The 63,608-nt window shown below is 42.6% G+C and overlaps 1 protein-coding gene, 1 long non-coding RNA gene and 1 pseudogene across 3 annotated transcripts; all 3 read right to left on the bottom strand.

The window, feature by feature from the left end:
• Nucleotides 1–21,727: 21,727 nt before the first annotated feature.
• Nucleotides 21,728–24,804, bottom strand: LOC146763631 (uncharacterized; annotated as a pseudogene).
• Nucleotides 24,805–25,502: 698 nt separating this feature from the next.
• Nucleotides 25,503–33,065, bottom strand: LOC144248356 (3'-5' RNA helicase YTHDC2-like). The gene is made up of 9 exons (XM_085567962.1): nt 33,039–33,065; nt 32,148–32,267; nt 31,518–31,790; nt 30,923–31,049; nt 30,274–30,479; nt 29,416–29,611; nt 28,185–28,294; nt 26,447–26,736; nt 25,503–26,047 (listed from the first exon to the last, which is right to left on the bottom strand). The coding sequence occupies exons 1-9, from the start codon at nt 33,063–33,065 to the stop codon at nt 25,777–25,779; spliced, it is 1,620 nt and encodes a 539-aa protein (XP_085424088.1). The 3' UTR covers nt 25,503–25,776.
• A 13,645-nt stretch (nt 33,066–46,710) lies between these two features.
• Nucleotides 46,711–49,546, bottom strand: LOC146763630 (uncharacterized). Of its 2 annotated transcripts, XR_014951054.1 has the most exons (3): nt 49,224–49,546; nt 48,078–48,168; nt 46,711–47,701 (listed from the first exon to the last, which is right to left on the bottom strand). It is a non-coding gene; the product is annotated as an uncharacterized LOC146763630 (long non-coding RNA). The 2 variants fall into 2 exon arrangements; XR_014951053.1 differs by having other exon boundaries at nt 48,078–49,546.
• Between the last annotated feature and the right edge of the window lie 14,062 nt (nt 49,547–63,608).

Raw genomic sequence — 63,608 nt, 5'->3', positions numbered from 1 at the left:
AGAAACTTGCAGCTCTGCCTTGCACTAAAGACAGCACCACCCACAACTGGCACTTACTGACTCCGAACTGTCAGGCTCTGGTGTGACTCCTGATGGAGCCTCGTGGTCATACTGCTCAATTTCCTCCTCTTTGGCTTCTTCACCAGGAGGAGAGGGAGCCAGGGCAGACACTGCTGTTGCCTCTGTCATCTGTGGAAGGACAGAAGCATGAGGGACAGGCCGTTACCTCTCATTTATAACTTCATTTCTCCTCACATCTACCACCATATCTTCCAAGGAAATTTGGGAAACTTTGATTCCAATGGGATTCCAAGGCGTTCTCATGTATTAAAATTGACTAATCCAACTGTACTGCAAATTGCTCTCAATTTAATATTCCACCCTGCCTACTATCAGGTAGCAATGCTCTATTTGTGTAATTGACTTTTTAATTGTTGAAAGCTCTGAAATGGAAACGTTTATGAATTAGCCAGTGATGCTTTTGTTATTGCTGCTGCAAGCATTAGCATGCATTTTCTTTTTGGCCTAGCTAGCTGGCTGTCTACATTTTACTGCTACTGACCATGCTCTCAGCTTACTCTATAATTTTTAAACACCAGAATCTTGAAATGTTCCTTTTTCACTCACCTCATGATCTGTACTTCTGAATAAATGGATCACTTGGCCTGTAGTGGGCAAGGAAAAATAACCAGATGCTGTCAGACAACTACCTGGGCTGGTGAATCCCCCAGAACATGTCAAGCCAAACAGAGATTATTTTCCTTTCACAGCATCCCTCCAGGTAACACATTTAATTCACACAACCAGCAAGAGATCAGGACAATACTGTTGATTGTGCCTACACTTTGGCCTGTTTTGCCAGTAAATGAATAGAAATATGATGAAGAAAATGCAAATTGTTCTTTAACATTAGGTGCTCCTGTTCTGCCAAACATATAAAGCAGCTTCTTTTATCCTCTCTTTCAGATCCTTTTTCCTTTTTTAACTCAGCTGCTGGCACTAAGTCTCATTAACTTTCTGGAAGATGCCCAGAAAAACTTCCCCAAACACCCCTTGACCTGTGGCAGGTCTATTGTGACACAGCACAGCAGCAGCTCCAGGGTCCAGGAGCAGACACTCCCTGCTTTGGAGTTTGCACTTCCTTGCAAAGGGAATCACTATTTTAGCACTCATTCAAGGGTCAGGTTAGACAGTCAAATCCTTTCATGACAAAATGTAGAATAAAAGAAGCTTTCCCTGAATTCTGGGAACAACTGCAGAGTTGTTAGAAGGCCTTCCAAGAAGGTCTCCAGTTTACATTTTCAAAGCTGTCTTGCTTGTCCCAGCAAACTGAGGAAATGACAGACTCCGCTGCCTCAGACTTTCCCGTGGAGGAAACAGAACCCCTGCAGGTTCCCTTGAAAATGCTGCCCCTGTGGCTGCAGAAATCCCCTTGTAGCTGAACTCCTTGACAGGAGCTTTACCAAACCAGTGGCACACTGGTTCTCTTTCTGTTTCAAAATAACTCAGGCACTAAGAAAGAGTAGGAAGACATACAAAAGCCAGGTTTGGGTACACGCAGGGAAAACCTCTACTTACATGCGAGGTTGGTCAGGTAGTAGCTGGAATAACAAACTCCGTAAGCTGTGAAAGCTGAAACAGTGAGTCCTTCAATCACTGTAGCACTGGTGAAAGCCTGAAAGGCTATGCTGCAACACTAGGAAAAACAAGGCTTTTGTCATTGGGCAGCTCCCACTGACAAATGCCTCAAGCAGGAGGATGCTCTTTTCCTGAGCAAGCCCTCGGGTTGTTCTGACACTGAGGCCTTCCATGCACCAAGACAACCTTCTGCTGTCACCATGACCACATGGCAGCCATGCTCTGACAGCACCATGCAAGCACTCTATATTGGTCTTTGAATTTATGCAGAGCTATAACCAACCTCCAGTACTGCAAGTGTCAAATAGCCAGGGAAGGTCTCCTCTGTCAGAAAGCAGCATGGATTCCCCTCGATTTCCTCCTCGTTGACTTCTCCTCCAGGAGTAGAGGGAGCCAGGGCAGACACTGCTGCCGTCTCTATCATCTGAGGCAAGAGAGAAGCATGAGGGACAGGCCATTACCAATCTGTTTTAATCTGATTTCTTCTCACATCTACCACCATATCTTCCAAGGAAAACTGAGAAACCTTGATTGCAATGGGATTCTAAGGCACTCTTCTGGTATTGAAATTGGATAATCCGACTGTAAATCAAATTACTTAGACTTAAATATTCCACTCTGCCTAGTGTCTGGTACCAATGATCTATTTGTGTAACTGACCATTTAAATCTGAAAGCTCGGAAATGCAAAGTGAAACTTGCAGCACTGCCTTGCACTAAAGACAGCACCACCCACAACTGGCACTTACTGGCTCCAAGCTCTCAGGCTCCGGTATGACCATTGATGGAGCCTCGCGGTCATACTCCTCAATTTCCTCCTCTCTGGCTTCTTCTCCTGGAGCAGTGGGAGCCAGGGCAGACACTGCTGTTGCCTCTGTCATCTGTGGTAAGAGAGAAGCATGAGGGACAGGGCATTATCTATGATTTATAACCTCCTATCTTCTCACATCTACCACCATATCTTCCAAGGAAAATTGAGAAACTTTGATTCTAAAGGGAGTCTAAGGCACTCTCATGGTATTGAATTTTTCTAGTCCACCTATAATGCAAATTGCTCTGTATTAGTATTCCACCCTGCCTACTATCATGTTACAATGATCTGTTTCTGTAACTGACAATTTAAATCTGAAAGCTTTGGAATAAAAAAGCGAATCTTGCAGCACTGCCTTGCACTAAAGACAGCAACACCCACAACTGACACTTACTGGCTCTGAACTGTCAGGCTCTGGTGTGACCACTGATGGAGCCTCGTGGTCATACTGCTCAATTTCCTCCTCTTTGGCTTCTTCACCAGGAGAAGAGGGAGCCGGGGCAGAGACCGCTGTTCCTTCGTCCATCTATGGCAAGAGAGAAGCATGATGGACAGCCATTACCTATCATTTATAGCCTCCTTTCTCCTTGTATCCACAACAACCTCTTTGAAGGAGAAATTATCAACTTTGTTAGCAATGGGATTCTAAGGCACTCTGACGAGAATAAAATGGACTAACCCAACAGAACTCTATTTGATGCACTCTATGTATTTGATAGTCCTTTCTGGCTCCTATCGGCATGCAACTGTGCCTCTGCACAAAGGAGCATTTGGCTCTTTAAAGCCCTGAAATGGAAAAGTAGGAAACAGCCAGCAAGGCCTTTGCTATTGCTGCAGCAGACACGGAAAACTCAGACTGGATCAGAATCGCATCCAGTGCATAAAAAGTGCAGGAAACTTTGTGCAGAAGCATCTGCGCTTGTTGAAAAGAGAGAAAACAAGCAGGGCTTCACCTCCTAGCAAAGCAACAAACCACAAGTCACAAGTGTCCCCTCCTCTGGCGGCTAAAACACTTGGGAGGCAGTGAGGGCATGTTTGGCAGGGAAACAGCCCTGGTGGTGAGCACTGTCCCATATGGATCTATGGAAGTGTGCCTGAAGGTCCCCCAGGAGGTTCCCGTTCTCCAGGCTGAAACTCCCTCAGCACCTCCTCCTTGGCCTTGTGCTCCACAGCCTTCCCCAGCTCCCGTGTCCTTCCCTGCACACGCTCCAGCCCCTCAAGGACTTTCTGCTTCACAGGGGCCCACAAGTGGACACAGCACTCCCAGCTCTGGCTGCAGCGCTGCCCAGCCCAGGGGGACGGTCACTGCCCTGCTCCTGCTGCCCCACTGCTGCTGACACAGGCCAGGATGCCCTCGGCCTTCTTGGCTACCTGACCATGTGCTGGGCCACGTTCCACTGCTCTTGACTGGTACACCTGGGTCCTTTGGGCCCACGCAAGTGCCCAACAACAAGGTTGCCTGTTTGACTTCAAGCACAGCATCCCCAGTTCAGAGACGTCCTGCCTCTTCTCAGCAACACAAGACAGCCGTCAAGGACTTGCAGCTTCACCCCCACCCTAGGCCCTAATGCCAGTTCCAAAGCTGCAGGCTTCATTGCAAAAGGCATCCACAGGAAATTGCTGCTTCTGCTTTTTGCCGCACAAAAAGCCTGCCCAAAGAGTCACTTGGTTTCTTGGGCCACTCCCAACAGGAATGGCATCCCACAGATTCCTGGCCAACACAATCAACTCCTTGCAGCATAGAAAAAGTCAAAAGAGACTGTTCAAGTGAAGAACTATTCCAGAAAACTGAAAAACATTTCCACAAGCCAAAGACACCTTTCCACAAAGGGAAAACAAACACACCAAGCCCTTTCACCAGCAGCACTACATCCTGTGCCTTTGGCCACAGCAATGCAGAAACCCAGAGACAGAACTTCCCCGAGCTGAGCAGCCAGAAGCTCAGCCAGAACCCCCAGCTCTTGGTGCCTCAAGGTGACAAGTCGATGGCCAATTTGTAGCTGGTGGTCACTGCCTGCAGGAAATCGCTGGCTCCTGGCAGGACTCCAGCACTCAGCATCCTCAGGCAGCAACAGCAAGAGCTGACTGGTCAGAAACTTGCAGCTCTGCCTTGCACTAAAGACAGCACCACCCACAACTGGCACTTACTGACTCCGAACTGTCAGGCTCTGGTGTGACTCCTGATGGAGCCTCGTGGTCATACTGCACAATTTCGTCCTCTTTGGCTTCTTCTTCAGGAGGAGAGGGAGCCAGGGCTGACACTGCTGCTGTCTCTGTCATCTTCTTCAAGACAGAAGCATGTGGGATATGCTGTTGCCTATCATGTATAACCTCCTTTCTTCTCACATATACCTCCGTATCGCCCAAGGACAAATAATAAAATTTTAGAGCAAAAGGATTCTAAGCTACACCGATCAAATTAAAATGGGCCAATTCAATAGAATTGTATATAGGTATGAAGCTGATATTCCTCCATGGCAACCATCTGCAAGCAATGTTGTCTCTGTAAGACCAAGCTTTTAGCTCCTGAAAGATCTGAAATGGAAAAGTAAGAAAGAGACAGCTATGCCTTTGCTATAGCTGCAGCAGACATGGAAACCTGCAACTGGATCAGAATATAATCCATTGCTGGAAAAGGCAGGAAACGTTGTGCAGAAGCATCTTTGTTTGTTGGAAAATGAGAAAATCAACAGGGCTATTCCTGTACTAAGCAAGCAAAACAAAAATGCAACCAATAACAAGAAGGGAGTGTTACTGATGCCAGTGTCAAAAGCACTGGGATGCAGTGAGGGAATGTTTGGCAGGGAAACAGCCCTGGTGGTGAGCACAGTCATGTATGGAACCATGGAAGTGTGCCTGAAGGTCCCTCATGAGCCTCCCGTTGTCCAGTCTGAAGCTTCCTCACCACTTCCTCTTTGGCCTTGTGCTCCACACCCTTCCCCAGCTCCCGTGTCCTTCTCTGCACACGCTCCAGCCCCTCAAGGACTTTCTGCTTCACAGGGGCCCACAAGTGGACACAGCACTCCCAGCTCTGGCCGCAGCGCTGCCCAGCCCAGGGGGACGGTCACTGCCCTGCTCCTGCTGCCCCACTGCTGCTGACACAGGCCACGATGCCCTCGGCCTTCTTGGCTACCTGGCCAGGCGCTGGCCCACCTTCAGCTGCTCTTGACTGGCACCCCTGGGTCCTTTTGGTCCACACAGCTGCCCAGCCAAAAAGTTGCCCGTTTGATTTCAAATACAGCATCTCCGGTTCAGAGACGTCCCGCCTCTTCTCAGCAACACAAGACAGCAGTCAAGGACTTGCAGCTTCACCCCCACCCTAGGCCCTAATGCCAGCTCCAAAGCTGCGGCTTCATTGCAAAAGGCATCCACAGGAAATTGCTGCTTCTGCTTTTTTGCCGCACAAGAAGCCTTCCCAATGAGGCACTTGGTTTCTTTGGCCATACCCGACAAGAATGGCACCCCACAGGTTCCTGGACAACACAATCATCTCCTTGAAGCCTAGCAAAAGTCAAAAGAGACTGTACAAGTGAAGAACTATTCCAGAAAACTGAAGAACACTTCCACAAGCCAAACACACATTTCCACAAAGGGAAAACAAACAAATCAAACCCTGCCACTTGCAGCACTACGTCCTGTGAATTTGGCCACAGCAATGCAGAAACCCAGAGACAGAACTTCCCTGAGCTGAGCAGCCAGAAGCTCAGCCAGAACCCCCATCTCTTTGGTGCCTAAGGGCGACAGATCAAAGGCCAATTTGTAGCTGGAGGTCACTGCCTGCAGGAAATCGCTGGCTCCTGGCAGGACTGCAGCACTCAGCATCCTCAGGCAGCAACAGCAAGAGCTGGCTGGTCAGAAACTTGCAGCTCTGCCTTGCACTAAAGACAGCGCCACCCACAACTGGCACTTACTGGCTCGGAAGATTCAGGCTTTGGTGTGACCTTTGATGGAGCCTCGTGGTCATACTGCACAATTTCGTCCTCTTTGGCTTCTTCTTCAGGAGGAGAGGGAGCCAGGGCTGACACTGCTGCTGTCTCTGTCATCTGTAGCAAGACAGAAGCATGAAGGACAGACCATTACCCCTCATTTATAACTTCGTTGCTCCTCACATATACCACCATTTCTCCCAAGGAAAACTGGGTAACTCTAATTGCAATGGGATTCTAACGCACTCTCATGGTATTTACATTGGCTAATAATTCAGTAATGCAAATTGCTCTGAAATAAATATTCCACCCTCCTTACTGTCATGTAGCAATGATCTCTTTGTAACTGATTTTTTAATTCTTGAAAGCTCTGAAATGCAAAAGGAAAACTTGCTGCTCTGCCTTGCACTAAAGACAGCACCACCCACAACTGGCACTTACTGGCTCAGAAGATTCAGGCTCTGCTCTGACCCCTGAGGAAGACTCATGGTCATACTGTTCAATTTGCCCCTCTTTATCTTCTCCAGGAGCAGAGGGAACTGGGGCAGACACTGATGCTGGTTTTGTGGTCTGGGGCAAGAGAGAAGCATGTGGGACAAGCCATTACCTATCACGTATAACCTCCTTCCTTCTCACATCTACGACCATATCTTCCAAGGAGAAATCATAAAATTCCAGAGAAAAAGATTCTAAGCCACACAGATCAAATTAAAACAGGCCAATTCAACAGAACTCCATATGGATATGAAGCTGATACTCCTCCCTGGCTGACATCAGCAAGCAGCATTGTCTCTGCAATGCAGAGCTTTTATCTTTTGAAAGGTCTGAAATGGAAAAGTAGGAAAAAGACAGCTACGCCTTTGCTATTGCTGCTGCAGACATGGAAAACTACAACTGGATCTGAATCTCATCCAGTGCTGGAAAAAGGAGGAAACATTGTGCAGAAGCATCTTTGCTTGTTGGAAAATGAGAAAATCAACAGGACGTTTCTTCTACTAAACCAGCAAAAGAAAAACTCAACCAACAACCAGCAGAGAGTGTCACTGATGACACTGTCTAAAGCACTGGGATGCAGTGAGGGAATATTTGGTAGGGGAAAAGCCCTTGTAGTGAGCTGAGGGCCAATTTCTAGCTGTCACTGCCTAAAGGAAATGGCTACGTCCTGCAGGACTGCAGCTCTCGGCATCCTCCGCTAGCAACAGCAAGAGCTGGCTGCTCAGAAAATTGCAGCTCTGCCTTGCACTAAAGACAGCACCACCCACAACTGGCACTTACTGGCTCAGAAATGTCAGGCTCCGATGTGACCCCTGATGGAGCCTCGTGGTCATTCTCTTCAATTTGCTGCTCTTTGGCTTCTTCTTCAGGAGGAGAGGGAGCCGAGGCAGAGACCACTGTTCCTTCGTCCATCTGTGGCAAGAGAGAAGCATGATGGACAGCCATTACCTATCATTTATAGCCTCCTTTCTCCTTGTATCCACAACTACCTCATCGAAGGAGAAATTATCTACTTTGTTAGCATTGGGATTCTAAATCACTCCAACCAGATTAAAATAAGCTAACTCAACAGAACTCTATTTGATGTACTCTATGTATTTGATAGTCCTTTCTGGCTGCTATCAGCAAGCAACTGTGCCTCTGCACAAAGGAGCTTTTGGCTCTTTAAAGCCCTGAAATGGAGAAGTAGGAAATAGCCAGCAAGGCCTTTGCTATTGCTGCCGCAGACATGGAAAACTCAAACTGAATCAGAATGCCATCCTGTGCGTGAAAAGGGCAGGAAAGGTTGTGCAGAAGCATCCGTGCTTGTTGGAAAGAGAGACAATGGGACAGGGCTTCACCTCCTACCAAACCAACAAACCAACGGTAGAAAATGTCCCCTCCTCAGGTGGCTAAAACACTTGGAGGCAGTGAGGGAATGTTTGGCAGGGAAACAGCCCTGGTGGTGAGCACAGTCACGTATGGAACCATGGAAGTGTGCCTGAAGGTCCCTCAGGAGGCTCCCATTGTCCAGGCTGAAACTCCCTCAGCACCTCCTCCTTGGCCTTGCGCTCCACACCCTTCCCTAGCTCCCGTGTCCTTCCCTGCACACGCTCCAGCCCCTCAAGGACTTTCTGCTTCACAGGGGCCCACAAGTGGACACAGCACTCCCAGCTCTGGCCGCAGCGCTGCCCAGCCCAGGGGGACGGTCACTGCCCTGCTCCTGCTGCCCCACTGCTGCTGACACAGGCCACGATGCCCTTGGCCTTCTTGGCTACCTGGCCACACCCTGGCTCTTGTTCCACTTCTCTTGACCAGCAACCCTGCATCCTTTGGGCCCATGCAGCTCCCCCACCACAAAGTTGCCTGTTTGACTTCAAATACAGCATCCCCATTTCAGAGACATCTTGCTCTCTTCTCAGCAACACAAGACAGCAGTCAAGGACTTCCAGCTTCACCTCCACCTCCAGGCTCCAAAGCACTTTCCCAAGCTGCACACTACCTCTAAAAATGCAACCACAGAACCTTGCTCCTTGTGCTTTTTGCCTCACAACAGGGCTTCACAACTACACACTTTGTTTCTTTGGCCACAGGTCTTGTCCCCCACAGATTCATGGACAACACACTCGTCTCCTTCCATCTTATCAAAAGTCACAAGAAAGCTGGGCCACACACTTCGTAGAACTGAATAAATACTCAAGTAAGCTGAAGAGCAATTTCACCAGCCAAACACATGTTTCCACTACGAGAAAGCAAACAAAGCAAACAAACCAAGCTCCAGCACTGCCATGTGTGCCCTTGGCAACAGGACTTCAGAAACCAAGAGACAGAGCTTCACTGAGCCGAGCAGACAGATGCTCACCCTGAGGCAACAGGCTTTGGTGCCTCAACATGACAGCTCCAAGGCCAATTTCTGCCTGGTGGTCACCGCCTGCAGGAAATCGCCGGGTCCTGGCAGGACTCCAGCACTCAGCATCCTCAGGCAACAACAGCAAGAGCTGGCTGGTCAGAAACTTGCAGCTCTGCCTTGCACTAAAGACAGCACAGCACCACCCACAACTGGCACTTACTGGCTCAGAAGATTCAGTCTCTGCTGTGACCCCTGATGGAGCCTCGTGGTCAAACTCCTCCATTTCCTCCTCTTTGGCTTCTTCTACAGGAGCAGAGGGAGGCGGGGCAGACACTGCTGTTCCTTCGTCCATCTGTGGCAAGAGAGAAGCATGAGGGGCAGGCCATTACCTATCATTTATAACTTTGTTTCTCCTCACATCTACCACCATATCATCCACGGAAAATTGTGAAACTTTGATTACAATGGGATTCTAAGGCACTCTCATGGTATTGAAATTGTTTAATCCGACTGTAAATCAAATTACTTGGATTTAAATATTCTACCCTGCCTACTATCAGGTAGGAATGAATCTATTTGTATAACTGATTTTTTAAATCTTGAAACCTCTGAAATGCAAACGCGAAATTTGCATCTCTTCCTTGCACTAAAGCCAGCACCACTCACAACTGGCACTTACTGGCTCAGAAGATTCAGGCTCTGCTGTGATCACTGATGGAGCCTCACGCTCATACTCCTCAATTTGCTGCTCCTCTTTGTCTTCTTCACCAGGAGGAGAGGGAGCTGGGGCAGACACTGCTCTTCCCGCTGTCATCTGTGGCAAGAAGGAATTATTAGGGACAGGCCTTTACCTATCATTTATAACTGTCTATATTCTCACATCTACCACCATTTCTTCCAAGGAAAATTGGGAAACTTTAATTGCAATTGGATTCAAATGCACTCTCATGGTTTTAAGATTGGCTAATCCACCTGTAATGCAAATTGCTCTGAAATAAATATTCCACCCTCCCTACTATCAGGTAGCAATGATCTCTTTGTAACTGACTTTTTAATTCTTGAAAGCTCTGAAATGCAAAAGGAAAACTTGCTGCTCTGTGTTACACTATAGATAGCACCACCCAGAACTTACAGAAGTGTCTGGCTCTGCTGTGACCACTGCTGAAGCCTCGCGGTCATGCTGCTCAATTTGCTCCTCTTTGGCTTCTTCTCCAGGAGCAGAGGGAGCCGGGGCAGACACTGCTGTTGCCTCTGTCAGCTGTAGCAAGAGAGAGCCATGAGGGATGAACCGTTACCTATCATTTATAAGAACCTTTCTTCGCACATATAACACTAAATCTTTCAAGGAATATTAAGAAATTTTGATTGCAATGGGATTCATGGTATTAAAATTGGCAGATCCATCTGTAATGCAAATTGCTCTGATTTAAATATTCCACACTGCCTACTATCAGGTAGCAATGATCTACTTGTGTAACTGATCTTTTAAATCTTGAAAGCTCTGAAATGCAAAAGCAAAACTTGCAGCTCTGCCTTGCACTAAAGACAGCACCACCCACAACTGGCACTTACTGGCTCAGAAGATTCAGGCTCTGGTGTGATCACTGATGGAGACTCACGGTCATACTGCTCAATTTGCTCCCCTTCATCTTCTCCAGGAGCAGAGGGAGCTGGGGCAGACACCGATGCTGGTTTTGTGCTCTGGGACAAGAGAGAAGCATGTGCGACAAGCTATTACCTATCTCGTATAACCTCCTTCCTTCTCACATCTACCTCCATATCGTCCAAGGAGAAATCATAAAATTCCAGAGTAAAAGGATAGTAAAAGGATTCTAAGCCACACAGATCAAATTAAACCAGGCCAATTCAACAGAACTGCATATGGATATGTAGCTGATATTCCTCCCTGGCTGCTATCAGCAAGCAACATTGTCTCTGCAATGCAGAGTTTTAGCTTTTGAAAGCTCTGAAATGGAAAAGAAAGAAAGAGACAGCTATGCATTTGCTATTGCTGCTGCAGACATGAAAAACTACAACTGGATCTGAATCTCATCCAGTGCTGAAAAAGAGCAGGAAACATTGTGCAGAAGCATCTTTGCTTGTTGGAAAATGAGAAAATCAACAGGAATTTTCCTCTACTAAACCAGCAAAACAAAAATGCAACCAACAACAAGCAGGGAGTGTTACTGACACCAGCGTCTAAAGCACTGGGATGCAGTGAAAGCGTTTGGCAGGGGAACAGCCCTGGTGGTGAGCACGGTCAGGTATGGATCTATGGAAGTGTGCCTGAAGGTCCCTCATGAGCCTCCCATTGTCCAGGCTGAAACTCCCTCAGCACCTCCTCCTTGGCCTTGTGCTCCACAGCCTTCCCCAGCTCCCGTGTCCTTCTCTGCACACGCTCCAGCCCCTCCTGGTATTTCTGCTTCAGATGGGCCCAAAAGTGTTTACGTATATAAAAGGGTAAAAATCTTTCTAAAGTGCAAGATGGCTTTAGAATGTACACATAATTTTGAGAAATGTTGGGAAATTTTAAAATAATAAGCAAAATCAGGATCACAAAATCAGGATCTAAATCATTAAGGAAAATTTAAACATTTAGAAAGCTGAGACTGTGAGTTGCTATAGTACCAAACTACTAATGAACCAAGCTGAGACTTCTTTCAGCAGAAAGATCAGAACTGTGTCTAGAAACCAAGACAGATTTCTCTCAGAGCTCAGTTGCTACAACAATAACCTGCCTAGTTCAGAATATGATGTCGCAACATCTGATTAGAAAAAAAATAGGGTTATATCTTTTGGAAAAAAAGAGATTTTAAGTGTTTAAATGAACAGATTTTCACCATGCCAGTCGCTTATGAGAGGGATAATAGTAGGCCTATGTATTAATCACTCTCGCTATATAACTGTTGTTGTTTGACATGGAAAAGGAATTTTCTCGGCAGGAAGAGGTCAATTTGGATATTGACCAATTGAAGGTGGACACGCCTCTGAGAACACAGAGGGGTTAAAAGCAGAATTCCCAGGAGAACTGGCTCTCTTTGGTTCCGGTCAGAGTGCAGTGCAGGACTCTGCCCTGCCTGGCCGTGGCTGGGTGGGGAGGGGAAGGCCCATGGCCTGACTGAGGTGGGCCCAGGGGTGGAGGGACTGGAACTGGGCTGGCCCCTGCAGATGGAAGGGTGGAGAAATCTGGGATGTCTCCATTCCCCCCAGTCTCTCTCTCAAGAGAGACAGAGAAAGAGACAGCGGTGGTTTTATCAGCATCAGCAGTACGCCGCAGGGAAGGAGAAGAGCGAGGGGGCCGCAAGGTGCCCAGCTGCCTGTGGGAGCCGGAGCCTGGGCATCGAGCCAGCCCTGGGAGTCGGGACTTTTAACCCTTCCTTGAGAAATGAAAGCTTGCTGAAATTTCACTCCTCCTCGGTTTGAAAGAGAGCAAGAGAGACAGCTTGGACCCTGGGATGTTAGAAGGAGAAATTCGAGGTGGGAGGAGATGAGGAGTGGTTTTTTTGGCTGGACTTTTCCTTGTTGGCCATAGACTGAACCGATATTTCTCTTCCAAGAGAGACTGTATTTTTGGAGGTTGCCAGTGAGCCAAGGGACTGGCTTCAGCTGGGAAAAGACAGAAGTGGAGCGAACAGAGAAGAGTTAGGGGGTTTGTGGTGGTGTTCCCTGTCCTCAATGAAGGAGAAGAAGATCTCTGTTCTTGGACCCTCGGCCCCAGGGGAAAATGGGGGGGGACTGTGGTCCCAAAAAATGAAAAACGGAATTGTTGTTTTTCCCCCTCTTGGCAGGCATCCTTGAAAGGAAAAATCCTAAAAGCACTCTGTCCATCCATGCATTGGTGGTGAGAGCACAGTGCATGGAAAGGAGAAGGGTCACCATGGCAAACTTCTTTTCCGGGCGGTGCCATATGTGACATGGAAACACAGGATGTGGCAGTGTGTTTATTTGGGGGTCTGTGGCACAGAGGAGACGCCTGTCCCCCTTGATGGACTGAGTATCGATTGCCTGCAGGGTGAAGCCTGATTGGGTTTGATTTGTAAATGCAAATGATGATTGCAAAAAAATTATTTCTACAACCCAAACAGCCTCCAACTGTTACTCAAATGCTTTCAAGTTACAGTAAAATTAGCACTCCACAGTATCTTGCTACAGTACAAGCTAAAGCCTTTAGAGAACAAATTACTAAATCTCATGATTCACTAAAGAACAAAGTTTAAAAAGCAGTTGAAGAACAAATAAAACTTTTTTAAAAAAACTCTTGCTGCTGTTCAATGAAATTCTACTGAAAAGTCGTGCTTCAGATGTGAGAAGCCTAGTCATGTGATAAAGACTTACCCTGATCCAATAATAAAATCTGAAGAATACATTCTGCTAGTCCTCAATATCAAAAAGGGAAACATTATGCAAGAAATTGTCATTCTAAATTTGATATAGATAGTAATCGCCTACCATTAAACTCCAAGCAAAGCGCGACCCACCACGCGGTGAAACAAGCAATAGCAACCCAGAATCCAGGGAATTTTGCCCCCTTAGCCTTAACTAGGAGACCTCAAAGGCAAACACAAGATCTACCTTTACCACCAGTACCACAAGATGTTCCTTCTTATTACCTCCAAGGACAAAACTGGAGTTAGCAAACTCAAAATTAACATGGTTTTTAAAAAATTTCTGTTATGAATGTATACCTACAGGTCTGATTAAGAAATCACAACAAAGACAAGAATTTTTAATTATTATAGGTTAAGACAACAATACAAGTCTTGGACTGTTAATTTTTCCAGTTATCATTTCAGTAAACTACAATGAAGAGCTAATAGTTTTAGCTCTTCCCCTCAAAGCCCCAACAGTAATTCAACCTAAGACGCCTCTTGCTTTTACAATGGCTTTACCTATAGACATACTCAAACAAATGCATCTCAACAAAATGCTTTGTTAACCAATCAAACGGTGTCCCAAGGTGTTCCAGATGTGATTTCTACTCCAATGCTAGATGTCTTCTAAGTAGAACATACTTAGAAGTATGTTCTAAACCAACCAGAACTGACTTGTGGCCTAACTCATCGTGGTAGAACAATTTATGTTACAGGCATACCAGATACGGTGCAGATGTCTCTGTATTTCTCTCCTGTTTTAGCCCAGTAGCTAACACTTAATATCACCTATGAGAACACTCACAAGGATCAGAGGAACTACTGTTTGTTTACAAAGTGAATCCATGATTACTATTACAAGTCCTGAAAGGAAGATAGCTGCTGTACGTGCCTTTCTATCAAGAATTCCTAGAAACTGGCCTCTCGTCATCATCGCTATAAAAGACTGTTTCTTCAACATGCCTCTTCATCCTGAAGATGGCCCAAGATTTGCCTGCTCAGTTCCAGTCATCAATCAAAGAAAGCCAATGCAAAGATATCACTAGGAATCTTTACCAATGAAGGGATGAAGACTTCTCTAACAATTTAACAATATTTTGTCACACAAGTACTGTGCCCAACTTGACAGAAGCATCCACAATCCATGATTCTACACTACATAGATGATCTACTCCTTGCAGCACTGACACAGACAAAGATGAAACAAACTCGTGACAGTGCTGTCACCTACTCCTTGCAGCACTGACACAGACAAAGATGAAACAAACTCGTGACAGTGCTGTCACTAAAATCCAAAAGACTGAACTAGAATTTCTACATCTAAGATACAAGAATTCCCACTCTTAAAATATCTAAGATAAAAGATAACAAAACAATTTCACCACAAAAGATACAACTTCAAGTCAACATCAACACTTTGCAAGATTTACTTTGCAAGATTATGCTCCCAAGAAACCTTTCTTCCTGACTGCTTTGAGACAGAAGCTACAACTTTATAGCCTCATTTTTCAATGAGCTCCATCTGAGAAAGATCCATTACTAATAGTAGAATAAATTTTTCTTCCCTACAAGTCTCCAAAGACAATTTCTACAACCCTAGAGATAATAGCACAAATTGTAATTAAGGCCAAAGCAAGAATATTAACCTTAACAGGAAAAGATTTTACAGTTCTATATTTACCTTTAAATAAAGATTATTTCGATTAGGCATGACAAAATTCAGATGATTTACAAAATGCATTCTTAAATTTTTCAAGTGTTTGTGCTATTCATTATCCAAGTCACAAATTACTACAAACAAAATTGAGTTTCAAAAGAAAAAGCCCTTGCTAATGAAGGGCCTTTAAGTAAGACAACGCTCTTCGTCAAGAAAAACACATAAATCAGTAATTTAAATCAAACAACAAAAAATTAGAAATCAAATATTCAAGTAGTCAAAAGTTCTCCTCAAGTAGTTAAACTAGCTGCTGTTGTTAAAGCTTTTCAGCTATTTTCAAAGCCTTTCAATTTAATTACACATTCTACCTCTGTTACTAATGTAGGTAAAAATATAGTTTTAAAAGATACTAGTAATAATAATTTATATTGTTAGCTTTCATATCTTCATAAAAAATTACAACACAGAACTAACCTGTATTATATTTCTCATATTAAAACCCAGTCATCTTTACCAAGATGTTTAGCAAAAAGAAATACAAGAACAAAAAAACTGACCATAGTTATCTCAAACACATTAGCAAACATTTTTGAGCACGCAAAATTGAGTCATACCTTTTCCATCAATATACACAAGCACTTGTACAGACATTTCGTATCTCTAAATCCCAAGCTAAATCTGTCATTAACAGTTACCCTGATTGTCAGCTTGTGCAAACCCCTGTTTCTACAAGAACTGTTCGTTCACAAAGTTTATAAAGTCTACAATTATAACAAACATCACTAAATACCCTTCTTTGGAGAGATTTAAAAATATTCATGTTGCAGTAGATTCACTATCAAGTACAGTTTTTACCTCTATCCACACAAGAGAACAAGTAATCGTACCTATCAACATTTTTTACAAACATTTACTTCATTAAGTGTACCACAATAGACCCACATATCTATCTCAAAAAGTAACAGCATTCCTAATAAATTAAAATGTTCATCACTCCTTCCGTATTCCCCACTCCCCCACAAATCAAACAACTGTTAAAAAGACACATCACACATTAAAACACATTTAGATCAACAGAAGAGGGGAGCAGAAGTAATACCACAGATAAAATTGAGTAAAGCTTTATATGTTTCTAATTCTTTAAACAGTTCTTTTGCAGAACCAGATCCACCAATTCTTAAGCATTTTACAAATAACACACAAACAAAACTAAAAATAAAATCCTCCTGTTTTAATTAAGACCATAAACAAGACAACTTAAAAGTCCTTTCCAATTAATAACTTAAAGCAAAGAGTATACTTGTATTTCTACAAGCACTAGAAAAGCAAAGTGAATTCCAATAAAGAACGTCAAACCATACAACACACCAAAACACACTAACAAACCCAAATACAAAAGAAAAATGACAAATAATTCACAAAACCTCACCAAAAACAATTAAAGTCAGTCACAAATTTAACTTTTAAATTGAGACCTTAAAAAAGTCAAAATTTATTAGAACCTAATACAAGATACTAAACCTAACTTTACCCAACATTAAGAATGGTTTAACTTAGAATTATAGAGCTTAAAACAAACAAAAACAAAAGTACCTTCATATAAAAAGTTTGTAACTTTTTTCCTACATGAATAAATATATGCAGTAGTAAAGCTATGTAACACAAAATAATAAGTGACGAGTCAAAAGCAGTTTATTTAAAAAAAGAGAGGGGGAATTGTAGGAATATATAAAAGGTAAAAAACTTTAGAAAGCGCAAAAAGGCTCCAGAAAGTAGACATAAAGCTTAAAAAGGCTGGGAAATTTCAAAACCTTCTCATGGGAAGCTAGGAAAATATATTTATATTTATCATAAGGAGCAAGAAAGAACAAGAACTTAGTGATAGTTGGAGATGTCAAAAGTCCTAGATATATGCTTTGCAAAAATAGAAAAAGGTTCAATCTTACATAATGAATTACCCTATACTGTTTGAGGTTCATAGAAGTCCTTCTGTTAATGTTAAACCCACATGGGTCCTGTTCTTATTGAGTAGGGTATAATGACTCTGCACCTTTTCTTTTATGGTATTGGTTCAAAGCATAAGTAGAAAAAGGCTTTGCATAAACTGCCATCTTGCCTTTGATCTAGATTTGCATGGATGTTCGTTTCTCTGTGTCTCTGGCTATTTGCTTGTATGATACAGACATAATAAATGCCAAGTCTGCAACCAGTCCGGGTCCCATCCTGTTTTGTGAGACGCAGAGCGACCGGGCAGAAAGTGGACACACACTCCCAGCTCTGGCCGCAGCGCTGCCCAGCCCAGGGGGACGGTCACTGCCCTGCTCCTGCTGCCCCACTGCTGCTGACACAGGCCAGGATGCCCTTGGCCTTCTTGGCTACCTGGCCAGGCGCTGGCCCACCTTCAGCTGCTCTTGACCGGCACCCCGGGCTCCTTTAGCCCACGCAGCTGCCCAGCCACAAAATTTGACTGCAAATACCGCATTAAATTGTCCTTCTAATTCTACAACCACAACTTCTAAGGAAGTATCATGAAGTTTGATAGGGATAGGAATCTAAGTTGCTTTGACTTCATTAAAATGGGCTTATTCAACTCTGCAGGAAGTTGCTCTCTCCTAAGTATTCATCCCTGTCTGGTGTCATCAAGAAATGTTCTCTCTGCAAAACTGAGTTTGTAGGTCTTCAAGGCTCTGAGTTGGAAATTAGGAAAGATCCAGCTATGCCTTTTTATTTGTTGTGGAATGCCTGAAAATGGATTTTCTTTCAGCCTGCATGCCTGGCCCTCTACAGCCTACTGGTTCTGGCTAAGCACACAGCTTACTCTGCAATTGCTAAACAGCACAAACCTGAAATGTTCCTTTCTCACTCACCTTAGGAACAGCACCGCTGAATGCATGCTTCAGGTGACCTGTAGTGGGCAAGGGAAAATGAACCAGACGTTGTGAGAAAATTGCCTGGGCTGGTGAAACCCACAGAACAAGCACCACAAACAGAGAGTTTTCCCTTTCACAACATCCCTCCAGCAGACACATTTCATTCACACAACCAGCAAGAGATCCAGATAATATTCTTGGGCATGCCTACCCTTTGGCCTGTTTAGCCATTAAATGAACACAAACATGATGAAGAAAATGCAAATTGTTCTCTAACACTCAATGCTCCTTTTCTACCAAACACATAACACCTCTTTTTAAAATCCTCTCCTTCCGGTACCTTCTTTTTTTTTAAATCAGATGCATGCACAACTTCCCATTAACTTGCTGGAAACAGTTGCCCAGAAAAGCTTCCCCAAAATTCCACTATGATGTGGCAGGCTCTATTGTGACACAACACAGCAGCAGCTCCAGGGTCCAGGAGCAGACACTCCCTGCTTTGGAGTTTGCTCTTCCTTGCAAAGAAAATCACTATTTAACACTCAGTCAAGGGTCAAGTTAGACAGTCAAATCCTTTCATGACAAAATGTAGAAAGACAGAAGAAGCTTTCCCTGAATTCTGGGAACAACTGCAAAGTTTTTAGAAGGCCTTCCAAGAAGGTCTCCAGTTTACATTTTCAAAGCTGTCTTGCTTGTCCCAGCAAACTGAGGAAATGACAGACTCCGCTGCCTCAGACTCTCCCGTGGAGGAAACAGAACCCCTGCAGGTTCCCTTGCAAATGCTGCCCCTGTGGCTGCAGAAATCCCCTTGTAGCTGAACTCCTTGACAGGAGCTTTACCAAACCAGTGGCACCCTGGTGCTCTTTCTGTTTCAGGCACTAAGAAAGGGCTGGAAGACATACAAAAGCCAGGTTCAGGTACACCCAGGGAAAACATCTACTTACGTGCCAGGTTAGTGAGGTAATAGCCAGAATAACAAACACCATAAACGGCAATAGCTGCAGCAGCAACTTTCTCAATCATTGTAAAATCAAGGCTCTTGCCAGTGGGCAGCTCCCACTGACAAAAGCCTCAAGCAGGAGGATGCTCCTGCCCTGAGCGAGCCCTAGGGCTGCTCTGACACTGAGGCCTTACGTGCACCCAGACAACCTTCTGCTGTCACCATGACCACATGGCAACCATGCCCTGACATCACAATGCAAGCACTCTATATTGGTCTGTGAATTTAGGCAGAGCAATAACCAACCTTCTGTACAGCAAAAGCAAAATAGCCGGGGAAGGTCTCCTCTGTCACAAAGAAGCACAAATTCACTTTGTGGCCAAACCCTGTTGTTCAAGGGATCCAAGAGTAACTCCAAGAGTGCACCAAGCACCTACAGCCTGTGCCCCAACTGAGCACTCAGATGGTAACCTAGCAAAGGAAACCAGACCAAGAAAATGGCCCAAAGCATTGCACATCTGAGAAACAACCCTCACTTTTAAAAATTTAATGGTTTATTATATCTTAACAAAGGACTGAATAAGGAAAACTTGCAGCACTGGGAGTCTCTATGACCATTACATAGATCAGCTCAGCTATAAAATGGATGCTCTGCCTTTTATACCCTTGATCCCGCCAAAGTTTTGTCAAAGTTTTGCCATCCACTGCTGGAGATTCCTTTCTTACATCTTGACTGGAGGTCAGGTGTTGTTATGCCACACCTCCTGGTCACAAGCCGGCCCTCCCCAAAAGCCCTGACTACCAAGGCCATTGCAAGGGGGAGGGGAAATAGGACAATGGGAGGATATATTACAATAACATCACTATACATTTTTACATCCATATAGTATCTACCCCCTAATTGTGAGAGCCAACTGTTACATGACTCATCTATAACATACAGAGCCAGGAGAGAAGGCACTGTTGGCATAACAGCTGAAACAATTCCTAACAAATCTCCCACATATCTGCACATTTATTGGATATGCCCAAGGCTCCTGAGGATGTACATCTCTGATTTTATTGCCCTTTGGAAGCAGTCAAACTGGCAGTGTCTGCCCACCAACAGCAGCTGCTCTGAGCTGGGAACACGCCTGGTGGTGCTGATTTCCAGAGGCTTCTGTGTGCCAGGAGAAGATAAGGAAGGAGCAGATTGAAAGGTGCTGGCGCTGCTGCTGCTCTGTGCCAGAGAGCCCCGGCTGGGCAGGGCACGGCGCTGCAGGCTCTTTCTCCTGCCAGAGCTGGGCACACCTGGGAACAAGGCATGGCAACTTGTGGGGACACCAAGGGCTTTGTGGGGGCTGCATTGCTCAGCACACACCCAGGCCATCTGTGGCACAGAGTTCTGGTGCATAAAAAGATAAAGCAGAGAGAAATAGCTGGGAAAGGTTTCATTTTGACCTTTCTTACCTGCTCAACAGAAGTGGCCAAAATGAAAGTTACAGAGCAGGGCCTGATCCCTTCTCCTGCAGGAGGGGCCCTGTACTGGCTCCTGCCCAGGGCTGGTGCCCATGTGCTAACATTCAGCCGAGTGGGAGCAGAGCTCCTGGGGCTCTACAGGGATACACCAAGCCCAGCCCAGTTACCTGGTACACATGCAAAGCTTCAGAAAAAGATTAGAGTGGAAAAATGTAACTGTCATGATCACTGTATTTTACTATGTTTACATGCTGTATAGGACCGCAGTTTTATGTATTTGTGGTATTTTCACACATTTTAATCTCAGAAATACTGTCAGATACACTTTGATTCCTAATGGAAAGTCTTAAACTATTAATTTAGCTTATAAAATGAAGTTACTGACATTAAATTATACGTACTTTGTAGTGTAGAAGAACACAGTAATAGTGTGAGTAATTATGATTGCTTAAGCACAATTGGCTTGGGTCTGTACAGGAATGTGAAATTTTGCAAGAAGAGAATATTTTCACTAGGTTTTGTAAAATATTTGAGAAACACTTCTTGTTTGAAATAATATGTTTCTAACAACCTCTTACGTAGGAGTTTGAGGAAGGTTCTTACTTTTGAGAGCAGTACAATTTTACATTTTAAGAATAATGTAAGCAGCTGATGAACTTTAGAATTATTGCAGACCACATTTAGTCTTTCAGAAAGTATTAGTGATATATATCTGATTCAATGCATCTTTTAGCCAGGTTTTGTCGGTGTAGGAAAGCCTGGTTGTAAAGCTCCCATTGTTGCCATTACAGCATTTATGTGCTGTAAATCATGTAAAAGTCTCCATTTTCCTGATTTCTTTTTTATTACAAAAATAGGGGTATTCCAGGGGCTGAATGATTCTTCAGTATGACCCACTTGCAATTGTTCTGTGACTAATCCTTGCAGGGCAGTAAGCGTTTCAGTAGTAAGGGGCCACTGATCAACGCAGACAGGTTTATCTGTTAACCATGTCAAGGCTACAACTGGACATTCACCACCCTGCATCACAGTGGCTCCTATTAAAAATCCATAGCAATTCTGTAATAATAGTAATTAAAAATCACAGTAATTCTGAGGGTCTGATGTTAGCTTGTTGGCCATCAGGATGTTCCACATTAATTACAATGGCTGACAAGCCACCTGTTGTAGAACCACCCAACCCCATCAGTCCAAAACTTGCACGAGTGAGAGGCCACGATTGAGGCCAACACAGTCACGAGAGTATTGTAACATCTGCTCCAGTGTCAATCAAACCTGTTACCGATACGGTCCCTGGATGATATCCACTGGCTGTGAGGATGCATGTCTTTTCTGGATGGTTCTCCGTTATTTTCTCAGTCCGGAACACTTGAGGTACTTACCGTATTGGGAACAAAGCTCACAAAGGCTACAAGCTGAGTGATGCAAGTTCCTTTCTGAATAGTAATAGGGCACTCATCAATTCATATCATAGCATGACTCTGTCCTAAAAAATCAACAAGTCCTAAGTGCACATGAATACATTTAAGTGTAGTACTTGATACCCCTGTCAGAAATGCACTCAATCCACATCCTATTGGGCCATAGGTGTCATGGGGCACTTTGCAGATTTGTCAAAATAGTTACTGTGTCAGTGGTGGGTACATCAATCCCTGTGGACCCACTTGTTGCTCCTGAATACTGTTTGCAAATGGGTAGCTTTGTAGTGCCGGGAAGGCCCATAATTGATGTTAATGGTCGTCAGGTTATTTGTGTCCCCACACACCCCTTTGTGTTCTTCTTCCCATTTCCCTGCAACAGCTGACCATTTGCATGATACTTACTCTTACACAGTGCCCAAATTTAGCACAATGATTGCACATAACATTGCTGCTTGCATTTGACTTAGATGTTATTTTCTGGGTATTACACTGTGCCTTTACATGCCCTTGCTGTCCACAATTACAGCATTTCGGTGGTGGTCTTAGAACTGCAGCAAGAGCTGCCTATTTATGCTCTACTGAACCAACTTTTGAGCAAGCAGTAACCATTTCAGACAATGTGGGCTCCCCAGGTAAGGTGTCAATAATCGTTCTGCAGTCTGGGTTTGCACTTTCTTTCACCAATTGTATACACAATCTATGTCACAAAGGTTCATTATCTACCTGTTTTTCAATAGCTGCAGCAAGCTGTTCCACAAACTGCAAAAATGGTTCTCTCATCCCTTGTTGTATCGTAACATATCTCTGTTTTGGAGCTGCCATTTCCATTGTTTTAATTAAAGCACTCATGCCTATTTGCTGAGCTTGTGTCAAAATTGAAGGATCTCACCTTGCCTGTAAATCTGGGTTAGCAAAAGGCCCAGTGCCCAATAAGGCATCAACACCCACAGCATGACGAGTCGTGTTGAGGCAGCTGCATATTTGTTAAAGCTGTGTGCTCAGCCACTCACCTCCAAGTTTCTTGAAACACACCATACTGTACTGGTTGGAATAAAACTGTAGCAAGATGCATGATGTCATAAGGTACAAGCATACTGCATTAATTACATGTATTAATTGCATTACCTCTGAGGAATTAATACCAAACTGAGCCACTTTCAATTGGAGATCTTGCACAACCTTCCAGGCAAAGACATGATGACTGTCATCCTGCCCTGTTCCAGGAACTGCTTTAAAAACTGGAAAAGCCATAGGATTATCACAGGCAACACTTGCCTTAATTCTCTCCTCCTGAGCTACTTTTGGGGCACCAAATCTTTCTATTAGGTCCCAATTTTTTTATTCAGCTGCTTTCTTCCTAACAAATTCCCAAAACTTCTGAGACTGTCATGGAAGCACAGTTACTTGACACGGAGGCAAAGTCCATGGGGCAGTAGGGCTAGATTTATTAGAAGCTGAACTGCCAACAGTTCCCTGCCCCACCTCAGGTGTTACTGCGGGTGACTCTTCACTTGATTTGCTGTCACTGTCCGGCAGTGGAGGATACGACCTTGCAAACTGTTCATGCAGCTCAGAGGGGGGCAGGGGGCAAATGGCTGGGCTAGAGTGGAGGGGTGTAGGTCTTAGATTCAAAGAAAAACCATAAATTTCTAACCAGGTAGAAGCTTGAGAAAGTGTTGAGAAAGAATGTAAATAAGTTCTTTATCTCTCTTGTTGTTAACATTGTTTATAATTAGGTTTTACTACTGTATGTCATCCACTGCACAGCAATAGGGTGTGATGTTTTCACTTCAGAACCAATAGAGTTGGTCTGCACAAAGCTCTGTATAAAAGAGCGATGTATTTTGAAATAAATCAGTTATAGTCTCAGCCTTCTGAAAAAGTCTATTCATTCCCATGCTGCCTCAACAGCGTCAGAGGGGAGCAGGGGGCAGACAGCTGGGTTTGTCTCTCTGCCAAAGACATTTCAGCTAACTGGCGCAGTGGTGCAGTGTATAGAGGCAGCGCTGAAAGCTGCTGTGCAGGTGAGATAAAGAGGCTTAGGAGTCTGAGAAGGAGATACTCTGTCAGTCTGCCTGGAAGCCTTAGCAGTGTTCCCAAAAGTTTCAGCATTCAGCCCAGAAGCTCTGGCAACTTTCCTGGAAGCTTTGCTAGCCTGCCTGGTAACTTCCATGGGCACCTGCATCTTCTTCAAGGATGTATTCAACAAGTCCCCCATCAAAAGCCCCATCTGACTCATCCCTCCCATCAGACTCCTTTATCAACCCCAAATCTTCATCCACGTTGTACTCTGCTTGTTCCCGCTGTTTTCCATTCCTTTAATGCCTCAAAAGGCGATCTCCAAGTATCAACTAGATTGACAATAGTTTTATTTCCTGCTCAGATGACTTTCCACAGCTTGTCCCTGACTTTTTTCCAACTTTTAACACTAAATGCTGTGTCAGGATCAGTGGCAAAATCCTATGATCTAGCCCACAGCAATATACTACAAAGGGCATAGTCTGAAGTAGTAATTCCCTTATTTCTTAACAAAGCTTTCTATGTAGCCAAAACAGTCTCTTCCTCTTTAGATTTATCTCCCATTATCACTAGTTGGTGCCCCACCTGCTTCCAGGTGTCTTGATAGGAGAAAATCAGGTCTGGACTTGCCTGTGGCTTCCACCCGCCACTCTCAGCTGCACCAGCGCCGCCTCCCCCGCCACTCCCCAGCGGGTCAGGGCTGCCAGTCGCTGGGACCCCGCGTGGCTCCAGACCGACCACGCTGCTCAGGCTGCTGCTCCACGCGGTGGGCACCAGCTGTCACTGGTATATACACTGCATCGTGAGGCGGTCGCCACACAAAGCACAGACCACAGGCGGTCTCAGATGGCAACTCTTTATTACCGAACATGGCTGACCTTTTATAAACTTTCTAGTTGTTTATACTTCTTCTACCCCAACTATGGGCCACAAAAAATCAACATAACACCACTGGTGAACAGTAACATGACTTTAGTTAACTTTCTAAAAATGCTTTATCTGGCTGCAGTTCTCTCCTTATCTTTCTCCAGTTCTTCTCTTCTCTCAGCCTCCTTGGTAGCAGCCTTGGAGAGAGCTCTTGATCAGCTTCTTCTTGCCTCTCAGCTTCTTTTCGCTCCTTCAGCTAACAGGCCTGCTGTTAGCCCCTTCCACAGTAATTCATCCATGAGGGGCAGGAAACAAGTAGAGCAGAATAGGATTAAAAAGCCTAGTGATTAATTAGAATTGGTTAAAGTCTGACAGACCTTGAGATGACACCAAAATTAATCATCCTAGAGTGTAGCCTACAGCACACTACTCGCATTTCTATATTCAGGAAACATGTTTTCTTCCTTTTACGCTGTCTTAATTTAAAAGCTGAAAGATTCAAGAGGAATTACTACATCCTCCAATGAGTCCATGAATTTTCCTCTGAATGATCTCCTTATTATTACTGCAGTCTACTATTCAAGTATACAGGGACAACTGTCACAGTAATCTCATTAAAAAATGTGTGCTTTGTTAAAATAACCATCACAAAAATCAGTCCTAGTAAGGCAGGTAAGACCGAATCAGTATTGATATTGAAAATCTATTATGGATGCAGAGAAAGGCAGAATCCAAAAACTTCAGAAGTGTGTATATAATATACTCATTTAGTTGAAAAAAACTTATACATGTTTATTAGAACAAGTTTGGGGTTTTTTTTAAATCTCATTTTTTCTACTTTGGATAGCTTTACCTCAGCAGTCCACAAATTATTTTTGCTGTATTAAACTAGTGAAACAAGGATATTTAGTCTAGATTTTTAAATTCCAGAAGAAAGTATTATGCAGTGTTACAAATGAAAAGCTCCGTTAGGTTCCTAATTTATCAGTAAAATACCTAACTGCAGAATGGTATCAGCAAGAAATTCTATTACTTTGGAAGAGCAGGGTGGTATGTTAGAGAACTCTACCTTTCCAGACACTGGAGAAGAAGGAGTAGCACAGGGGCTGGAATAGCTACTGCTGTCTGCAGGCTTCACTGAGGACTGAGCTGATCTATCATCTGAGGATTGTCTGGAGAGCAAAATGTCTTTTTCTTTGTACTTCTTTGGCTGGTGGAGTGCAGGAGAAGTAGATTTCACTGAAGCCCTACAGAGGACATACCTTGAGTTTCACAAGCAGTCACTGAACAATTTACATCGACCTGTCAGCCTACTGCATGACCACATGTATTACAGCAACTACAAAATCTATTAAAGCCTAACTAAAAACTCATACTGACCCTTCATTGCTTTTTAATGCTACTGTTAAACTTCTTCTGCTACTTCTCAAACATCACAATTCATGGACAATATTCCTGACTGCTCTCTCAAACAGCAGCCCCAGGTATGAAATACTTCTCTTTGGGATTACAATGCAGCATACAACAGTAGAACACCTTCCCACTGTACTTCCGCTGTTTCCACCTCCTATTACTAGCAGAAACTTTAGTGATACTTGTATACATAAACTGCAACCTACAGTGAGGAGAAGACCTCAACATCTTACTTTTCAGCATGAGAGGAGTCAGACAATTCTGTTTCTGTTGAGCTTTTTCTGCTGCTGGTTGACTTCCATGTAGGTGCCAAAGGAAGTTCTTCACAAGTCACAGGCCTTGGTCTCTGGCCAATTCCTGAAGGCTGCTGCAGACCTGCAGACTGTTCTTCAGCACTCAGAACAGCTGTAATTGCTCTTACAGTTGTTTCATCAACCTGAGACCGCAGCTTAGAAGGAGCTCGCATACGACGCAGAAACAAGCTGTGCCACTTCTGCCTGAGTTGCAGCAGCATACCAGCAGCCTGTAATAAATTCCAATCCTGTTAAATACTGATGAAAATTAGATCACACAGGCAAGAGAACCCTGTCTTTTCCCTATCAGGCAGCACCTGGCATTCTAATATAAACAGGGCCCACAATTAAAGGCAAGACTAAGGTCTTGGGGAAGGGGAATAATCCATATTTAAACTAAGATGTTAATTTGCTTTCTTTTCCTTGGGTACAAGGTCATTTTGGAAACATTTCATTTAGCTCTGTACTAAACTTAGCTTTGTATTGTAATTCCACAGACTTTTTTTTTTTCCTTCTTTTCTTTCAAGAAAACCCAGTTTTTTCATGCTTTATGCCCTTCCTTGCAAGTCAGTCTCTACTCATGTACTCTTCAGTCACAGTTGATGGAAAAGAGTTCTAAGTGATATTTTTCTTACATAGACACCTGGTCAAATGTAATGACTAAATTCAGACGACTATTGTCTAATTCTGCTACCAAAAATGCTTCCATTACAATAAATTTTAAAAAAATCACTCTTCTGGACGTGACTAGGAGAGAGAGTATTATTATTAGAGTTAGTAAAGTTGTGTGTTTCATGACCCATAAACTGCCTCCTACCACAGCCACAGCTCCTCAATGACATAAAGACTTCTATTTCAAAGAGGATTTGAAATTTATCCTTCCAAAATCTGACAGCAACTTTCTCTCAGCAACTTCAGCTTCAGGTGCTCCTTTTTTGATCCGATTTTGGTTATCCTCTCAGAGAAAGAAGAACACAATATGCCAATGTGACTGTTCTCTCAGCTCTGGTTCAGATTTTGGCTTATCCCAGCTTGTGCTATGGCCTGATGGAGCACCATGCAGGCAGGACAGGAGGCCAGAAGGAGCAGAAGGGCCCTTATGCTGTCACTGTCACCTGCAGCTTGCTGTCCCTTGTACACCCATCATTTTTAGTCTGCCAGTCTCTTCAGAATCTGCTGACTTGTGGAAAGGGACAAAACTGCCAAGCTCAGATATAAAACATCATATTGCCCAGAAAGTTTTTGAAACAGACCCAACAGCATCTGGATTGCTGAGGCTTTCCTACTCCCTTTTGTGAGAGACAGGACACCCACACCAATATGGAGGAAGAGGGATGAGCACTCTCACTGTTGACTTAGGTGACTATTCTCTTTCTTTCTGCTGACAGGTAAAAGAAGAGAAAGGTATGGGTGACAGGTGATCAAACACTGCAACTTGGATTTTGAATACACAAATTCATGCAACAGACAACTCTGTGCCAAAGGGGATTGAAGCCGTTTAATTCTTAATGAGCTTGTGAAGTAAAGGTTAAATCACAGAGTACCTAGTTCGAGAGACCCAAATGGACCATGACATTCTTGGAGAAAATTCTTGGCTATTCAAATGTTACAAAAACCTTTTCACATCTTTTTACAATTCCTCTACATGAAGCAAACCCAGGAGTAATTTCTTACTTACTTCAGGGTCCAGTTTGAGATGGAGCCATTCATCCAGCTTCAGCAGTGCCAGATCAGCAGATGTCCTGTCCTCCATCTCACTGTCGCTGCTATCATTAGATACCCCTCCCCCTGAATTAAAGACAAAAAGGTTCATTAGAATTTCCATTTTTTTCTACTATTATTTCTATACAAAAACCCGCGTACTACTGTATTACCAGCAATATTTTTCCTTCTAAAATTGACTTTAAATGTAAACATTTGTAAAACTACCTCTTCTTTTCTGCAAATACACTGCAAAGTCTTTGCTCCAGATAGCAGCAATCAAGTAGCCAGACCTGCTGAAGGTCCTACACCTGCTGAAGGTCCTACTATGTAAAAACCTGGATTGATACGATGTGACCCAACTCATGTACCTTCACCAGTATTCACAGGCCACTATACAACTTTTGCCTAAAGCTGTTTGCAAAATCACACGTGCCTCTATTTCCTAGTAAAACAGCAGAGTTAAAGACCTAGTAAGAAAAAAAAAATATATATGGCTATTAATTAGGATTCTTTCTTTTTCTTAAGTGCAATTCAGTCAGCATGAGCACTACTCTAAGGTTCACAGTTTAAAAGCAAGACAGGAAAGCTTTAGAAATAAGTTGGACTTTTAGTTTGATTCAAACTATGACAGCTAGAAGCAGTTATTTTTGCTTCCATTCAAATAGGACTTAATTTAAATGAGAAGAAGGAAATGTATATATATTCCCTATTACTTACAGTTAATAGTACAGTTAACTGAAATTAAAAATTATCAGTAGAACATATCTTGAAAATGTATGTGTTAGCCAGAAGCAACATGACTTGTTTGCCATACTGATTGTTTCTAAATTATTCTGTTTGAATCATCTGGTTCAATGTATCAAATTAAGTAGTCTGTAGAAAAAGAACATGCATACTACATTTCTCAGTACCAGTACTACAGTTCTCATTAGACATTGTGGCTGCATTCTTTCCTTACAAACTATACTGCAGTTTCTGAGACCCTACAACTGTGTAATTTATGGACTTGAATAGGTAAGGAATCCCAAAATGAAGAGATTTGTTACAGAACCAACAAACTCTTCCTGAATAGCTACAGGAATTATAACAGGCGCTGTTTCCAGAATCAGACAATACATGTATAACATATTACTGAAAAATAAGCTCTGCATGTCACACGCTGATGTATACCAACGGGAACATCCCAAATCCAGACTCCAGTGTACCTCGAAAGGATGAAGATGCCTGCAAGGCATTACTTGGTAGTCTGGCTGGTCCACAGAAGAGGGCCACGGTGACAGGTGTCACAACAGAGCAGCACCTGATGTTTGCTGTCTTGTGAGCTCTCGTCATTTCATCATATATAAGCCAGTCTGTGGGGAGGGCCTGGATGGCTGCAGCTTGTCCATTTGCTGGGGCAATCTGTGCAAGAGCAGGTAACTGTAATTAATGTAAATTTGAATGTATTTCTCATTTTATCCGGAGACACTGTGGATGCCTCAACCTGGAAGTGCCCAAGGCCAGGCTGGGTGGGGCTCTGAGCAACCTGGACTAGTGGAAGGCGTCCCTGCCCGTGGCCGGGGTTGGAATGAGATAAGCTTTAAGGTCCCTTCCAACCCAAACCATTCTCTGATTCTATATTTTGAGAATTAAATACATCTACAATTATATACATATAAAAATATACATGCACATAAAAAAGTGTGAGAGAATTCAATCAGATTCATCAATTATCCTACCATGATAAAACAAAATATGCTGCTTTAAAAAGAAATGTTAAAAAAAAGTATCAGAGAAAAACTTGCTTTTAAGAATAGGGATCATTATATCTTTAAAACAATTTTATAGCAGGGCAGTTTTTTTGCCTTTTTGCCTTGTTCCATCTAGAGAAAGGACTAATTGAAAGGATGGAAAAATGAATCAACTCCAATTCTATCAGCTGGGTAGAACAGTATTTTCTAAAGCTGTAGTGTTAAATGCCTATACTGCTTTTGAAGTACTGACAAATAGGAAAAGACATTTCTAAAACACGTGACAGCTTTTAGTGCCCTTTTTTTTGAACTATGAATTCCAAGTGTCTTTACCTTTTTATACCGAGACTGACCAAGAACAGAGGTAGGATGAAATCGCACTTTCTTCTCCTTTGGTTCCGTCAACACCAGGCTGTCTCTGTCTACATGCACAAGATTGGGATACATCCCGGCCACTAAGGCACCTTTAATTACAGCCCAGTTCTCAGAGTTAGTATTAACATCTCTAATATCAGCTCCTCCTCTGGCTCTCACAAAACCTGACAAATGAAAGAGACAAAACAGTGCCATGTTACCTTGTGTTTGCCTCTCAAAAGGAGTCAGAAACTAAAGGTGAAATAAATGACTTCTTTGTTGCATTTTTCACCACTGCCAACCTTAACAGCACCAAGAAGAAACCATTACACTGAAATCCTGCCTGATAAGGGGTTTCATACTGACACAGAATACCACTATTTTCTACAATATAAAGACATTTCCTATGGGAATAATTCATTAAAACATGAAATGCAGTGGCATGTGGAGATGAGGGTGCTTTCAGTTAGATCAGCCACAATTCCTCATCTGCACCATACCCTGCATGAGTGTGTGCATGACGGTGTATTTCAAATTAAGGAAAATTACACCAGTGAACACGATTTTTGTTACAATTTCTATATGCTTGACTTTAAAACAATGTTAAAATGGTTTCCAACTTCTCTACCTGAGGCTCTAAGCTGGCCAAGCACCTGTGTTCTCATTCCTGCAATGATTTCCATTGTGGCTTGGGATAGGAAGTTCTTTTCACAGAAGGCTCTCTCCCATCCGTCACTGCGTGCCTTCTGCCATGCCTGAAAATGTTTTTACATTTGCCTATTAATTTGAAGGACTTAAACTAAAAACTTCACTTTCTTTAAAGATTACATTTATGTCAATAAAATGAATGCAAAACCCACTCTAAAAGTTAATGTATCAAACCAGATTATTTTTTCTGTTCATGAATTAGATTCTCTTTACGTGCTCACTCCAGTGATGATTATGTCAAGTTAAAACAATAAATAAAGATCATTACATTAAGATCATGATTCAAAGTTCAGTGTAGTAGGATGCAAAGAGGCACATTGTTGAAACATTCAAAATTTTCTAGGGTTTGAAACAAAACATACTACAAAAAGGGCTCCCTCACAAATTTATGAGTCCAATACACAGGAAAGGCACTAGGCAAAAAGAAACAGTCTGCCACTCTACATCCAACTGGTACATCTGCATTTTGCTTGGGTGATGTGCTGTGATTAGTACTCTCTGAAATGAAAGACTACCTGGAAAGCCCTGAGCAGGGCCATGTGGTCACTGAACGTCCCGGCCGCAAAACGCTTCCTGCACAGCACGGCTGCACGCTTTTGGGAGGCCAGCGTGGGCAGCACAAAAGGGTCTTGGCAGGCAAGAGCACAGGCAATGGTCAGAACAGGATCCAGGCACTTCAGAACTACAGCATACAACACCATTTTACCGAGGTGTGGCTCTACAGGTAATTCAGTCAGCTGATAACCAAGCTCAGTGAGATCTTCCCAAGGGTCCATGGCATCTATGGTCTGTTCATAAACAAGCAAACAAACAAACAAATAAAGGAGAGGGGGATGGGTACAGTGGACAAAATCAATTTACAGTGAAAGCAAAAAGGATGTGAATAATGGACATTAACTAGACTTGTTTCCAAACTCTAAAGAAGCAAGTCAAACTATTAACAGAGACAAGACTTTGAAGCACTCTCTTCCCTTGACATGGAAAAACACATCCCCACACACAAAATGAAAACAGACAATAAGCAAAACTTCAAAACATCCTTAAGTAATTAAAAACAGCTTCAGTACAAACTGAAGTCAGTAAACTGCTACACCACAAATTTGGGATCAAACACAATTACCATCTAAACCTATTCCTTTTCTGACCTTAAGCATATGCACAGCATTTCTCACAGTTACAGCAGGCGGAGGATCAGGAGCTTTCATAAGAAAGTCTACAACTGGACAATTAATTGGAGCCAGAATTTTTGTGAACAAACAGATCTCCTGCAAGGTAAAAGGCAGAACAAAAAAAGATTACCAAGATTTGGAATCAGCCGCCAAACACATGATTTGTTGCAATTAACGGTATGGTTTGAGGACATTGTATTTTTTAAAATTATAGTTTCTAACTGAACATGCACCTGAAGTGGCAGTCTTAGAAGTTCTGGAGATTGAAATTCCAACATATTCTGAAATCGGAGCCTGCTGAAGAGACGAAAGCAGACCCCAGGCTGACAGCGCCCAGCCCTTGAAAATAAAATATGGGAAGTTGTGAAAATGAGGATTTCTTTCTAAAAAAAAAACCAAAAGCCAACAAACAGACACCGAAACTCAGAATGAAAAAGAAGAAACACTACCATGAAGAAAGTGTTGTTAAGTCACACGCAAAGTGAAAGTTTTCTAATCATGAATTATTTTTGAGAGTGTGGCAATTTTTTACTGTAATTTTAACCCAACACTGAGAAATCTGGAGAAAGAAAAACAAGGCTTTTCTAATGTAAAGTGCTGTGGGTTTTTTGCTAACCTAAGACCAGTCCAAATCTCAATCATCCTTGGTTGTAAGGAACCAGTTGCAAACTTTCTTGCTTCCCCTCACATCCCCTAAAAAGAAGTGATGCTTGGAGTAAAAGGTAGAATAAAGATGAAGTAACTTATGAGTGAATGAGGGACAGCAAATTCTCTCAGTCATATACATCTATGTGCATACGTGCAGCTTAATGCCAATATGATTGATTAAACAGGCATTTGTTGCTATATAAACTTCTGAGCCCTCACCCGCAGTGCTGGGAAGAATATAATCATGGCCTGTTAAGTCATGGATAGCTTGGAGAAAGTGAAATAGGCAGTCCTCTGCCCATAGACATGATGTGAAAACACCCCACTGGACATTGTGACTGCAGGTGCTACGTGGGAGAAAGAGGAAGGAGAACAAATTAATGGGGGGAAAACAACCCAGACCTTTGGGAAATGCCTGAGCATCACTCTTCTACAACTTGGGAGATTATTCCAAGGAAATACATGCTGACGCCTACTCGTCTGCAGAGAACCAGTGTTGGCCTCTATGCAACACAACACCGGAATAGGCCAGGAACAATTACTATGTTGTGTGGTTTATTCTAAACATAAAGGACTGTGGATATCTGCAAAATGGAAACTGCTATGAGGCATTTATTACCTGCCTTTTCTCTGGATAGCACTGGCTTTTGAAATCCACCCCATTTTTAGCACTGTAGCACAACTCACTGCATCAAAAGACTTCTAGAAAAACAAAGAAAGGAATACAAACTGAAAACTCAATAGGGTGCATGAAATAAAGGTTACTAGTTATTTAGATTACCAACAGAAGTTTTCTAAAAAGTATGAAAGAGTAAGATATACAGCAGCTTCTGACACAAAGGTACCTTCTCAATTTCAAGTGAATTAATGAGGGTATCTCCTTTCTAGTATCTTAATGCTCCACAATTTTTGAAATTCAAGATTTTCAAGGTTTTTTTAGATGGATAGCTTACAGTATTTGTCTTAAAACAAACGCATGTTGAAACTTTTCAGAAAGGACTGTTGCCTGACAGGCACTAGCTCTCAGCTAGTAAAAGCTTTTTTTCACTTTACTGTAAAGTAATAAATAAAAAAAAAAAAAGTTCTCCAAAATTTATGCACTGTGTGTTTTGTGTGTTTTAGAATCACACTAGGAAAATTTAAGGCAGTCCTACCTCTTTCACCTTGCCTGAGTCAATGACAAACACCACATCATTGACTGTTATGCTGGTTTCTGCAATGTTAGTAGAAAGAATCTGCAAAGAAAACACCCAAAACCATCAAAACTATAATAACTGTAAAAGCAATGGTAAAATAGGTCATTGTGGCATTGGAAAAAGTCCTCTAATACTTGCAATTTTGCAGATGCCAAAAGGTGGACTTTCAAGCACTTTCTTCTGGTCCAAAGTCTGCATACTTGAATGAAGCATGAAAACTTGGTATCTAATGCAAGACAAAAGGGACATTTTAAGGATCCTTAAAAGAAGCAATGAAAAGCCACAGTAACTAAAGGTTTTACCTGTGAGCATTATCAGCAAATCTCTTGTCATCCAAAACAATGCGGTCCCTCAGGCTCACTACCTCATCATACCCAGGAAGAAATATTAAAATTGCTCCTAAAAAAGGAAGTGGGTTTGCAAAGTTAAACAGAAAATTCAAATACATGTCAAATAGCACTCAGAAGGTTTTAACGTTTGTGGATTGCTGAAAAAAGAGCATGATTATCAGAAGTCAAATCCACAACCACTGGTTAGGTATTTACCTACCTGCATCAGAACTATGACAGATGCTGTGCAGTAAGTGCATTATCAGATCCAGATCCACTTTTTCATCATCAAAACTGTGATGGTAAGCTGTCAGTAGCTCTCTGTCCTCTGCACTAAGGTCACTAGCATTCTTTTGGACCAGGGAATTTTCATCCATGTTTCCAAATCCGAATGAAGCGCTGTAACAGGAAAATACACCAGAATCAAGGCTGCCCCTTAGGGTTTGCATTGAGCCATCAACTCAAACTTAGATCGAGACCAACATGACTATTGGTCTTGAATTCTGATGTTTAAGTGTAGCAGAAGGGAATCACCATACTATTACTGTTTACTGATTCCAATGTTAACCCAATGAAGGATGCCACTTTATTTATTAGTGTTAACTTTCGTTTTCTTCAACTTCATTGAAACACAACCATAAGCAAAGGAAACTATAAAGATACTTCTCGTTTATCTGTTCAAGTAAAAATATTTAAGAGATACGTCTTCTCCAAAAATTTCCCACTAGCAGAAACTACACTAAGAGAAATTATAGTAGAGATAATCTTTACAAAACACTACCTTCAAGTATGATAACTGTAAGTTAATCAGAAAATCATTCTTGAATGGCCTAGTGTACACATTACTTCTGTAAATTTTCTTTAATATGCCTATTGCATATAAAAGATATGGATAAAAACACATTACAGATTTGTTTCCAAAATAAGCATGTGAAAAGAAAATGGTACATAGCATAGAATTAGCAAGTTGTGTAAACATAAACAATATGCTATTGAGTACAAACTCTTTTGCTGTTTATTTTTTTAAATATTCCTATTCTTAAAAAAAGGTATTGCTATTAAGTCCAGATTTTAGAGCATGAAAATCTAAAACCTGTTCTGATTAGAACACAAATCTCAAATTTCCCATCACAACTCTTTGTATATCATATACAACTCATTCTGCAAAACAGTTACAGCTTACCTGTAGGATTCCAACAGATGAACAACCTCTGTCTGTCCAAAGTGCCTAGCCCAGTCCACAGCCATCCTGAAATAGTTGCACAAGTATTTTTATTAGACTTTTCACTTCAAAAGATGCATATGAAGAGCACATCAAGAGAGGCAATTGACATCAGACTTTTGTACCCATTTCTGTATTGACATCAGTACTGTTATTGCTGGATCTGCAACTTCCCATTTGAAAGTGCTTGAATAGGTGTTAACAGCTGACTTTTAGGTGACTACAGTTCTTTACCACAACAGAATGTCAGTTTTACACAGGAGCAAACATGCACGAGGAAGTGAGGAGGAAGAAGGTGCTATTCCTTTAAAAATGGTGCAGAGATCAGACCTGCCTGTTTGCAGTATCCTTGAAGTCATCTCAAAAAGTCACACCCCAGGCATAACATCTGGCTATTTCATGTCTTTCAGAAGCTGTCTCCTCACTATGCAGTTCACTGTTTTATCTTTAAACTGCATTTCTTCCCCAAGGTATTCAAATGTTAGTACCAAATATCAGACCCCTGGAATCCTAATTCTTATCATTCCATACTACAATTATTTACTGTACTTCCCTGTTTACATGAAGAAATACTCCATGACCACAAAACCTGAGTTTCTACAGATTCACAAATATTTTTACATGATACGATATATTTAGAAACATAACAGAAAGATCTTCTGATATGTGTAGCTCCATGAAACTAGAATTGCCAAATATTTTGGTCCAATTCAGTAGATTACAGTTGTTCTACTAACCAGTATCTTACATAAGACCTACTGAAACAAAGTTTATAGCTCATCATCAAGACCATGTAATTAAGAATTCAATTTAGAATTTACAGAAAACAATGTGATTATGAGGAGTTAGAAATTGTTGAGGCTGTCAAAATCTATAGTTCTTACAGCAGTGTGATAAGTTAGCAAATTAATTTAGATGTTAAAGAATTTTCTTTCTCTCTCCTACATTGACAAATAAATCTATCTTTTGGTTTCTCTGTTTTTACCAGCCATTAGATGATTTGCAGTGGATACTTGCTCCCATGCTGATCAACTGTTCTACTTGACTCAAAAAGCCTCTCCCTGAAGAAATCATCAGAGCAGTCGCACCAGTTTCACTGTGCCTATAATCAACTGAGAAGTAAAAAAAAAAAAAAAAATCCAGCAAACCCAGTAGAAATGTTATTTTTTCATCTAAATACAGTACAAATACTGCTTTCAAATTCCAGCCCAAAGAAAATTTCTTTCCTCACTTTATCTCTGAAGTTAGTTCATATGAATTCTACACTGTTTTAGAAACAAACTTCTGTCAATACTTCAAAACAACAACTAACTAAACAACTCATTATTTTTGCTAGCCCTATCATTTTTTTCAGTTGGCATCAAAATGAAAAGGTAACACCATTTGAAACTGGAGATAAAAGTAGCCATAAAAATCTAAGTACATCTGAGGTTGCTTTTTTCTTATGTAATAACACATGAAACTTACCACTGACATTTTCAGTTAAAATAAGATTTAACAGCTGAGCAAACGAATCAGTATCTTCATGCAACCAGATGTCAGAAAGACAGGAATCCATTTCTTTTACTGTCCACGGTTCAAGGCAATTCACATCTTTTTCAGTCTGAAAATAAAAAACAATATTGAAAGCTTAATCTTTTCCAAGAGTTGTCTTTATTCTCATACATTACCCACAAAGAATTGGAATGGTTATTTTTCCCAGCAGCAACAGAAACCCAGCACTCAGGTATCGGCTCATGCATTGATTTTGTCATACGCAAGTACGAACACAATGGCAGTCGAGCCATTTGATCTGAGGAAAAGCTGTGTGCAACCACCCGAACTGAAGAGCACACTTCAGCTAGAGCCGTTCATCCTCATCAGGTAATCTTTAAAATACGTTAATGTCCTGAAAGACTCGACAGAACTTTAGAAAACAGATTTTAAATGGCTAGTAATACAACACAAATATAAACACCTGTAACATCTCTTCTGACAAAAGAAAAAACTTACCAGTTGATTAAATACTGTGTCACCACCATCATCCAACCATTTGTATTCCTCATTTGTCCTTGGAACTGATTTTTGTCTCCGAGATGTCCCTTTGTTAGTGTTATCTTGAGCTGAACACCACTCATCAAGAGTGTTCTTCTGTTTCTCTTCTAGAATGCAAAGTATTCACCAAGAAAGTTTTAGAGTCATATTTATTATCCATTGTTTTCTACTAAAAGAGTTAGTTACAGCAGGTTTTACCAAGTTTTACCTATTCAACCTCTTTTATTTAGTCTAGAATGCTACTACCAGTCCAACATAAATGACATGTTTAAGGGTAGCCAAAGTGCACCACTGCAAACAAGGGCTATAAAAACAAGGTAAAACCCAACACTTTGGTGTTTAATCCCCCAAACCTCCATTATTCCAAACTACTGCATTCAAAGTATCTCCCGTAAGCAATCACCTTCCACACAACCTCCGACCAGATCTTTTTCCACAAATGGAATTCTGAAGACAAGTGATACAGTCCCTGCATGTAACAACTTACTTTTCTACACTAGTGGAAGAAACATCAGAAAACACCAGTGTCCTAACTGAACTTTTCTGACCCCAGTGATCAGAGATGAGCACTGTGATCAATACCCAGTTAGGACTGGATATTGAACGTTATAGCTTTGGGGTTTGCATTTTTTACTTTTTCTTTAAATAATCACTGGGATCATTACTTTCAGTTGCCAGGAAAACTTCTGAAGCAGTATCTACTTAATCAACTTAAAACCAATGATGTTTAGCTCAAGAGTGTTAACACTTAAAAAAATACATCCATGCCTGAAGAAAGCAGTGAAAAATGTTACTGAAGGGAATACCTTGTCCATTTAGTGCAAGATGTACAAAATCATGCCTGCTTTAATAGCTGCACTTTAATTTGCACCCAAAGGTACAGAGCATCCTATGCTTCTTTAGTATTCATGTGGGCAGAGCCCCCAGTTATATATAACTCTACAGCATAATAATTAGAAAAAGATGACATTTATCAACTGAGTGAAAACAGAATGCAACCACTGAATCAAAGTGATTTTTTTTTCTTTAATTGCATAAACTATTTCCATAATGTAAATATTGAGAGCTTAAAGGTACTTGTTGTCATCTGATCACACTCATTTAATCTCCTGACTCTGGAATTTCAACAGAAAATAATCCTGTTAATTGTTTGTTCAATCAATGATTCTCATTGCCAACCCTTAGAATTAACAAGTCCACTGACCTTGCTGCTTCTTTTCTTTGTACTTCACCATCTCTTTGTTTGTATACCCAGTGCTTCGTAAAATGTCCTCCAGAAACATCTCTTTAACTTCAAAAGGTCTCCCTTGGAATAAAATAGAAAAAATCTGTAAAAGATCATCTATTCACCAGCTTCACTTACAGAATTAATTTTTTAAAAAAACTACCTTCACTGGAGTTCATTTTTCTCAAAACTGTACAAAATAAAACATTTCCAAAATCAAATGCCACCTTGTTTCGCCTCAACCTCTTCAATTTTATGAAGTGCTCCAGCAGGAGATGTTCATAAGATTGACAGTTATTAACTACAATTTTTTTTAAATGAGAAAAAGAAAACAGCCGTTTTTGTTTAGGCTTACAAACAAGAACTTGCCATGTAAGTCTGCCATCTGGATTAAAAATGTAATTCATTAATAAGCAATTAATACAGCTTTTTGCAAGGTTCCACACAGAGACAGTACATCTTTGTACTGAACTACTTTCTTTTCATGAGAATCATGTGAGAAGGCAGCCTTATCTCCATGTCCTCAACTAATTCAGCAAAGCTGAGCTTTCTTTACTGAATACTTCTGGACAGATGAGACATCCCAGCGGCCTTTACCTTCTGATAATTTATCCCGATTTCTTTTTCAACAGGACTGTTTTCTAGACCTTATCTGTCGACATTGCAGGATGCTTTTTGCATGGAGATTAAAATCTCTACATTTTGATTTCTTCTTCCTTAACCTGACTCAGGAACACTCAGGATTTTCCTTCAGAAAGAACAATCCACAATTCCCATACTTTTAGAAGCTGTCACAGAGGAAGCCTTCCAACACTGATCACAAACTCTGTGTACTACAGCGATCCACAGCTACCAAATGTGGTTTCTGTGGTCAGGATTTTGTATTGCTGAAGGAGACTCAAACCTTGTATATTACATTAACAGACAAAGCCACTTCTTTTAATTCTTAAATTAACCAAAAAAAAACCTCAAAAAAACAAACGGGAAAAAAACATCTTTTGTATTGTTATTGGCCTGTTACATAACCAGCACAAACACTGTGGTAAACTGGAGAGATTGGGAGAGATTGCCAGCAGATTTTCCAACACAAATTGACCGATCTGAAAGAACAGGAAGCTGCAAAAAGACTAAACTGGAAAGTCATACAACAATCACAACTGAGGCACTCCCTTGTAAAAAAAATTCAGAGCACATGAAATCACGTGTAATTTCCAGATTCCTGTCTCCAACAAGCTGCAAACCTTATTCAACTGGGCGGAAATTCAAAACTGAGAACTAAACACTTCCATCTACAAAAAAAGGAAGGAAAAAAAGGTTTCCTCCTCACAAACATTTGCTAAAATAAACCAGTAAGCAATCCCATTTCCTAAAACCGTTGAGATTTTTTTAAAAAAGGCTGACATGCAGAGAGTCTACCTGATTGTCAGATAAAGCATTTCTCTTAAAAGCTACTTTTCAAAACACATTAAAGTTGGACATTACTGTTGAAAAAGTAAGAGGATTGCAAGGTGCCAGAGGAGGTCACCCATGCAGAAAACCTGCAAACCAGGAGGGTGGGGCAAAAACAACAAACCCACAAAAACCCCCCATCTCCCACGCATTTACATTTTGCTTTTACTAAAGATCAGTCAAATGAAATTAAACCAGCAAATAATGGTAACTTTTCTTTGCATTTGAATGTAGTCTAACTGCAGGTAACTGAGTCTGCAAACAAACTAAGCGAAACTGGATGTCTTTTCTGAATATTTACCCAGATGAACAACTACTAATTTTCCTTAAATCAGAGAGTCATGTGATTCTTTTTTCATGTGAAACCCTATCTGCCTAAGCCTGTATTTCTGAACCGAACTTGTACAGTTATCTGTGTTCTATCCAGTAACCAGTAACAACCTTCACAAAGCCTGAAGAGTAAGATCCTACTGGAATGCACTGATATATATCACACTCATGTAGCTCCTAAGTCCTGTATCAGCATGAAGACAGAATTTCAATAACCTCTTCCTACTTCTTCAATTAAGAGTGGAGGGGGGCAGGATGTACCTGCATTTACAGAACTCCCAGGGACTAGAACACTTCACTTTGAATGAGGTGCAAACAGTCAAGAAACAAGAAACCTGCAAACAGAAAGAACAAGGATTCCTGTAATTCTCAGTGTATTAATCATGTGCCTTTCCTCAGAATAATTTGCTACAGTTTAGTAAGATCTGTGAGTCTCAGGGCAGGTATACTCAGACTTAAGAGTTAAGATCAAGACTTACTATGTATTACTGGGCAGCTTCCAAAATACCTAATAAAGAGATTTGTGTCTAGAGCAGCACTAGAGAGAATTAGTTTTAAATTATTCTGGTTTTGCAGCACATCTCTCAGTTTTATTAGCAAGAAGTCGCTGAACCTATCCCTCTCATGTACTTCATCCTGTAACAAAAGGGGAAAAAAAAAAGAGATGAAAAACCATCACAGATTCAGGATCACAACTTCTGACAAAAACAAACTTCTCTAAAAAAAAAATACATGTTTTGGTGGCACATTACAGAGGCCTTAAAATGTGTGAGTCTAGTTTAAGTAATAGGTTTTTTTAAAAAAAACTATCCATAAAGAAACAAAAACGCCTCAAAAAGTTTTTATCCACACTGAGTGCCTTGCAACACTGAAGCTGTAAACACCTTAACTTTAGAGGCTAAAGTGTGTATCTGAAACCTCTCTGATTTTGTATTTGAAGCCAAATTTCAAGAAAACACCACAAACTACAAATCTTATTTTAATAAATTCTCACTTCACCACTGATAAGCATTTAAAGAAATGTATGACACCACAGAATCAGAAAAACAGACACATTGATTAGACAAGTCATACACAAAGCCTGTAGGTTAAGGCACATAACTGATTAATCATCTTTTTCATTCTTCTGTTTTGATTTATATTATGAATGAAGGAAACAAGGACTCAAAATACAAAGTTTGTAGGCTGACATCAAGAATGTATAGATCATTCTCCTGCTTTTTTAACTTTGATAAACAGGCAGGCACCTAAACTTACCTTTTCATCTTCAGTACTTAAATCTTGCCAAAAACATTCTAGTTCCCTTTACCTATTCAATTCCATCACAGGAATATTGACATAGTCACAAATGAACAATCTGAATAATTTGCTAGCAATTAGACTCCACATTACCTAGAAAACTCTGGGCAAACAAATGGACTGAAAACCTGTATTGCTAAAACAAATGGTAAGAGAAATTCTGACACAATCACATTGAGCCACATCAAGGTAAGCCTCCCTATGGATTTTCTGCTGACCACAGAAGTTCAGAAAAATTTACACTTCTGTCCTTCTCCACTCCTCCTGATTCCACACTTAATCATTGGCATGAAAATAAGATATTTTTACAGGAAAAACGCAAACACACAGAAAAACACCAAACTGCACAAAACATGCATTCTACTCTTTGAAGTCTTTAAAGTTGATTCAGATTCTACCAAACAAAAACACCTACAGTGCTCCGCAAATTTAAGTAAAACAAATGAGGACCTCATTTTCCAAAGCAATACATATTGCTCCACCCCACATGAAAGACCACAGGATGCTCACCACAATAACATGGGTCACGGTGGAGAGAGTGCTGTCTCCTGCCATCAGCGTGCCAAGGAGCATGTCATTAGTGCAGAATGTTACCAGCGTCTTTGGAGAAACCCTATGGATCACATCACAGAGACAACTCAGGGGTTTGCACCATTTAAAGCTTTCCATGGATCAAAAAATTAAAGCAGCTGCTGACCAGAAGAGATATTACGGTTCTCTCCTCAAAAGATTCATGCGCACCACTTGTTTTTAAACTGTGCCTTTTCCCAGACATTTCCTAACAATTTGTAGTGCTTGGCGCCCCAAAACTCTGGACAATGGACTAATTGGAAGAATAAGATTCAATTTTAATAAATAAGGAAGTAAAAGTAAACTGTGAAGAAAGCCTGCACGTCATTCATTTTACTAGAAAATTCCATGTGGAAAACCAGGTTCCAATTCCTCAGCCTGTGCTTGGATATAGCCTTTGTACTTGTCTACACGTGGTGGGATGAGCCTGTCTGGACGCCAGGTGCCTACCCAAGCCACTCTATCTGTCCTCTCCATGGGCAGGGGAGAGGAAACACAACAAAAAGACTCCCAGGCTCCAGAGAAAGACAAGGAGAACGTGGGTCTCTCCCACGGGAAAGTGGGCTCTCCATGAGCTTCTCCAATATGGGTCCTTCCCATGGGCTGCAGTTCTCCAGGAACTGCTGCAGCACAGGTCCTTTTCCACAGGGTGCAGTGCTTCAGGAACAGCTTGCTCCAGTGTGGGACCCCACAGGGTCACAATCCTGACAGCAAACCTGCTTCTGTGTGGCTCCCTCCCCGGGGCCACAGCTTCTGCCAGGAGCCTGTTTCAGCACAGACTTCCCAGAGGATCACAGCCTCCTTCAAGCATCTACCTGCTCCAACACAGAATCCTTCACAGGAGGACCCCTGCTGCACCGCGGACCTCCACGGCCTGCTGGGCCACAGCTGCCTCACCATGGGCTGCACCATGGGCTGCCCTGGCACCTGGAGGATCTCCTCCCCTCCTGCACTGACCTTCCTGTGTGCAGAGCTGCTTCTCTCACATGCTTTCACGGCTCTTCCTGAACTGCTGCCTCTGTTGTACAGGTTTTCCTCCCCATTCCCCACTGTCCCAGAGGCACTGTCACCATCGCAGATAGGCTCAGCCTTGGCCAGCGGCAGGTCTGTCTTGGCTGGCACCGGCTCTGTCACACACGGGAGAGGCTTCTGGCACCTCCTCACAGAAGCCTCCCCACAGCTCCCAAAGCCTTGCCTTGAAGACACAACTCATTACAGCTGACTAAATCACAGGGTCATCTGCTTGATCCTCTGGTTTTTCAGGAGGTGAAAATACTGAAATGTTACAATTCTATACCTGGGGCACAGTTAGCTGTCCCAATAAAAACAGCAATTCTCACTACTCCCTCTGCTACTGCCATCCTAAAAGAGCTGAAAAGTTCCTCTGTACTGTACTCTACCGCTTTTCTCTGGAAGACAGTTAAGCAAACCTCTCTAAACATCTCCACTCCAAATTTCTTTTGTCCACAGCTCAAAATATTGTTATCTCTCCCTTTCAGTGTTTCCCTGGAGTAATTGTATTGATTTTTCTCAAGCTGGATTTTCTGCACTGCTTCCAGTAATTCTACCATTTTCACCTGACTTTGCTCTTCTTCTGCCAGCATAGTACTTCCATTTATTAATCATCCAGCTTATTTGTGACATATTTTCACCAGCTCTTCTAATCTCTTAATATCCTTGTGAGCTTTCATACACATATTTGAATTCTTATTGTGGCTTCATTGTTCAAGTGCTTTCATTTTCACCAGCTATGTGTTATCTTTGTTCACTCAAGCAACACAACCTTTGGCCATCTTCTGGTCACTCATATCTCAACTGCTGCCCCTTCCCTGAAATGTCATTTTGCTACATGGTGCAAAGATGTAAAAACCCCAACCAATCCATTCATGCTCTGCTTTACAGACAAACTCATCAAGTGATACTGAAATCTCTTACTTTTACATCACTTCATGTTTTAAACACAGAAGCTGAAGAAGAGTACATTTAATCCAGACTAGACTGATAAATAATGCTCAGCTTCATCAGTCACATTCCAATTGTTTTGTTTTCCCTTTTATGGCTCCTATCAACTCTCACTACATAACATTACTTACAGCATGCTGGTTTTCACACCTCCCTTCAAAGTTTGCAGACCTTTTTGATCCACACATGTTAAAAGCAGAGAGGGGGAAAAAAAAAGAAGAAAGTGTAGACTTGATCTGAAAATCAGACAAGGATTTCCATGCATACGCTCTGCAGAAGAAATCAACAGAAAATACCCGAGATTCAGTTCTGTAAGACAACCTTCTACATGAAACTGCAAAACACAGTAAGAAAGCCATCCTTTTCACTCTTACGTATTCCTTACCTGCAGTAACGTATCCCATCTGTGAGGCTGCAACACAAACATACTGCGGTTTCAATGTACACAAGATTCACAAGACCAACACAAGATCAACCGACACTTAGAAGTACCATTGGTACCTGCTCTCTAACCGGATCTGGTAACCAATTGTCTGGCCAATCTTCTCTCTTCTTTCTGCTGCCACTCTTTCAGCCACTGCAACAGCTGCTAAACGTCTTGGCTGAGTACAAAACACACGACAGGGAGTTCCATTCTTGTAGCAGTCATCAAGGATAAATTGAGGGATCTGTAAAGAAGTGGTTCAAATTTGCTCTTTGAGAAAGTCACAGCTTTGTTAGCACAGGGAAACCATTAACTGCACATCAATATTGCACACTGCAAAAGACTTTTCATTACAATTATCACAGCAAGCATATCTGAATCAGCAGAAAATAAATTCCTAAGTATAACCTATTTAGGTTTTTTTAAAAGAAAAACCTTACAGTGCCTCCCTCCTGCTTCAGAGAAATCTAAAAAAATCCAAAGCCCTGTAGATAATCTCACATTTTAACACAAAAAAATAGATTACTCTGGATACTAAGAACAGAACTAGCCTTAGAAGAAAAAGAGTTCTACAAACATCACAGCTACTTTCCCTTCAATATTTTGTATTATTTTAATGAGAAAATGGTATCTACCATAAAATTCTAAGGAATCATTTATGCTTCTAGTACCTATCTAGAGGCTTAGTGTTTCAAAAGCAAGAAAATAAACTGGAACAACATTTTCAATCACACAGGAAAAGGAAAGCCTTAAAATAGCATCAAAATACCCCATATCACAACTGTTACACAATTGGCATTAGTTTAGAATAAATACTGTTATAGTTTTTATTTCATTGAAGCAACATACCTGCGTCGTTTTTCCCCATCCAGTCTCTCCTATAATCAAAACAATTTTATTGTCCTTTATGGTTTGGACAATTTCTTTCTCTTTTTCAAGAACTGGTAGTGACTGCCTGAAGGAATCAAACTCTGATTCCCCTCTTTTCCCTGGCACCTGGGGGATACCATCATTAAGTCGACCACTTATTTTGTTTACTTCTTTCTTTTCTGTGAAGACAAGTTAAAAGTTTATTTATGCAGACACAGAGGAAGGTCACAAAAACACTGCTCAAAAATTGTACTTAAAAATTAACATTGCTGGCTTTTTATGCATCCCTCTGGGTAAAGTGACAAACCCATCACGCATTTAGATGTCATATTTATAGCATGTCCTGCAGTGCTTGGAATAGATATTTTGTCAAAACAGTTATTACTTTCATAGGTATTTTGAAGAAAACCAGACTCTTCCAGAGCATTGCTCCAAGTCAAAATAGCCTACAAAGAGCAAAAGGAGAAACAAACTAAACCAGACCAGCCTGGTGTATTTTGGTGGCCTTTGTATCTGTGCCCACATTTCACACCTGCAGTTCCCTCTAGAAATACACGCTGACAGAGTTAAACCTTTAAGCTATTCCACACGTTTGCCTGAAATCATACCAATGCAAGCATGCTGTATCAAGAGCCCTGGCCCCCACACAGCAGTGCGATGTGTTAGAAAGCAGTGTCTAAGTAGCCAAAAAACGGGCACATCTTCTGAGGGAGATACTTCACATCCATCATTGCAAGTGCTACTCTATAATTCCTTGAGAATTATTCTCTGGCAGAACGAAAAGCTTGCTGTAAACTCAGTTATACATATGTATAATATGTATATTATGTAATGCCATTAACAGATTCATATACTAAATTTCAAGCTCTGTTGTACCAAGACAGACTAAGAAATCAGGAGAACTAAAAATACATTATTGAGATGCAGAGAAAGGCAAATATTAGACTGTTCATTAACTTATCCCTTACACTCCTAAGACATTGCATTTCAGTACTTTTATTACAGCTTCCCTCTGTTCATATAACAATCCCATTAAACAACAAAAACAATTGGAATTAACAGCAAAGAAAGCACGTCAAGAAGAGACACCACGTATCAAAAACATGCAATTAAACAAGGCATACTGGTACAAATGTTTTCTGTTCACTACACCCATCTCTGCACACAGAAACACAGTGCAATTCTTCCACTTGTAGCTGCTAAAGCAATAATCTAGATGAAAACCTTGCTTTAAAAATAAAAAAACAAGATTTCAACAGAAGTTTGTCTCTCAGTGAACTCTTCCATATTCAAGAAATCAAGTCTGGACAGTAGTCTCTTAAGGACCAAATCTATTTTGTAGAGATGAAGAAATAAAAACTGAAATTCTTCATTTATCAAGGACACTAATTTCTATAAGCAGAACAGACAACCTCATTTTCTCATATAGGCGTTCTTATGGCATCACAGTAACACTGACTCTTCAACCCCACCTCACAGTTACTTCTGTGAAGCCACATTTCAAAATGTGCTTCCAAAAAGATTTGGCTGGAACTGGCTCAAAGATTCTAAATTAACACAACACAAGGTGGACATCTCAATGTGCATGATATGACTTCCCAAGTTCCTCACAGCACCAGTTATAAAAGACCTTAAAAGTAAGGAAAATTAATGCATTTGTTTGAAGGTGTCTGTTAGGACACCAGAGGGGACAGAGAGGTTTGTTTTGTCACTGGGTTGCAGGTGGTTTCGAGTGGTGTCGATGGACAAGTCCAAATCAGAACACATGCTGAATGTACCAGATTCAACAGCACAGGCACTTCCTCGCTCTGTCCTTGGCAGGAGCTCCGCGCGTTCCTTATTTGTGACGGGAAAGCGCTGAATTAGGCTCCGAACGGCGTGTTTCGTACAGAGAGCCAAGTCACAAGTCATGACTGCGTGTGCCTCTGACACATCCTTCTTCCTTACAGTCAGGTATCAATTGGCTCCTTTTCTGTCAGGGGGGAGGGAAAACTTATTTTAGGAAAAAGGAACCTACTCTAGCTTAACTTTTATCTGTCAGGGTATGAGATGCTAAGCAAAATCTTTAGAAAAAAAAACAGAAATCACAGTGAGAACCTTTTTTAATGGAGCCATTAAATCCACAAAGTATAAAATCAAGCTGTCCCAAAATGCATGTCACAAGCTTTTCCAAGCATGCATACAGCAATGAACAAAGATGCTCATTTCTGTAGCTACTTTTACACTTTTTTCTCTAATACTCTTCCTTGCAACACAGTTGGGTATGTTGAAAACATCAATCAGGTTATCATTAGTCTTGAAATTCTATCCATCTGCACCAAAGAACTGAAAACTGTACCCCGACTCACCCCTTGCTTTTAGATACCAGTCCAAGAGACTGACAGAGCTGGTGAACAAATGTTCTTTCAGTACTAGTGAAACTAGAAGGAAATTCCATCTCTAGAATGATAAATAAGAATGAAAAGACAGTAACAATGCAACAGGCAGTAATCTTGACATCTCAACGTTACAGAACACAGAATTGTTAGAATTGGAAGGGAGACCACCCAGTGCAACCCCCCTGCAGGGTCACCTGGAGCAGGTGACACAGGAACACATCTAGGGTTTGGGATGTGTCCAGAGGGGGAAATTCAACGCTTTCCCTGGGCAGCAGTTTCAGTGCTCTGCCACTCTCAAAGGAAAGAAGCTCTCCCTCATGTTCAGGTGGAACTTCTTCTCTTTGAATTTATGGCCATTGCTCCTTGTCCTGTCACCAAAAAGCCTGCACCGCCTTCCTGGGACTCATCTCGGAGATATTCATATGCATTAGTGAGATCCCCTCTCAGTCTCCTCTGGGCCAAACAGGGCCAACTCCCACAGCTCTCCTGATGCGAGACCTCTCATCTCAGTGGTCTCTGCCGGACCCGCTCTATCAGCTCCCTGTCTCCGTGCTGGGGAGCCCAGAGATGGACACAGCACCCCAGCCGTGCCTCACCAGGGCCGGGCAGAGGGGCAGGATCCCCTCCCTGACCCGCTGCCAGCGCCCTCCCCACACCCGCAGCTGCCCCCGGGCCGGGCCGTGCCGCGCACCCGCCTCGTCCCCGCTCCGGAACCGCTCCAGGGCCAGCTGCGCCGCTATTGCCACCACCTCGTCCACGCCGGCGGCCCCGAGGGGCTCGGCCCGGGCGCGCACCGCGGCGGCGGCAGCCCCGTCCCCCGCAGCCCCGCCGGGCTGCCGCCGCGGGACCCGCCCGTGTCGCGACATGGCCCCGACACGGCCCCGCGCGGCCCCGCACGGCCCCGACACCGCCCGGACCCGGGGCCGCAGCCGCTCGGCCCGAGGGCGCCGCCGGGGCGGGGCGGGGCCGGCTGGAGCCGCCCGCAGCCGAGCCGGCCCCGGCGGGAGGAAATTGGCGCTTGTGCCGCCGCTCGGGGGGCACGGCTGCCCGAGGAGCGCGCTGCGCGTGTGGCTGCGGGCAGAACGCGGCCCTGCTCCCTGTCCCGTCATGAATTACCTGCTTTCATGGCATGGCGTGAAACGGAGCTGTGGCGAGGGTCATCTCGGCCCTCAGCCTCCTCACTCGGTAAAGTGTTGCTTGCCCTGCTTTTCCTGCTGTCCTTGGACTCCACGCTGAAGACACGAGCTAGAAACTTAACCAAATCCACTTGGGCCTGACACAGGCCTCGGTACTGAAGGCTGCTGCTTCGGAAACATCATTAGGTCAGAAGGAGAGTACCTGGAAGAAGAACAAACTGCACAAAGCTCTGTATAAAAGAGCGATGTATTTTGAAATAAACCAGTTATAGTCTCAGCCTTCTGAACAAAGTCTATTCATTCCCATGCTGCCTCAACAGCGTCAGAGGGGAGCAGGGGGCAGACAGCTGGGTTTGTCTCTCTGCTAAAGACATTTCAGCTAACTGGCGCAGTGGTGCAGTGTATAGAGGCAGCGCTGAAAGCTGCTGTGCAGGTGTGAGATAAAGAGGCTTAGGAGTCTGAGAAGGAGATACTTTGGCAGCCTGCCTGGAAGCCTTAGCAGCTTTCCCATAAGCTTCAGCATCCAGCGCAGAAACTCTGGCAACTTTCCTGGAAGCTTTGGTAGCCTGCCTGGTAACTTCCATGGGCACCTGCACCTTCTTCAAGGATGTATTCAACAAGTCCCCCATCAAAAGCCCCATCTGACTCATCCCTCCCATCAGAGTCCTTTATCAACCCCAAATCTTCATCCACGTTGTACTCTGCTTGTTCCCGCTGTTTTCCATTCCTTTAATGCCTCAAAAGGCGATCTCCAAGTAACAACTAGATTGACAATACTTTTACCTCCCGCTCAGATGACTTTCCACAGCTTGTCCCTGACTTTTTTCCAACTTTTAACACTAAATGCTGTGTCAGGATCAATGGCAAAATCTTATGATCTACCCACAGCAATATACTACAAAGTACAGGGCCCCTCCTGCAGGAGAAGGGATCAGGCCCTGCTCTGTAACTTTCATTTTGGCCACTTCTGTTGAGCAGGTAATAAAGGTCAAAATGAAACCTTTCCCAGCTACTTCCCTCTGCTTTATCTTTTTATGTGCCAGAACTCTGGCAGGAGAAAGAGCCTGCAGCGCCGTGCCCTGCCCAGCTGGGGCTCTCTGGCACAGAGTAGCAGCAGCGCCAGCACCTTTCAATCTGCTCCTTCCTTATTTCTCCTGGACACAGAAGCCTCTGGAAATCAGCAGCACCAGGCGTGTTCCCAGCTCAGAGCAGCTGGTGTTGGTGGGCAGACACTGCCAGTTTGACTGCTTCCAAAGGGCAATAAAATCAGAGACGTACATCATCAGGAGCCTTGGGCATATCCAATAAACATGCAAATATGTGGGAGATTTGTTAGGAATTGTTTCAGCTGTTATGCCAACAGTGCCTTCTCTCCTGGTTCTGTGTGTTATAGATGAGTCATGTAACAGTTGGCTCTCACAATTAGGGGGTAGATACTATGTGGATGTAAAAATGCATAGTGATGTTATTGTAATATATCCTCCCATAGTCCTGTTTCCCCTCCCCCTTGCAATAGGTTTGGTCATGGTTTGTTCCAATGTGCCCCCATACTGTATTGGTTTCTCCCTGAGTTTTCCCGCTTTTTCCCAAGTGTCAGTTTCCCTGGAAGGTGCCGAGTCAGTCCCCTGCCCCCTCCCAAGTGCCTTGTCTGTCACTCGGTGCCCCTTCCCCTATCTCTGGAAACTTCCATCCAGGGCACCGAGTGATTGGATGAGGTCCTGGGACCTCTACCCTGTCCATCCCTCACTGGATCCCCCAGATGTCAATCCCCACAGAGTCACTCCTGACTGTTCCCCACTGGCTGATCGGCCCCCCTCCCTCTCCCTGTGGAACCTGTTGCCAGCACCTCCGAGTTGCATATGTTGGCTGGTCCCCTCCGGTGCTGTTGGGTCCACAGGACCTCAATAAACATCGGGTTTTTGCCCCCAACAAGTGCCTCTCCTCATTTCCTCGCCGTTGGAATCAGCAGCGACCCCAGGACCCACCAAGCACTCTCCAAAGCCCCGCCGGGTACAGCGGAGGGTGCTTCACTCGCCCTACTCGCCCCGCAGGAGAGCTAGCCGGGGCTGAGGACAGGGGTCTGGGGCGGGGAAGCGGCAATTTGGCGCCCACCGGGAGCCAGAAGAGAGCCTGACCCCACGGAGAAGGACCCTCGGAGTCCAGGAGACCCGTGGATTTATCCTTTTGGCCGTCAAATTACCCCGGTGGGAGCAGACCCACGTTTTAGTGGGCAGCGCTCCCGGGGAAGGCACCGGCAGCTCCGGCCGGCACCACCGGAGTCGGTGCCCCCTTGGGCGTGTCTGCAGCCTGGATTTTTCGTTTCTGCCTGGACGTGCCCGGACCCTTTTTGCTGGTGAGTGAGGGGGTCCTTGGGGCTTAGATTCCTGCTTTTTTTAAGGGTTTTCATTTTCTCCCCAGGGTTGGGGGGAGGGATTCCCTCTTTGGGGGGGGGGGGGGGGGGCGGGTTTCTTGCTCCCTGGGTGTCGGGGAAAGACCCCACATTATTTTGTTATAGCTCCCTTTCCCGGGGTGTGGGGAGCTTGAAGGCCAGGTGGTCTAGGTTGTTCAGGGTGGTCTTTCCTTTTTTGTTGTAATTCTCCTGGCTGTAGACTTTGTGGCACACCTTAAAATCTGTCAGCATGGGTGCAAAGCTGACCCTGCCACAGAGGAGACTGTATTCCCAAGTTGTGGGCATCCTAGTTAGGGGGGATAAAAAGTTTAAAAAATCAGATGTTCAAAGGTTTGTCCGGTGGGTGTCACAGAGCTTCCCAGATACTTCTGCAACCATATTATACCAAGTCCCCTTCTGGGATCAGGTTGGAAGGGAAATCCTCAATCAGAGGGATCCTTCCTTGTCCAGATTTAATTACTTGGCACTGCATATTAGGGATATTATTAAAAACAATTATGAAGCTCTGCCACAGCCATGGGCTGACAAACCAAACCCCAGTTCTAAAAATCCTACCCCTCTCTCCTCTCCCTCTTTCCAAAAACGGGGGATTCTTAGGCCTTCTGGCTATGTCCACAGGCAGACTCTGGCCCCTCTGAGAATCCTCGGGACCCTTACCAGGACAGTGCTGGCACTGCTCTGGACTCTCCCAGTTCCCCTGTTTCCCTGCAATGTACAGTCCCATCCCATAGACATTCTGTAAGCTTTAGTCTCCCTGATTCTGTTCCCAACCCCTTATCCCACAGTTCACAAAATGGTTTCCCCTCTTCTCAAAGGACATAAGATGGCAGGGACCGCATGGCTTTTCCCTCCACATGTGTTCCTTCTTTCCACAATCCCTTTCCAGCCTCTTCCCGAAACCCCTTCCACTCCCCAGATTGTCCCTCCCACTTCTCTCCTCCACCCACCTCAGTCACCTCCCCTGTTGAATTATTTAACATCTCGTCCCCCAGCTCCGCCTCTGGGGGAGTTTTCCATCAGCCACTCCCCCTGGCCCTGACTCTGCCTCCTCCTCCTCCCCCGGTTCCCACGCCTTGGGGTCACGTCAGGGCGGCGGGGGGGAGCGTGGGAACTCTGGCCTGCCCCATTCCCTGCCTGCCTTCTCTGCTGCCCCTGTCACCTTCACCCCACGGCAGGGGGGCAGGCCCCTCGCACAGTGCTCCCCCATTCCACAAAAAGCCATCAAAGACCTCTGCAAGGTGCAGAAGGAATTTGGCCGTGAAAGCGAGTTTTTTAGAGGGATGTTAAAGGCAACACTTGCCAGAACCAGTAGGCTGTAGAGGGCCAGGCACGCAGGCTGAAAGAAAATCCATTTTCAGGCATTCCACAACAAATACAAAGGCATAGCTGGATCTTTCCTAATTTCCACCTCAGAGCTTTGAAGACCTACAAACTCAGTTTTGCAGAGAGGACATTGCTTGATGACACTAGACAGGGATGAATACTTAGGAGAGAGCAACTTCCTGCAGAGTTAAATAAGCCCATTTTAATGAAGTGACAGCAACTTAGATTCCTATCCCTATCAAACTTCATGATACTTCCTTAGAAGATGTGGTTGTAGAAGTAGAAGGACAATTTAATGCGGTATTTGCAGTCAAACGGGCAATTTTGTGGCTGGGCAGCTGTGTGGGCTAAAGGAGCCCGGGGTGCCGGTCAAGAGCAGCTGAAGGTGGCCAGCGCCTGGCCAGGTAGCCAAGAAGGCCGAGGGCATCGTGGCCTGTGTCAGCAGCAGTGGGGCAGCAGGAGCAGGGCAGTGACCGTCCCCCTGGGCTGGGCAGCGCTGCGGCCAGAGCTGGGAGTGCTGTGTCCACTTTCTGCCCGGTCGCTCTGCGTCTCACAAAACAGGATGGGACCCGGACTGGTTGCAGACTTGGCATTTATTATGTCTGTATCATCCAAGCAAATAGCCAGAGACACAGAGAAACGAACATCCATGCAAATCTAGATCAAAGGCAAGATGGCAGTTTATGCAAAGCCTTTTTCTACATATTCTTTGAACCAATACCATAAAAGAAAAGGTGCAGAGTCATTATACCCTAACCAATAAGAAAAGGACCCATGTGGGTTTAACATTAACAGAAGAACTTCTATGAACCCTAAACGGTATAGGGTAATTCATTATGTAAGATTGAAACTTTTTCTATTTTTGCAAAGCATATATCTAGGACTTTTGACATCTCCAACTATCACTAAGTTCTTGTTCTTTCTTGCTCCTTATGATAAATATAAATGTATTTTCCTAGCTTCCCATGAGAACATTTTGAAATTTCCCAGCCTTTTTCAGCTTTATGTCTACTTTCTGGGTCCTTTTTGCACTTCCTAAAGTCTTTTACCTTTTATATATTCCTACAATTCCCCCTCTCTTTTTAAATAAACTATTTTTGACTTGTCACTTATTACTTTGTGTTACATAGCTTTACTACTGCATATATTTATTCATGTAGGAAAAAAGTTATAAACTTTTTATATGAAGGTACTTTTGTTTTTGTTTGTTTTAAGCTCTATAATTCTAAGTTAAACCACTCTTAATGTTGGATAAAGTTAGATTTAGTATCTGTATTAGGTTCTGATAAATTTTGACTTTTTTAAGGTTTCAATTTAAAGGTTAAATTTGTGACTGACTTTAATTGTTTTTGGTGAGGTTTTGTGAATTATTTGTAATTTTTCTTTTGTATTTGGGTTTGTTAGTGTGTTTTGGTGTGTTGTATGGTTTGACGTTCTTTATTGGAATTCACTTTGCTTTTCTAGTGCTTGTAGAAATACAAGTATACTCTTTGCTTTAAGTTATTAATTGGAAAGGACTTTTAATTTGTCTTGTTTATGGTCTTAATTAAAACAGGAGGATTTTTTTTTTTAGTTTTGTTTGTGTGTTATTTGTAAAATGCTTAAGAATTGGTGGATCTGGTTCTGCAAAAGAACTGTTTAAAGAATTATAAACATATAAAGCTTTACTCAATTTTATCTGTGGTATTACTTCTGCTCCCCTCTTCTGTTGATCTAAATGTGTTTTAATGTGTGATGTGTCTTTTTAACAGTTGTTTGATTTGTGGGGGAGTGGGGAATTCTGAAGGAGTGATGAACATTTTAATTTATTAGGAATGCTGTTACTTTTTGAGATAGATATGTGGGGCTATTGTGGTACACTTAATGAAGTAAATGTTTGTAAAAAATGTTGATAGGTACAATTACTTGTTCTCTTGTGTGGATAGAGGTAAAAACTGTACGTGATAGTGAATCTACTGCAACATGAATATTTTTAAATCTCTCCAAAGAAGGGTATTTAGTGATGTTTGTTATAATTGTAGACTTTATAAATTTTGTGGATGAACATTTCTTGTAGAAACAGGGGTTTGCACAAGCTGACAATCAGGGTAACTGTTAATGACAGCTTTAGCTTGGGATTTAGAGATACAAAACGTCTGTACAAGTGCTTGTGTATATTGATGGAAAAGGTATGACTCAATTTTGCATGCTAAAAAAGTTTGCTAATGTGTTTGAGATAACTATGGTCAATTTTTTTGTTCTTGTATTTCTTTTTGCTAAACATCTTGGTAAAGATGAATGGGTTTTAATATGAGAAATAAAACATAGGTTAGTTCTGTGTTGTAAATTTTTATGAAGATATGAAAGCTAACAATATAAATTATTATTACTGATATTTTTTAAAACTATATTTTTACCTACATTAGTAACAGAGCTAGAATCTGTAATTAAATTGAAAGGCTTTGAAAATAGCTGAAAAGCTTTAACAACAGCAGCTAGTTTAACTACTTGAGGAGAACTTTTGACTATTTGAATATTTGATTAATTTTTTGTTGTTTGATTGAAATTACTGATTTATGTGTTTTTCTTGATGAAGAGCATTGTCTTACTTAAAGGCCCTTCACTTAGCAAGGGGTTTTTTTTGAAACTCAATTTTGTTTGTAATAATTTGTGACTTGGATAATGAATAGCACAAACACTTGAGAAATTTAAGAATGCATTTTGTAAATCATCTGAATTTTGTCATGCCTAATCGAAATAATCTTTATTTAAAGGTAAATATAGAACTGTAAAATCTTTGCCTGTTACGGTTAATATTCTTGCTTTGACCTTAATTACAATTTGTGCTATTATCTCTAGGGTTGTAGAAATTGTCTTTGGAGACTTGTAGGGAAGAAAAACTTATTCTGCTATTAGTAATGGATCTTTCTCAGATGGAGCTCATTGAAAAACGAGGCTATAAAGTTGTAGCTTCTGTCTCAAAGCAGTCAAGAAGAAAGGTTACTTGGGAGCATAATGATGGGCTTGTCTTCTTTGGAAAGTTTTTGTGACTATTTATGGTGAGTTGAGCTTCAGGTGTTAAAATCTTGGGAGATTTAATGTCACAGTTTTCTCTCAGTAGATCAAAAAGTGGAGCAAGTTTGTTGTTGGTAATTTTCAAAATAGGTTTGATCTAGTTAATTTCTCTTAAAAGTTGCTGTAAATCTTGCAAAGTGTTGATGTTGACTTGAAGTTGTATCTTTGTGGTGAAATTGTTTTGTTATCTTTTATCTTAGATATTTTTAGAGTGGGATTTCTTGTATCTTAGATGTAGAAATTCTAGTTCAGTCTTTTGGATTTCAGTGACAGTACTGTCACGAGTTTGTTTCATCTTTGTCTATGTTGGTGCTGCAAGGAGTAGATCATCTATGTAGTGTAGAATTGTGGATTGTGGATGCTTCTGTCAAGTTGGGCACAGTACTTGTGTGACAAAATATTGTTAAATTGTTAGAGAAGTCTTCATCCCTTCATTGGTAAAGATTCCTAGTGATATCTTTGCATTGGCTTTCTTTGATTGATGACTGGAACTGAGCAGGCAAATCTTGGGCCATCTTCAGGATGAAGAGGCATGTTGAAGAAACAGTCTTTTCTAGCGATGATGACGAGAGGCCAGTTTCTAGGAATTCTTGATAGAAAGGCACGTACAGCAGCTATCTTCCTTTCAGGACTTGTAATAGTAATCATGGATTCACTTTGTAAACAAACAGTAGTTCTTCTGATCCTTGTGAGTGTTCTCATAGGTGATATTAAGTGTTAGCTACTGGGCTAAAACAGGAGAGAAATTACAGAGACACCTGCACCGTATCTGGTATGCCTGTAACATAAATTACTCTACCACAATGAGTTAGGGCACAAGTCAGTTCTGGTTGGTTTAAAACATACTTCTAAGTATGTTCTACTTAGAAGACATCTAGCATTGGAGTAGAAATCACATCTGGAACACCTTGGTACACCGTTTGATTGGTTAACAAAGCATTTTGTTGAGATACATTTTGTTTGAGTATGTCTGTAGGTAAAGCCATTGTAAAAGCAAGAGGCGTATTAGGTTGAATTACTGTTGGGGCTTTGAGGGGAAGAGCTAAAACTATTAGCTCTTCATTGTAGTTTACTGAAATGATAACTGGAAAAATTTATAGTCCAGGACTTGTATTGTTGTCTTAACCTGTAATAATTAAAAATTCTTGTCTTTGTTGTGATTTCTTAATCAGACCTGTAGGTATACATTCATAACAGAAATTTTTTAAAAACCATGTTAATTTTGAGTTTGCTAACTCCAGTTTTGTCCTTGGAGGTAATAAGAAGGAACATCTTGTGGTACTGGTGGTAAAGGTAGATCTTGTGTTTGCCTTTGAGGTCTCCTAGTTAAGGCTAAGGGGGCAAAATTCCCTGGATTCTGAGTTGCTATTGCTTGTTTCACCGCGTGGTGGGTCGCGCTTTGCTTGGAGTTTAATGGTAGGTGATTACTATCTATATCAAATTTAGAATGACAATTTCTTGCATAATGTTTCCCTTTTTGATATTGAGGACTAGCAGAATGTATTCTTCAGATTTTATTATTGGGTAAGTCTTTATCACATGACTAGGCTTCTCACATCTGAAGCACGACTTTTTAGTAGAATTTCATTGAACAGCAGCAAGAGTTTTTAAAAAAAGTTTTATTTGTTCTTCAGTTGCTTTTTAAACTTTGTTCTTTAGTGAATCATGAGATTTAGTAATTTGCTCTCTAAAGGCATTAGCTTGTACTGTAGCAAGATACTGTGGAGTGCTCATTTTACTGTAAGTTGAAAGCATTTGAGTAACAGTTGGAGGCTGTTTGGGTAATGTAGAAATAATTTTTTGCAATCATCATTTGCATTTACAAATGCTAGGTTTTGGAGAATATAAGAATGAGCTGCTTTATCAGGGCGTTATCTTTCAACAGTTTGTGTTAACTTATCTAAAAATGTACCATATGATTCATTTGTTCTTTGTGTCATGGTCGAATATGCTTGAAGAGGAGTACCTGTTGATTTGACAGAAATGAAAGTTTTTCTTGCAGCTTGTTTAGTATCTCTCAGCACTGACCTAGGAAAAAAGTTTCTGTTTCTCGTTTATCATATGGCAGTTTGCTAGACAACTTAGCTTCTGAAAATTTTTCATATGTACTACGAACATATTTTTCCCTTAAAACCTTAATAAATATCTTCTGCTGGAGTTCTCATAACATAAATTGTGAATTAGTTAAAATCAGTCTTGCCACAATGCGACAATCAGCTGGCATGAGTTTGTAAGAGTAACAAAATACTTTTTAACACATAATTAAGAATAAAGAGAGTTAATTCTGCTTTCTTTCAAAGTTTGATTTCACTCTTTAATGTTATTGTCATGGTTTGACACTGGCACAATGCCAGTTCTGCCATGAAAATTCAATCTTTAAATTGAATGCTGTAATGCAATCGAGAACAGAGCAAAGCAGGCCAAAGGTTAATAACAAGAAAAAAACTTTATTAAGCTACTACTATAAAAGGGGAAAAAAAAAAAGAGGAAAAAAACCCACACAAAGATCAAAATGAAAGCCATGCAAAGTATTCTTTCTCCTACCACCCAACTCCAACAAACCACAGTGAGACACAATCTGGACCCCAATCAGGTTTCCACCCTGCAGACAATCGATATTCAGTCCATCAAGGGGGACAGGAGTCTCCTCTGTGCCACAGACCCCCCAAGAAACACACTGCCACATCCTGTGTTTCCATGTCACACATGGCACTGCCCGGAGAAGAAGTTTGCCATGGTGACCCTTCTCCTTTCCATGCACAGTGCTCTCACCACCAATGCATGGATGGACAGAGTGCTTTTAGGATTTTTCCTTTCAAGGATGCCTGCCAAGAGGGGGAAAAACAACAATTCCGTTTTTCATTTTTTGGGACCACAGTCCCCCCCATTTTCCCTTGGGGCCGAGGGTCCAAGAACAGAGATCTTCTTCTCTTCTCCTTCTTTGAGGACAGGGAACACCACCACAAACCCCCTAACTCTTCTCTGTTTGCTCCACTTCTGTCTTTTCCCAGCTGAAGCCGGTCTCTTGGCTCACTGGCATCCTCCTAAAATACAGTCTCTCTTGGAAGAGAAAAATCGGTTCAGTCTATGGCCAACAAGGAAAAGTCCAGCCAAAAAAACCACTCCTCATCTCCTCCCACCTCAAATTTCTCCTTCTAACATCCCAGGGTCCAAGCTGTCTCTCTTGCTCTCTTTCAAACCGAGGAGGAGTGAAATTTCAGCAAGCTTTCATTTCTCAAGGAAGGGTTAAAAGTCCCGACTCCCAGGGCTGGCTCGATGCCCAGGCTCCGGCTCCCACAGGCAGCTGGGCACCTTGCGGCCCCTCGCTCTTCTCCTTTCCTGCGGCGTACTGCTGATGCTGATAAAACCACCGCTGTCTCTTTCTCTGTCTCTCTTGAGAGAGAGACTCTGGGGGGAATGGAGACATCCCAGATTTCTCCACCCTTCCATCTGCAGGGGCCAGCCCAGTTCCAGTCCCTCCACCCTTGAGCCCACCTCAGCCAGGCCATGGACCTTGCCCTCCCCACCCAGCCACGGCCGGGCAGGGCAGAGTCCTGCACTGCACGCTGACCGGAACCAAAGAGAGCCAGTTCTCCTGGGAATTCTGCTTTTAACCCCTCTGTGTTCTCAGAGGCGTGTCCACCTTCAATTGGTCAATATCCAAATTGACCTCTTCCTTCTGAGAAAATTATTTTTTCGTGTCAAACAACAACAGTTATAATGTGAGAGTGATTAATACATAGGCCTACTATTATCCCTCCCATAAGAGACTGGCATGGCTAAAATCTGTTCATTTAAAAACTTAAAATCTCTTTTTTTCCAAAAGATATAATCCTATTTTTTTTCTAATCAGATGTTGCGACATCATGTTCTGAACTAGGCAGGTTATTGTTGTAGCAACTGAGCTCTGAGAGAAATCTGTCTTGGTTTCTAGACACACTTCTGATCTTTTTGCTGAAAGAAGTCTCAGCTTGGTTCATTAGGTGTTTGGTACTATAGCAACTTGCAGTCTGAGCTTTCTAAATGTTTAAATTTTCCTTAATGATTTAGATCCTGATTTTATGATCCAGAATTTACTTATTATTTTAAAATTTCCCAACATTTCTCAAAATTATGTGTACATTCTAAAGCCATCATACACTTTAGAAAGATTTTTACCTTTTTATATACGTAAACACTTTTGGGCCCATCTGAAGCAGAAAACCCGGGAGGGGCTGGAGCGTGTGCAGAGAAGGACACGGGAGCTGGGGAAGGCTGTGGAGCACAAGGCCAAGGAGGAGGTGCTGAGGAAGCTTCAGCCTGGACAATGGGAGGCTCATGAGGGACCTTCAGGCACACTTCCATGGTTCCATACGTGACAGTGCTCACCACCGGAGCTGTTCCCCTGCCAAACATGCTTTCACTGCATCCCAGTGCTTTAGACGCTGGTGTCAGTGACACTCCCTGCTTGTTGCTGGCTGCATTTTTGTTTTGCTGGTTTAGTAGAGGAAAATTCCTGTTGATTTTCTCATTTTCCAACAAGCAAAGATGCTTCTGCACGTTTCCTGCCCTTTTCCAGCACTGGATGAGATTCAGATCCAGTTGTAGTTTTTCATGTCTGCAGCAGCAATAGCAAAAGCACAGCTGTCTCTTTCTTTTCCATTTCAGAGCTTTCAAAAGCTAAAACTCTGCATTGCAGAGACAACGTAGCTTGCTGATGGCAGCCAGGGAGGAATATCAGCTACATATCCATATGCAATTCTGTTGAATTGGCCTGTTTTAATTTGATCTGTGTGGCTTAGAATTCTTTTAATATCCTTTTACTCTGCAATTTTATGATTTGTCCTTGGACGATATGGAGGTAGATATGAGAAGGAAGGAGGTTATACATGATAGGTAATGGCTTGTCCCACATGCTTTTCTCTTGTCCCAGAGCACAAAATGAGCATCAGTGTCTGCCCCAGCTCCTTCAGCTCCTGGAGAAGATGAAGAAGAGCAAATTGAGCAGTATGACCACGAGGCTCCATCAGTGATCACACCAGAGCCTGAATCTTCTGAGCCAGTAAGTGCCAGTTATGGGTGGTGCTGTCTTTAGTGCAAGGCAGAGCTGCAAGTTTTGCTTTTGCATTTCAGAGCTTTCAAGAATTAAAAAGTAAGTTACAAAGAGATCATTGCTACCTGATAGTAGGGAGGGTGGAATATTTATTTCAGTACAATTTGCATTACAGGTGGATTAGCCAATCTTGAACCATAAGAGTGCATTTGAATCCAATTGCAATTAAAGTTTCCCAATTTTCCTTGGAAGAAATGGTGGTAGATGTGAGAATATAGAAGGTTATAAATTATAGGTAACGGCCTGTCCCTAATAATTCTCTCTTGCCACAGATGACAGAGACAGGAGCAGTGTCTACCTTGGCTCCCTCTCCTCCTGAAGAAGCCAAAGAGGACGAAATGGAGGAGTTTGACCACGAGGCTCCATCAGGGTTCACAGCAGAGCCTGACACTTCAGAGCCAGTAAGTGCCAGTTGTGAGTGGTGTTGTCTTTAGTGCAAGGCAGAGCTGCAAGTTTCTGACCAGTCAGCTCTTGCTGCTGCTTGGCTGAGGATGCTGAGTGCTGGAGTCCTGCCAGGAGCCAGCGATTTCCAGCAGGTAGTGACCTCCAGCTAAAAATTGCCTCTGGAGCTGTCACCTTGAGGCACTGAAGAGCTGGGGGTTCTGGCTGAGCTTCTGGCTGCTCAGTTCAGGGAAGTTCTGTCTCTGGGCTTCTGCAGTGCTGTGGCCAAAGGCACAGGATGTAGTGCTGCAAGTGGCAGGGCTTGGTTTGTTTGTTTTCCCTTTGTGGAAATGTGTGTTTGGCTTGTGGAAGTGATCTGCAGTTCTCTGCAATAGTTCTTCTCTTGTACATTGTCTTTTGACTTTTGCTAAGCTTCAAGGAGATGATTGTGCTGTCCAGGAATCTGTGAGGTGCCATTCTTGTCAGGTGTGGCTAACGAAAACAAGTGCCTCATTGGGAAGGTTTCTTTGCGGCAAAAAGCAGAAGCAGCAATTTCCTGTGGATGCCTTTTGCAACGAAGCCTGCAGATTTTGGAACTGGCATTAGGGCCTAGGGTAGGGGTGGAGCTGCAAGTCCTTGACTGCTGTCTTGTGTTGCTGAGAAGAGGCAGGATGTCTCTGAACCGGAGATGCTGTATTTGAAATCAAACGGGCAACTTTGTGGCTGGGCACCTGCGTGGGCCAAAGGACCCAGGGGTGCCAGTCAAGAGCAGCTGAAGGTGGCCAGCGCCTGGCCAGGTAGCCAAGAAGGCTGAGGGCATCGTGGCCTGTGTCAGCAGCAGTGGGGCAGCAGGAGCAGGGCAGTGACCGTCCCCCTGGGCTGGGCAGCGCTGCGGCCAGAGCTGGGAGTGCTGTGTCCACTTGTGGGCCCCTGTGAAGCAGAAAGTCCTTGAGGGGCTGGAGCGTGTGCAGGGAAGGACATGGGAGCTGGGGAAGGCTGTGGAGCACAAGGCCAAGGAGGAGGTGGTGAGGAAGCTTCAGCCTGGACAACGGGAGTCTCCTGAGGGACCTTCAGGCACACTTCCATAGATCCATATGGGACAGTGCTCACCACCAGGGCTGTTTCCTCAGCAAATATCCCCTCACTTTTTCCAAGTGTATTTTTCTCTGGCATCTGTGGCTCTCCTGTCTTTGTTCCTTTGGTAGGAGGAGAAGTCTTGTTCATTTTCTTGTCTTTTATCTATGCAAGTCGATTTTCCTCCATCTTTTCTGTCCTTTTCCTGCACTTGTAAAGATTCTCCTTGCTTTTTCTTGTGTAAGGGGGCCTTTCTGGAGGATGCAGTATTTTTGCATGACACATTGTTTGGGACAGGGAGCTGTTCTGGTGCCAGGCCAGTCAACAGGCCCTTGCCCTTTGCTTTCCTATTAACAGTCCCTGTGTCTTTTTGCAACCCAGGGAACCAGTAGGTGTGGTGTTTGGGAATTGAGCAGGAAATCAATGCCCTTGCATTCCAGCTGGTCCCCAGAGATCAGAGGAGGTGGGTGGGGCTGGGCTTTATTTCTGCTTACAGCCCCTTTAGCACTGTCAGTGTGGTCAAGTCCATGAGAAGCACTTGGCCAAGCACAGATGCTGCAAGAGTGCAGTTCCCAGTGCAATGCTCTGGATCTGATTGTATTCCATAAGGATCTAAATGCTCTAAATTCCCTGAGAGTGTGGTTTATTGAAGGATCAGGAGAGCAGTCTCAGGATTGCTGCTGACTGGGGCAATGGCTACCAAGTGTTGATGTGTGCAGGAATGGAAATTATAGTAACAAGAGATTATAAGAGTGAGATCTGTCTGTCTCTCTATGTATGTATGTATGTATCTATCTATCTATGTAACATTTACATAATTGAATCTTCTTGGCTCTGGTCCAAAGCAGTTGGAGGTGCAAAGTTCACCTAAAGCATCCCTTTCAGGAGAATATTAAAGACATACTCCATTGACTAATTCAGGCAGAGGTGTTTCCTCCTCCAGATGTGGTGTTTTTTTCCCCTCAGACATGGTTTCCTCCTCCAGCCTCTTCTTCTTGAAGCCCCCAGTTAATGCTTTAATGTTCTGCCTG

This window comes from Lonchura striata, chromosome Z, assembly GCF_050655825.1.
Source record: "Lonchura striata isolate lonStrDom1 chromosome Z, ASM5065582v1, whole genome shotgun sequence".
Classification (NCBI taxonomy): Eukaryota; Metazoa; Chordata; class Aves; order Passeriformes; family Estrildidae; genus Lonchura; species Lonchura striata.
The sequence above is the reverse complement of the archived record's forward strand: the minus strand, read 5'-3'. Positions and strand labels throughout refer to the sequence as shown.

Excerpts from the sequence above, each read along its gene's own strand:
- LOC144248356 (XM_085567962.1), bottom strand. The coding sequence starts at position 33,065 with ATGATTATATTCTTCCCAGCACTGCGG. Across the intron at positions 31,050-31,517 it reads CCCTGCTCAGGGCTTTCCAG|GCATGGCAGAAGGCACGCAG; the intron begins GTAGTCTTTCAT and ends AAACATTTTCAG. Across the intron at positions 26,737-28,184 it reads ATCTCAAACTGGACCCTGAA|GCTGCTGGTATGCTGCTGCA; the intron begins GTAAGTAAGAAA and ends AATTTATTACAG.